Genomic DNA, 72,089 nt, shown 5'->3' on the forward strand with positions numbered 1-72,089 from the left:
TGAGCAGCCAGTTAAGAGGCAAACATAGATTACTGGCTTGTATATCAGAATGGACAACATGGGCGTCTACAGCCATTGCCAAGAGGATTCCCCCAGCAGTACTTGTCATGCAGGCAAGCATGTTCCTTTGCAGAACTGTGTGCTGTGGCACTAGTTCTAATCCAAATATAATTATTTGGAATGGTACAAGGGTGTACAGCCCAGGTGTTATATACTTACTACTGCCTGTGGTATCTCCATGGCATTTGAAATCGACACAGTGATTAGATTTCACTGAATCCAAGTGTAAATTCTGTCTGCACCTTACTCTGTGTTGTGTTTTTTTAATACAAAATTGCCATTGCCTCCATTGATAATACATGCAAGTTTTTGACAATTTTGTTACAATTAAATGGAGGAAGGACAGTGCTTTAAGATCACTAGAAAATGAATGAATTTGTTATTTCCAAGTGTCTGGGTGGCATATTAAAGATTCAAAATACTGAATAACTAAACATACTTGATGGTATGGGCTATTCTAAGGGACACTGGGCCAGCATCAAGTAAGCACACTGCTGGAGATATTCTGTGAACATCTGATGTTTGCTCCTTCTGGGACTGGATACAACAGGGGGCTAATATCCATAAAATCTCTGGTCCACATTCAAGTACCTGAAGTTCAAAGGATGCTTCTGAACAGAGAAAGAAGTAAAGACAAACAAAACCACTATTACACTATTAAACATGATTTTTTATTCTTTCTGATTTTATAAACTGCTTCTACATATGCAGCAAGTTCTTGGCCAACTGACAGAAAAAAAAGCATTTTCAAAAGCATTTCAAGAACTGTTTTCTTAACATGATGTCAAAGGTGTAAAACTTTTCAACTGTGTTTTAGTCTGTTGTGTTTTTTCTGTGCCTGCACCCTCCCTTTAGCTGCTAGGGAAGAACATTTTGAGTCTGAGATATGAGAAATACAGAGCTTCAGAGGGTCTGGAAAGCAAAAGCCTGGTCCCACTTTTAGCCAGGCATTCCAGCCAGGCATTCCTTGTCATAGTAGAGGATGGAAAGATCAAATGACAGGCCTCACTGTTAGAACCTCAATACTCCTGATCTGAGTTACTGTCACTGCAGAGAAATGCCAGTTTCTCCTTGACCTGCTCATAGAGCTAATGCTGTGGTATTGAAGGTAATTCCATTACCTTCAATACTCGTCAAGTGAACCAAGACTTGTAGGAAAAGGAACTATCTCCTTGGTTACATAAAGCCCAGTATAACTTGGCAAAGAGTTAAGAACCAGTTATTTGCCAGTGGTATAGAGGCTGCAGGATTCTTCCTGGAGACATCAGGAGGGAGATCTGGTGGTATTCCTGTAATCCACTCTGAAGATGTGAGTTACCATTAAGCATTTCTTGTGGAAGAGAGGGTGAAGTAAAGACAATCTGTATAGATTATATCCCAGAATTAGCAAATGAACTAGTCCAAGTTGATTGTATAGGACAGGGCAATGGTTGCAGAAGATTGTTTCATTTTGATTGGAGGAGAAGTTCAAGTGTGGAAATAGCCCCTGTACCAACACACTCCTGGACTCCTGAGAATGTCAGTGGTTGAGTTAGATGTCAAAATAGGTCATTAAATTCAGGACAGGATAGTCTTATGACTTCCTCCAGAGCTATCTTTCTAGATTAGCTGATAGATGGGTTGGTGTTTCAATTCCTCCAGCATCTCGAAAGAATGCTAAAAAAGCAGCTGGACAAAGACAGCACTGTATATCAAGGACTCATTAAAGAAATACAAACCACAGCTTACTTAGGCAAGCCTTAACTGGTATTTGACATACTTTTCTCCTAGGCCTCAGAATGCTCTGAAGGCAAGGATAAGGGTCAGATTTGACTCTCCATCCTGAAAGGTAATGGTGAAAGCAGGACAAGAACAGTGCACCTGCAGCCACCTGAATGGCTGAGGGGATGCACTGTGTCACTCTGCAGTGAAAGGTTCTTTATGATCAGCTGTGTCATGTGGCTGAATTTCAGCTAACTGGCTACCAAAGAATAAGCAGCCCCCCTCTCTTAAAGTAGTAGATTAAGCCTCTTGAAAAGTCCCCCAAGATTAAAATTCAAACAATTTACTACTGGCCATAGCCAGAAGACAAAGATGCTCACTGCTCTCTTATCAGTTTGTTTGGATTCCTCTGCAGGCTGTAAGCTCACTAAACTGTAGTTTTTTTCCTTCATATGCAAAGCTTCTAACATGGGACTCTGGCCTTCAGAGACGATCTAATAAATAAACTTGGTTGCCTCTACCAAGTCCTTCATGAAAAGAAATTTCTTCTAGGTGTAAGCTTTTCTTATTGTAGAGGCCCTAGTTTCCACCCACTTAAATTACTACCTGCTACTGGTGATTACATCATATTTAATTCATGGGTGGAATCCTGGAAACTGAAAAGCTGGTAAACGTCTCATTTCACGTAAGTGGGAAATGAGATACGGATCCCCAAGAGTTATAATAATTTTACACACCATACACATTATCCCCATACAGCAAGAGATGCTCATAAATAATTCAGCCATACTCAAAAGTAATGTATAGGCTTAACAACAGAGGTGCTTGAAAAACCAGAATTGCACATTACTTCCAAAGAAGTCAGCTGAAATTTAGGAAAAATACAAAAAGATAATACCTCAATTAGGAAATGCTAAAGTAGTCACTAACTACTCAGAACACTACTTTGATTCATTAGCTGCTCTCATCAAAGAAAAGTTTGGGACAAAGTATTCCCTCCACCCATTAGGAATTTGAATAGTCCAATTCTCTAATTCTTCTGTAATTCTTTAGTATATTCTACGTGTGGTATAATCCAGTACCAGGCTAGCAGCTCCCAGAAGAGCAGGATCTGCTAGATTTGAGACCACCACATCCACTGTTTTAACAGAGGACAGCGCCTGTCGATTTATCACATCTTTGACAGCATTAACATAGTGGTTAGCTAGAACCCCAGAAAGGATCACAAGAGACGGGTTCACCGTGTGTAGAATGTTCACAACGCCAAGGCCCAGTGCTGTCCCAGCTGAAAGATGAAGTAAAAAGAAATTGAGTAGAATACTCAGAGCAGTTCTGGCATCAGTAGCTGAAACAGTTCTGTTAGCAGCAAATAACACTGGAAAGTCAGTAAAGTGTTTTGTTCCACAGAGTTTATGTTATCAGGTAATACGTGTCTGCTATTAAATTTTCTTTTGAAAGTAAAAAAAGAAAAGGTAAATTTTTTTGCACAACAATGCATTATTCAACGTTATGGATGTGAAAAGACAAAACAAGGCATTAAGCATGCTCGTAAGCGAGGAGAAAATAGGAAAGCATCGCTCTACCACCTCAGTGTTAACCACTATGTATGAGGAAGGACTACGCTTAAAACTAGTAAATCAGCGAAATCCACCATGTAAAGTAGCACATAACATAAATTGCCTTTGCTGCCTCTGACAGCCATTCACTTGTCTACAATGAAATGTCCCAGAATTTAATTTTCCATTATGATAATGTTGAGACTTTACTTCTTTTTTAAACTGATCTTTGCAGAGCCTTTTAATATTTTTTTTTACTGGAATAGATACTTTTAACACTTCTGCTGACATTTTTTCCAACATTTATATTTAAAATCTCATTACCATTAGTAATTTCTATATTGAGAGGGCCTCAACATGAACAGGCTGCTTGTAGTATTACAGTGCACTACCATTTCTGTATCCCCTAAAATACAATCATGGAAGTGTTTCACCCTCTGGGCTATGTTCTCACCTGTTCTGAGAATGCTCTCTGCTTTTGTATTCCCAAGTTTAGCTGCTTGAATAAGGTGAGCAGCACTAACAATCTCCTCCTCCTTCACTGACATTCCTTCTACTAAAAGCAGATCATCTGAAAAGGAGAGAAAGCCAAGAGCAAACCATGATAATGTGGCAAGTCAGAGGGTGAAAAGAAAGAAAAATTAAAATCTTTCCATCTCTTTTACTTGTATACTGAATCCTGACCAATCTGTTCAACTCTGAGTTTAGCTGAAGTAATCATATCTATATTATTCAGGACACTACTTGCAGAAGCAGGGAATCAAACTCGAACAGTTAGAGTGTGGTAATTCACTAGTCTTGTTGGACCCAAAAATAAATAAAATATAAATATTCTCAAATTATTTAAGACTTAGAAGCTTTTGCTGAAAGACAATCACTGTGAAACCAAATGTTACAGAATGCCTGTCAGATTAGTTTACATCAAGCTTAAAAAGAAAAGACCAGCTCTACTGTGTGCTTCTGCGAGTTCTGAGACCAGTGGTTCCTAATGTTCCTTGCTATTGAAAATAATCTGTATTATGTAGGCTGCCTGTGCATCTATTCTTGTCTCCTCCTAGAAAAAGAAGGCAGATTAATTTTTTCTTAATATCTTCTTTTAAAATGTCTTCCTATACTGCAGTTTAGTAACAGTGTTTTCAAACCCAGAGTAAATAAATACCATCATGCAGTTTCTTAGCTTCTCTCTGTAACGCTATTCCTGAGGCATATGCTTCTATACATCCTTGGCTGCCACACAGGCACTCTGGTCCATCTAAGGATACAACAATGTGCCCAAGCTCAGCAGCACAGAAAGAACTGCCATGGATCAATTCGTGTTGATGAACGATTCCACCTCCAATTCCTGCAAAGATATTAAGACTTCTTTTGTTTAAAAAAAAAGACAAACAGCCTCTGCTCCCCAACAGTTTTTAAAGACTACAAGACACTGATATTTGCTTATTCTGATGTAGACAAGATTAAATAATTTGCTTCAGTGATTTGACACTCCTAATACACAAGCCTATAACTCCCTCCTATTAATATATGTATCAAAATAGTATATGTTTGTATTTTTTTAAAACCTATGGATGGTACTGAAATATGACAGATCTTTTAAGCTTGTGAGTCATGCTCTTTATGCAGAAAACTATCCAAGTGGCCTTAAAATTTTGCACTTCAGAAGAGAAGTTCTAATGGTGTATTTAGACAGTTAAACCTGTGTGTTAAAGGCCCAGGACAGATAAATGTGCAGGCCTCTGCTGCCCCTTCCCAAACTGGGTGTAGATACATCAGCTAATTCTTACTGCCACCATCTAAAGTACTATATACTTAACAAATGAGAAAAGTTACCCCACATTTGCATTTGAGATTTAAGCATACTTTCTTATATTCAGTTGCTTATCTTCCAGATACATATTCTGTATTTCTAAAGTTGAAAGAGGATTAATCTATAAAGCTGAAAAATGCCAAATTATTCCAGTTGAAGTTGCTCAGATTTTCCTTACTTGCCTGTGTAGCAGTACCAGAAGAACTTCTTTCATCAAAAAGTCTAAACTATGGAAGTGGTTTTATTTGCCAGAATAAATTAAAAAGCACCCTAAACCAAAGAAACAGTGTAGCAAAAGAATTTTTGGTTTTCCAGGCACAGTGGTAATGTTTATGCCTATAGAACACCTGAGCCTCTAAGTGATGGTGCTGGACTTTGAGTGTCATTGAACTACAACATACCCACCTGTACCAGTAATCAGTGTTACAAAATTTTCTACTCCTTTTCCATGACCAAATTTCCTCTCTGCTAGAGCGGCACAGTTTCCATCATTGTCCACCCAGACTGGCAGATGCAAAGCATCAGATATAGGAGTTCTGAGATCCACAGAGCTCCACTCCTGAATGAGTTTTGTAGAGTGAAGCACAATTCCTTCTCGAGGGTTTACCCGTCCACCTGTGGAAATACCTAAGTCCCACAAATACAGGACAGAAAAATGAAAACTAAGTCTGTGTAACAGACTTTAGGTAGAAACCTATTTTTCTTTCTCTAATGACAAGATTTTTCCCCCCTAATATTAGGCTTTGAAGCAGAGTATGAAAGTAAAAATTTTTGAAGTATTACTGGCAGTTCAACTTTTGACATGTAAAGATCACAAAATCATTGAATGGTCTGGGTTGAAAGGGACTGCTGGAGATCATCTAGTCCAACCTCTCTGCTAAATCAGGTTCACCTACAGCAATGGCACAGGATTCTGTCCGTGTGGGTTTTGAATATCTCCAGAGAAGACGACTCCACAACCTCTTCAGGCAGTGTGTTTCAGTGCTCAGTCACCCTCAAAGTAAAGAAGACAGTTCATAGAATTCCACACCTCTAATCACAATGCGCCAAGTATCTTTAGACTAACTAGATGGGTAGTGGTTGTTAGTCAGAGAGTTAATGTTCCTACTTCAGGCAAGACTGCAGCAAATCACTTAATAGCTGCATTTCTTGTTAGTGGTGTACAAAAGACATAACAGCAAAAACAAATTATTCAAACCCTGGAACTCTACTAGTGTCCAGAAGTCTGCTATTACTCTCAAGATTCATAATGACTAAAAATAATTGCTAGACCTAGAGTAGTGATTTTTCCTTAAAAACATACTGTTTTTGTGAAAGATCAAAACTGTGTTCAGAGATTTGTCTGCTGAACAAAGTAGGCTAGTAACAGGCTCTAGTGGCCAACCCAGTTTTCCCTAGCTAGAGAGGCTTCCAGAGTTGGTGGAGTCTCTCAGGACCACTGAAAAGCAGGTGTCCATAATGGAGGTATTTAGCTCTAGACAATAAAGTTTGAACATTTTCTTGTACAGAGCTTATATGACTGCATCACATATGAAGATGGCTCCAGGGATAATGCTGTAATGGAAAGCAGCCATAAAAGCTCCAGAACAAGCAGCTGAATTGAACATTAAAGGTTTAAGAAAGATCAGATTTGAAGGGCTAACATTTCTCTTTACAGTTTTGTGTACTTAACATTGTTTTTAAAGTTCAAGTTAACTTTTCTTTGTAGTGTGTGATTCAGGTAAGTTTTCATCTGGAACAAACTACTTTTCTTTAGGAACATGTCTCAGCTAAAATGAATATTCTATGTCCTTCTTAAAAATTCAGGACACATTAATCAACGACTTCATAAATAACTAATATTTAAGGCCAAATCTCCTAGTCATCATCAAACTGAAGAAGTCCTGTCTGATACAAGTACAGTTTAATACAGAACTGTATTGCAAGTGATACTAGAAGTCAGCAGAAGGGCTGCTTTTGTCGCTGTTAGCTACAAATTTACTCCTAACATTCTTGCCTTTTTAGTTTGCCTTGGTGTATCTGAAAATTCTGCTGCACAGTTGATCCTAGCCCTAAAGAAAGACTTACAGACAGCAAAGACCTGTTTTGATAAAGACCGAGCATCTGATTCACAAGGCCAAGACAGCAGAGAGCTTCATAATCCAGAGTACTACAAAAACACATTTTAGATATAGTTTACCGTAACTTAACAGATTGTTTAATGGTTGTTACAAACTGTAGAAACTTCAGTCTTTATAGTCAGCTTCTCATTTTTAGCTATTTAGAAATGTTTGTTTGAAGTACAGAAGTACAGAAGATCCATTTTAGAGAGGTGTTTTAAATAAATGAGTAGTGATTTAATTTCATGTTGGAAAACATAGATGTAAAAAGTATTTGTTAACTTACCTACTCCCAAAATTCTGCAGTTTACATTTACTGCCTCTGATGCAGCCTCTACACACATCTTTAGAATTAATGCTAGTCTGTCTTCATAGGTTTTAGGGTTGAGCTGGGTATACTTCTTAACTATTTCACCCTAGAAATTAAAAACAACAAAACATGCCCCAGAGAAATGTATGTCATGATGAAATTTCTCTTCCATATAAATTACAGGTTAATTTGAAAACAGAGAGCCATAACTTATCTCTTTAAAAAAACCACAGATGCTATACTTTAGTTTTTGGGCCTGCAGGCAACGTTCTTGACAGCTCTTGGGGACAAGCTTGTAAGATTAGGCACTGCATTCTGCTTCTGTAATCAACCTCCCATCTGAAATTAAATACACATTTTAAGGAACACACAGCTCATGGTGAGGAAGTATCACCAGAGCTGCTGCAACTGTTGTTAGGCATAAACCATGACAGAGCAATGTACTTAAGCTCAACACTGTGTTAAAAAAAGAGAGTAACAATTGCTTAAAAAGGACAGAAAACCCACAAGTGCTTAAAAATAAAATCTTTCCAATCTGACTGCATGAAAGGTCTCTGCACCAAAAAAGCAGAATCAGACAGACAGAAATGCTAGAAATTTCAAGGCAAAATTGACTGTACTTTCAGAAATATCTTCTAAGTGATTACACTTCTGAGTTACTTGCAATATCTGTGGAGTACCATCAAGTGTCATACATCATTTGAATAGTCTGGGTTCAAAGGGACCTCAAAGGTCATCCAGTTCCAACTCCCTACATGGGAAGGGACACGGAACCAAACCAGGTTGCTCAGAGCTCCATCGAACCTGGCCTTGAACACTTCCAGGAATGCGGCACCCCAGACTCCTCTAGACAACATGTTCCAGTGCCTCCCCACCCTCACAACAAAGAACATCTTCCTAATATCTAATCTAAACCCACCCTCTTTCAGGCTGAAGGCATTCCCGCTTTTCCTGTCACTACATGCCCTTGTAAATACTTTGGAGAGGGTGGGGAGGGGCCATGAAGATTATTTTCAACCCTCTTCATGCTGTGTAATGAAAGTATTCATGACGCATGCTTGGAATCTATGGGTACTAAGGAACTGATATTAATTCAGTGTTTACATGGCAGGATTAAGCCAGGAGACTGCTGAAGGTATCCTGTGTAACAGTGTTATTCTCCCTGTTAAATCCCCTGTACCATGTATCTCAGTGAACTGCACTGAATTAATGCAACTCAGCAAAGAGGAGTAACAAAGACAGTCTATAAGCAACATGGCTGAGTCATTGCTGTCAAAGAACTTGGAAAATTCCAAACTGATAATGGGTTTGAGTGCTGGGTCCTATCATCTCAGTATCACATAAGTGACAGAGTTTGTGGATTTTGGATGCTTAGTTTCTTCTTCACTTTTAGGTTCGAGGGTGCATCAGAGAACTTTGTTTTGGAAGACAAGGTTGCAGCAAATATTATCAGAAGACATAAGGCCTTCTAAAAGGAATTTTTAAATCTCATTTTTTTTGTGAAAATAAAATTAAATCTCATATTCTGCCACTGGCTGTTAAATACTTACATCTGTTATGTAAATTTTATTATGAAAGTCTGTTTGTTTTCACTCTGATTTGCTAGCATTTCAATTTTCACAAATGTAACTTCAAGCTCTGTAAAGTGGGCAGAATTTTTTTACATTATTTTTTCCAGTTTGTGTTGACTCATAGGAAAAAATGTGGTGTCAATTTTGCTTCTAAAAATATTACACTTTTAAAAGCAGTCTTTAAGAGCTTGAAGATCTGTCAGACATCTCTTAAATGAAAATTTTCTCTTAATGTGAAAATTGTAGACTGTGTCAGGTCACTTTACATAACCCTTCATGCTTCAGGCACCTTATTCTGCCTTCTGGGCAACTATTATTGAGCTGATCTAGTTATCTGCAAATATGAAGTGTAACTGTAGGCGTAATTGTCCAATACTCTTGAGAACAAAAGCAAAAGGCTTCTCATCATGAATTTTATTCACATCTTTGAAATGCTGCAGAGTTCAGTAAATTGATTTGCTAGATGCTGGTTGTTGCTCAGAATGGTCTTGTGTGTCAATTACATGGAAGTGTAAGGCAGTGGGGAAGCAAAAAATCTAATACTGCAGCCCTCCATGTTTTGCTTGACATACAAAACCTTGCAGGTTGAACCAAGTCACCTTTTAAGGAGAACCAACACATGCAAAAGCTGTTCTATTCGTCAAAGTCTGTAGTCAACCCACAAAGAAGCAGCTAAAAATGGGCTTCTTGCCCATTCTTGCACCACCAAATGGGCATTGCTAGTTTAACATCAGTCTTAGAAGAGCAAAGCAATAAGCAAGTTTTATCAGGACTGTATTGAGAGGCAGGAAAGAAGGTAAGAAATCTTCTTTATCCCTTAACAAAAGTCAATAGACTGCTTTGTTTTGGAGCTATTTGGCAGAAGCCCGTATCCACAAAGCCCAGTGGAGTTTACAGAATATCTAGAAGCACAACAGAATATTTACCTTCATACTGACGATTGCTACTCGGAGATTTGTTCCACCTAGATCCACTGCCAGAGCACTCTGTGTCTCTAGAATATGGTCAATATCTTGAGAGATATTATCTTTGACAGGAGGAAAACAGAATTTCTTTTGCAATGGTTCTTTGAGGTCAATAGATTTAAGGAACTTCAAAATCCTTGGAACAGCATTACCATCTCCATATATTTTTGAGCTGTAATACAAAAAAGAATTCATGTAATTTGAAATAACACTGGAATCTATAAAGTTCTTTGTATGGCAGAAGAATGTAACAGTATCATTACAATATTATGATCTGGCTACTCTGCCAGATCATAAAGACAGATTGTCATGAGACATGGTAGATAGCGACAGTAGTTTAAAGAACAAACACAGATCTTTCAAGTCTGGCATTAGCTCCATTTTGGAATATGAAACTGGAATGTAGAAAACTAATGATACCAAAACCCCAGTAAAATTAGGTTTTATGAAGCAGAAATAAAAATACGGACAGTTTTTATGCTACAAATCAAGTAAGATGTAGTTATTGCGCAGATGCCAACTGTGTAATAATAAACTGTACATTCGTGTCAGTTTTCAACATGACTGTTTCTAAAATATCATACAGTGCATCAGATACTTAGTATTAAAGAATTCAGTTTTACTGTTCAGTTTAGATTCTTAAGAAATACTCTTTTTATCCTTGTCCTTAGTTGAACAAGTATCTATCAAACTTTTTAAGAAACTTAAATGTTAGAGAAATGAGCACTCATTAGGGCTGAGGAGTAAGGAAAAGCACCTTGCCAGAATTCTGCAGCTTCCCTGGAAGCTTGCACTCAGGACTCTCTATGCATCATGAGGTCAAATCAGCTATCGAGTATTGTGTCACAGAAGCACAGAATAGCTTGAGTTGGAAGTGACCTCTTGAGATCATGTAGGCCAACATCCCCCCCCAAGGCAGGTCACATTGAGCAGGTGACAGGAACTCATCCAGGTGGGATTTTAATGTCTCCAGAGAGGGAGACTCCACAACATACCTGGGCAGTCTTTGCCTGTGGTCTGCCACCCTCAATGTAAAGCTCTTCTTCAAGTTGATGTAACTTGTGTTTTGGTTTATGGCCATTACTCCTTGTCCTGTTGCTGGGAACCACTGAGAGGAGTCTGGCACCGTCCTCTGGGCACCCGCCTTGGAGATATTGTTACGTATTGAGGAGATCCCCTCTATCAGTTGTGTCTTTGTCTAGACAGGGCCAGCTTCCACATTCTCTCTCTTCTCATAAGAGAGATGCTCCAGACCCCAAGTAACAGAATCACAGAATAAACTAGGCTGGAAAAGACCTTTGACACAATCAAATCCAACCTGTTACCTAACATTATCAGCTTAACCATGGCACTGAATGCCTCATCAAGTCTTTTTTTTAAACACCTCCAGGGACAGCAGCTCAACCTCCTCCCTGGTGTCACAATCCACTCATACGAACGGGGGTCGTGATGGTTCAGAGTGCAAAACTCAACGCAGTGGGGATTTCAGTATTAATCAAAACAAACGCACCTTTATTGAATGACCACAGCAAATGCGATAGAGGGATTGAGAGAAAAAAGATAGAGAAAGGGGGAGAGAGAAAGGGTGGTGGGGGGGGTGTTATAGCTACCAAACGTAGAGACAAAGTCCTTTGCAGTCCAGCTGAGGATCTGCCTGTTACGCTGGGGAAATCTCGAAGTCCTGGTTATCTCAGGGTTCTACTATGGTCCATTGCTGAGGGGGGGAACAGATCTTGAAGTGAGTCTATTGAAATGGCTGAAGGGAAAAAGGTATTGAAGATGGGTACAGACAGTCCATGTTCTCAGCAGCATAAGTCAGTATCAGCAGTGAGCAGGACCCATTGTGTTTCAGCACTGGTTTCTATGGGAAACCACTCTAGGTGCAGTGAACACATCTGCAGGCAACACTTAGCAGGCTTCCTACTTCAGTCAGCCAGCACCCCTGGATCAGAAGTATGGGGATCTCAGTCTCAGTCCTTGGGAGGGGGGCTTCAATCTCTGTCCATCACGGTGGTAGTGGAGCAGATGAAGGATTTTCTTTGGGGGGGGCTATCAAAGTTGCCCCAGCAAGTTCATCTGGCCAAGATGTGGGAGAATTCCTGGCCTATTGTTGTGAAGCAGGTGCAAGCATATAGGGCATGTTGCCCCTTGGCAGGCCCTGCTAGAAGCAGTCACTGTAGACACAGTTGTGAACAATCGCTTGGCAGGCCAGAACTCTGCTCAGGGGCCTCAGGATTTTTGGAAGTTCATCCACCACTGGCAGGCCAGAATTCCAATCAGGCTCCTCAGGGTCCCGATGTCTGTTCTTGGGATGGTCATGAGGCAAATGAGGGGAACTTTATACTGTCTTTCACACCCGGGTAGCACATGCCAATGCTAAACCACTCTTTCCCTGAAGAATTCTTTCTAATATCTAGCCTAAACTTCCACCTGGCTACAGCCTCTTGTCAGGGAGTTGTAGAGAGTGATAAGGTCTCCTTGAGCCTCCTTTTTTCCAAGCCAAACTCCCAGCTCCCTCATCCATTCCTCATAGGATCTGTATTCCAGGCCCTTCACCAGCCTTGTCGCCCTATTCTGCATGAATTCAAGCATCTCAGCATCCTTCCTAAATTGAGGAACTGGACACAGCACTCAAGGTGTTGCCACACCAGCGCGGAGTACAGAGGAAGAATCACTGCCCTGCTCCTGCTGGCCACACCATTCCTGACATAGGCCAGGATGCCACTGGCCTTCTTGGCTCCCTGGCTAACATTCAGTTGGCTGTGGACCAGCACTCCCAGGTCCCTTTCTGCCTGGGCACTGTCCAGCCACACCATCCCCAGCCTATAACAATGCAGGGGGTTGTTGTGGCTTAAGTCTGGGACCTGGGACTTGGACTTGTTAAACCTCATATCACTGGACTCAGCCTGTCTATCCAGCCTGTCCAGGTCCCTCTGCAGAGCCCTCCTACCCTCTAACAGATCAATATTTGCTCCCACCTTGATGTCATCTGCAAATTTACTGATGGTGGACTCCATCCCCTCGTCCAGATCATCAATGAAGATATGAAACAGGACTGATCCCAGCAGAGACCCTGAGGGACACCACTGGTGACTGCCCACTAACTGGATGTGACACAAGTCACCTCCACTCCATGAACCCCACCATCCAGCCAGTTCTGAGCCCAGCAAGGAGTGCTCCTGTCCAAGCCATGGGCTGCCAGCTTTTCCAGGATTGCTGTGGAGAGATGGTGTCAAAGGCATTGCTGAAGGTCAGGTGGACAACATCCACAGCCTTCCCCTCATCCACCAGGTGGGTCACCTGGTTATAAAAGGAGATCAGGTTGGTCAGGCAGGACCTGCCCCTCCTAAATCCATGCTGGCTGCATCTGAGCCCTGGGCCATCCTGTAGGTGCCACGTGACCACACTTGGGATGATTTCTCCTGCCAGGCACAGAGGTCAGGCTGACAGGTCTGTAGTGTCCTGGATCCTCCTTCTTGCCCTTTTTGTGGATGGACATCACATTGGCCAGCTTCCAGTCATCTGGGACCTCCTCAGTGAGCCAGGATTGCTGGTAAATGATGGAGAGGCTTCACAAGCTCATCTGCCAGCTCCCTCCTCCCCCTGGGATGGCCACCTGGGCCCATACACTTGTGAGCATCTAAGTGGCTCAGCAGGTCTCTGACTGCCTCCCCCTGGAGAACAGGGGGATCATTCTGCTCCCTGTCCCCATCTACCAGCCCAAGAGGACAGCTGTCCTGAAGACAACCTGTCTTTCTGTTAAAAATTGAGGCAAAGAAGGTGTTAAGTATCTCTGCCTCTTCATCATCTTTAGTTACTAAATACCATTCCCCATCTAATAATTAATGGAGATTATCCTTGCCTCCCCTTTTGCCATTAATGTATTTATAAAAATATTTTTATTATTCTTCACAGAAGTGACCAGATTAAGTTTTAATTGGGCTTTTACCTCCCTAGATTTTTTTTTCCGACTAGACCTAGCCACATCCTTAAATATTTCCTGAATCACCTGCCCCTTTTTCCAAAGGTCATCATCTTTTTCTCCCTTAGTTCCTTCGGAAGTTCTTTTTTCATCCAGGTCAGTCATCTTCTCCAACAGCTCATCTTTTGGCACACAGGGACAGCCTGCTCCTGTGCTTTCAAGATTACTTTCTTCCTGTACCCCCTTGTTTTCAAGGGCTGCTTCCGAAGGATCTTTCTGAATCAGGCTTCTTGAATAGGCCAAAGTCTGCCCTCTGGAAGTCCAGCGTGGAAGTTTTCTTGGTGCCCCTCCTTGTTTCACCAATTATTGAGAATTCTATTATTTCATGATCACTGTATCCCAAACGGCCCCCAACAACCATATCTCCCACCAGCCCTTCTCTGTTGCCCTTTTCGAAGATCATTGGCTTTCCTCCAGTTATTAGGCATCTTTCCCACTCCATGATTTTTCAAAGATAATGGAGACTGGCTTAGCAACATCTGCCAGCTCCCACAGGACACATGGGTGCATCCCATGAGGTCTGTAGATTTATGGGTGTTTAATCTGCCTAGCTGATCTCTAACCCAACCCTCTACAAGCAAGTCTTCCATTCTCCAGCCTTTTCTTCTTACCTCTGACATCTGGGATTCCTGAAGGCTGTTCTCAGCAGTAAACACTGAAGCAAAGAAGGCATTCAATAATTTGCCCTTCTCAGTGTCTTCCAACACCAGACACCCATATGATCCAGCAGCAGCCACACATCTCCCCTGTTCTTCCTGTTGCTGCTGATGAAATTGTAGAAGTCCTTCTTGCTGTCCTTTATATCCCCGGCCAGACTGAATTCCAAGTGGCCTTTGGCCTTCCTTCTCACATCCCTGCATATTCTGACAATGTTCCTATAGTCCTCCCATGTGGCCTGTCCCTTTTTTCACATCCCGTAAATTTCTTTCTTCTGTTTGAGTTTTACTAGAATCTCATCTATGTAAGGCTCCAGTCCGCTTTGCCTGATTTCTGGATCATAGGGATGCACGGGTCTTTAGGTCAGAGGAAGCGATGCTTGAATACTGACCAGCTCTTTGGACACCCTTCTCATCTGGAGTCCTAACCCATCAGATTCCTCCAAATAGGCCCTTGAAGAGGGTAAAGTTAGCTCTTTGCAAGTTTAGGGTTCTAATCTTGCTTGCTGTTTTGCTTCCCCAGTGGAAGATTCTGAGTTTCTAATGATCACTGCAGCCAATGCTGTCCCCAGCCTTCATATCTTCAACCAGTGCCTGCTGGTTTGTTAGTAAAATGTCTAGAACACACCTTTCCTCACTGGCTCCTCCACCATTGCATCAAAATTATCTTCACTGATCTGCAGAAACTTCCTGAACTGTGTGCCAAGCTGTGTCATCACTCTTAACAAATATCAGGTACAAACCTCCCGGGAGAACCAAGGCCTGTGACGCTATTTCAGTTGCCCACACAAAGCCTCATCAACTTCCTCTCTTCATCAGGTGGCCTCTGGTAAATACCACAACAGTGTCACCCATATTAGCCTGTCGCTTAATTCTCATCCATAAACTCTCAACTTGTTCATCTGTCCCTGAGTAGAGCCTGATACAGTCCAATTGCTCTCTCACACAAAGAGCAACTCCACCACCTTGCTTCTCTGACTTGTCCTCTCTAGATATAGCCATCCATGACAACATTTATCTCTATACACAGCCATCCATGACAACATTCTGGGTATGTTGCCATAATTCCAATGAGATCATGGCTCTGCAACCTCACATACATTTGCAGTTTATTAGATTACCTTGTTTATACCACTTGCTGAGTGCATTGGTATACAGGCACTTCACGGAAGATCAAACAATCAGGCTGCTTGAAGGGGTGTAAGAGTCATGAACACCACAGTCATAAAAACCCTTGATGTGTTTTGCCCTATGATCTTGTCCTGGAGTGATCTATAATGCTATTGTATTCCACAACTATATGTGCCAAAAAATCATTACTGTCTTGTCACTGTCATATTTTCTGAAAAATCCCTTTGCCAGGATTTCTTCACCTGGGAAGCTGAGAAGTCTCAGAGAAGAATGAAAACAATAATTATCTGATTGCTTCTCCTGTGTTTTGCTGCTTTGGAATGTGGTTGGAGATTGTTTATCCAACAGGTGGTTATTTGATTGGTTTCATGTGAATTGTTTTTCCTTAATGACCAATCACCATCTGGCTATGTCGGGACTCTGGAAGAAGTCATGAGTTTTAAATTAGTATCTTGTTAAGCCTTCTGTAAGGATCCTTCCTCTATTCTTTAGTATAGTTTTAGTATAGCATTCTATAATATAATATAATATAATATAATATAATATAATATAATATAATATAATATAATATAATATAATATAATATAATATAATATAATATAATATAATATAATATAATATAATATAATATAATATAATATAATATATATCATATCATATCATATCATATCATATCATATCATATCATATCATATCATATCATATCATATCATATCATATCATAAAACAATAAATTAGCCTTCTAAGAACATGGAGTCAGATTCTCAATTCTTCCTCTGTCCTGGGGACCCGGCAAATACCACACTGTCTCTTCAAGACCCTACGGCTGGGGACCTTGTGTGTGTGTGGCAGGAGGGAGGGCACTTTTAAAATCACCTTGCCCAGGCAGTTTCCTGCCTTTTGCTGCCTAGTGTTTGCTTTGAGGGCTGTTTCATCTTTGTTTTGGCAGAGTTTTTCCCTTCCCTTTTTGGGTTCTCTTTTCATTTCCCCCTCCCCCCACCTTGCCCCAGACAGACTCCAGTTGGTGTTTCTGGGCTGTCCTGGGGCAAAGTCCGTACGTGCCCTCCTGCTGCTGCAGGGAGGGGCTGGCCCCGCCTCAGTCCGAGCTGCTCCAGGAGAGAAGACTATGGGAGTAGAGCTTCTCCCTTCTGTGGCAGCCTTGGGTTTGCCATTCTAAAAACTGCATTTTGCAGTCAGAAAGTGTTTCAAAGTGAACTTTGCAAGGTCTGCTGGCAGCAAATAAGCCAGCGAGTTCCTGGGGTCAGGCATCCTGCGCCAGTGCGGATGGACTGCTCCTTCCCCACCAGCCCATGCCAGAACCATGGTGCAGAGCACGGCAGCAGCAGTGGCCGAGCCCATGGACAGCAGGAGGAAGTGGCAGCAGCCACTTGAACCAGCAAGTTTCCATCTGCCTCCAGAACTGCTCTGCAGACTCCTGCTTTCCGTGGGGGTTCTCACCATCTTGCCTCTTTGTTCCTGAAAATGTGTGGTCAACTGGGAGGCACCACCCTGGAAGGGAAGGGTGTGATGCCCCTTTCCCTTTGTCCTTCAGCCATGCAGCTGCCTCTGTCAGGCACCACTTCAGGAACAGTTATTTCCAGCATTTCAGGTCTCTCTCTGTTCCTGTGGGGTTGTGAGATTTAGCAGTTTGGTATCTAACAGTTATTAACTTTCCCCTCACCTGCTGCCATCCTGTTTGTTAATAAACTTATTTTTTCACTAGCATCTACTGGTGAGTTGTTCCTTATTGGTGGAAAGGGATTGGCTGGAATCAAGGGGGATGTTACTCGTTTCAGAGTGCCCATCTCTTTAAATTGCCTCAAAATGAGATGATCTTCAATCTGAGCTGCAGCCAAGGAACATGTGACTGCAGTGGTTGCTACGACCTGCTCCCCAGGAGGAAGCAATGGCACAATTGTTGCCATTTGCACGCTGATTCCCAGTCCTTCAGTTTAAAGTCCATCTCACTAGACCGGCCAGCCTGCTGCCAAAGACACACTGCCCTTTTTATGCCCTTTTTAGCCGGGGGATCCAATTCCCCTGTAACAGGCTAAAAATAATAAAAACACAACCCACTGTTATAAAAGCCAAAACATTCTTGATACCACCAGCCACAAACCCAGACACTGATCTGCACAATGTGTCTGCCTCTGACTGTCCTGATTTCTCTGACTGGTAGGATACATGAGGAGATGACTTGGGCAGAGATGTTTTTCATGTGCCTCCCCAGGGCTTTATAGTCTTCCCTGATCCTGGCCATTTTCTAGCTCTCAGTATCATTTGTACCCACACAAAGTGTCCTTAAGGCACAAGTCAAAGTAGGCAGACAGGATGTTCTCCCCCATGCTGCTCCTAAAGAACAAGCTCTCTTAATCACACTGGTCTAGGTTAATATGAATTTTGTCTTCTTGACTTTCTGTTGGATGTTAAATGAACACGTATTGAAACATGAATATGTTAAATGAACTTGTATTGAAACATTACTAGTAACATTACTACTGCACGTGAGACATCACATTACAGTTCTGAAATGAAAAATCATTTGTAACCTCAGATCAGTTCATCAAAAGAACTCCAATTAAATATGATGAAACATCTTAGGACTAAATGCCTTTTACTCTACTGCTTTAACATCCCCTTCAATGAATTGAGTGTACTCACCATGGATATTGCTTCCCAAACTGCAGCTGTAGAGCATGAAGAATCTTATCCTGTGTATCAGCATCACGAACATGAAGAACATTTTCACCTAGACAACAAAAAATTAAAATAGGACAGATCAGATGCTCTAATTGCATTAGAGTATGAGCTGCTTTAGAAATGAAAAAAAAATTGGTTTTACTTCCTCTGTGAGGGCAAGATGCCCATCAGATTGACATCACTCTTCATCACTTCTGTGCCTCCCCTTGCTCCCACTAAAGCAATGGTGACACCTCTGAGACACAGTCCTGCACTACAAAACACAGTTAAGCAAACATGTACCTGTTTCTCTTCCCGTCTGCCGTGTCCCCAGGTTGATGACAGGTGTGCCAAACGCTCCCACCTCTCTGACACCACAACTGCTGTTACCAATCATACAACCAGCGTGAGCGACTAGCTGAATGAACTGGTCAAATGGCACATGCTTCACTGCCCGAAAATTGGGATGGTGTTCAATGCCCTTCTTCCTCATCACACGAACCATCTCTTTGCTTCCTACAGAAAAGCAAAGTGGAATAAATGATTTAAGTTCCACTTTTAAAATCAAAGTCCAGGCACACAAAGAATATAGTACCCAGCCATTCACTGAGTTGCCAGCTCTGAACAGGTTTTTGCTCTTTTTATCCTTACACTGTAAATCGTTTAGCTCAGCACATATGCCAAAGTTTGATACAAGAATTCACTGCAAAAGTGTCTTTGTAGTTTTAAGCTAATTTAAGAGGCACTAACATTGCTCCTACACGTCACCTGGTTTCTCCTCGTTTTCCTTCCCACACTGAAAAACTGAAATATCCTCTAGCAATGTGAACACAGAGCTGCAGCAGAAGCATCCACGAGGCTGCCACAATCCAGCTATTTCCATCTGGCTGGAGGACCTGGGATAAAAGCACTCTTTTGAAGACAATCTCTTATGTGTCACTCTGTCATGAAGGTATTCTACTCACCTGCATCCACATTAGGGAATAGAACAAGTGTTCTCTTGTTGAAGGAGATGAGTGCATCTAGTGTCAGCTCAAACATCTTTATGGAATGTTTAATATCTGTGGTTACAGGATGCTGTAGAGCAACTATATAATCTCTGGTTTTGACATCTTCACCTGTCCAAATGGAGGGCAAGAGAAGTTTTCTTATTGGTGTAGAATAGCAAGAGGAAGGAAGGACATACTTTTGGAACTACAGATGTGAAACCCTGAAAAGTTGAGGCACTGAATGGGATATATCTAACACATAGGGAAAACGCTGGAATAAAAATCAAGGGACTTACAGGGTAGCCTAGCTTGTTATGGGTGTCTCTAAGCACGTCTCATAATTTTAGAGATCACTGCCTAAATGTCTACAAACTGTTAACTTGCAAGCCTACTTCTGAAGCTTTCCAAGACTATACCAGGAGATCAAGACACTGTTCTCACACCACTATAAATCTGGAGTAACGCCTGAAGCTGCTCTGATTTTCTGTCAGTTGTCCATTCTCAAGCAAAGACCTAATTTCCATGGTTTTAAAACAGTCAGTCACACTGGTCTTAGTACATTTGATAAACATTTATCTGCAAAACATACTGATTGAAAAAGATTCCTGCTTCTACACTTGGTAGACATATAGGACACGGCTTTGTCAAAGATAAAAAGCAAACATAAAACCCCACTGTTTACACGAATTATTTCTAAGTCAGTGAGTATTAAACACCAAAAGCCTTTGATGCATGTTGTCCTGTGGCAGTGCATTCCTCAAAAAAAGGTTCATAATACAAATTCTGTGTGATTTTTTTTATATTAGGCCTGAACAGCTTTGATTCTATTTAACTAAAACTCTACTACACCAAAGTAACTGCTCATGTAAGACTGTTCTGCTTTTAAAGTGTTCAGCTCAGAGAAATTACCCATTTAAGGAGTTATCTTTTGACTTGGCAGAAGGTCTGGAAGTAGTCAGTTAAATAGATTTGTAGCTTTTCAGTTGTATGTGGCAGAATGAAAGCAAATGTAGAAAGAAATACCAAGTACTATTAAAAATATATATTATGTTTTGACTGATAGCCTACTTACTGAGTTCGTCTAGTGTTGAAAGGCATGTGAGAAAAACATAAGAAGTGGCCTGCTTACCTAGCCACATGCTAATAATGCTCATGTAGTCCTTGTTTTTGGCAGAGAGAAGCTTGTCATATGAGGGACAGCCTGCTAAAAGGATGCGGTCGTGGTCTTCACACATGGCTATCAGGTGCTGCTCTGCACTCCTTGTGCAGCACACGTGGTAATGGGCCAGTTTGGTTATGGCATGTCTGATGGAGTCATCGATGGTCCCGCTGACTTCCCCACCTTCAATGTGAAGAATGCGAATGTTCATCAGGGCTGCGGACGTGGCCAGGGCCAAAGCATCGAATCTGTCCCCATGAACTATCATTATGTCAGGTTTCAGGCGGTTGAGGACATCAGGTAACTTGACTAATGCAAGGCCCACAGACTCCACCATAGCTGCCTCATCCTCCCCTCTCACGATGGTGTGCAGTCTTGTATGAATATCAAAGTCATCTTGTTCAATCATACGATAGGTATTACTGAAGGTCAGAGAAAAAGTGTTATTAGAGCAAATACAACTTGATTTTACAGCAATATTGCTTCACAAAATAAACATGAATTACAACAGCTGTACTGGGGTTGAAAAAAGACCTGCTTTCCACAACTTCTTCACTGAGGAAAGAAGCTTTTAAGACTTTAACAGAATATTCTCATCCATGTGAAGATCCTCCCGAATATTCCAAACATCCAGTTTTTCTAGACACCTTTAAGGAAGAACTAACTGTGCTGAACATATTGTGGAAATCTTCAGAAATCAAACTCTTTGTTCATATGTCCACTGAGACTTGCAGAGAATAGATATGGCATGACTTCCTGTCAGAAAGGGTATGTTTATTGACTTTTCTGTGGACAACTATAAATACAACAACCAATGTGATGCAAAGCTGAGGCCTTTATGTTTAAAGAAAACATCCTGCAGGTAGCATATATTATTTCAGATTCTGTATTTTTTAAAGGCATATCCTTTTTACTTTACTGAGTAAAGGGGCTCGCATTTATACAGCATAAATTTCATTAAATTCCAACTCCATTTGCAAATATCCTTCATAGACCTACCATGTTCCTGATTATGTACATTTATCTCAGAAAACTTTTTTCTCTTTGTTTCTGTATTCTTTGCCTTTCGAAAGGTGAAAACCTAGGAGACAATTGAGACTGTGCATTGATGCTTGCCAGATCAAAATCTCTACTGTTTGCTTTGTGTATCATAAATCATTCACAATACAGAAACAAATGTTAAACACCTTGGAACTGGAAAAGTAGTATTTTGTATTACTTTGCACAAGTCTTGCGGACAGCCAAGGGCTATGCGATATGCAGAAATCAGGGCCATGTTTGTCCTTTATGGCAAATGAAACAGGACTACTTTATTTCTCCAATCAGAGAGGGTGCAATTGAACATACTAATCTGTCAAGAAGTTAAACGTTTTTTTTTTTTTTTTTTTTTTGAATCAGGTTACTTTTGTGATGTTGAATTCACCTTGCCAAGTTACTGGATGGAAACAATGTCCAGTACAAAGCAAGGAACAGAGCGCTGTAATGTGCAGAAAGAGAACAGTCACCAGTGGAACATCCTGTCTTACTAGTTTGAGATAATATAACTTCCTCCTGTCTTGGCTCATAAAATGCCAAAATTTCTCATTGGAAAGTCCAAAAAGTATCTCTACTTGAAGACACACTTATACATTTCTGAAAGTTCGACAATGCCGATATATATTGCAGACCTTAGCCAAAGTCTGATTTTGTTTTCCAGAATATGCAGTTTCATATCTATTCCACTTACTGGGTTCAAACTGGTAAATGCTGCCTGAGGAAAATCAACCACAATTCCAGAAAGGCCATCCATGCTGTTTCTTCTACCTTTTCCCCCAGCAACTAGGAGAATATCCACCTGGCATGTGGGAAGTCCTTCCAAGGGATTTGGACCAGGACATCTCATCCTCCTGAGTGGGTGATTTGACTGCTTACTTAGGAAAGCTATGGACAGGGACTCCATTCTCTCCCACCTACCCATACACGACCAGATAACCATATAGCTATCATTTTGTTATTAAATTTTGTCATTCATTTTGTCAGAAACATATGACGACAGTTTCCTGCCTCCACAAGACTGGAAGTAAGAACTGACAGTGTTCTCCTGGCATATGCAATATGTTCTTTCTCCAAACTCTGTAAAGCAGAAGAGCTGCAATTTAACATGACTGAGGAGGCTCTTTTCTCTATGAAAATTAAAAACCTGTAGCACATTTCCATTTGACAATCACCAGGTTTCAGGGAAAAATGCAGGATATCACTTTCTCACTTCATACAGACTGCGATTCTTTTTGGGGTCTCAATTACAGCACTTGCACAAAACTTTCTAGAATTCAAAGACTGGCTGAAAAAAATGATTGCATAAAATATGCAATCTCATAAGGAGCTGCAAAATAAAATTGTGGGGAAAAAAAGTAAAACTTTGTTGTCTGCACTCATGATGCCAAGAGTTTGTTTTACCTAATGCATTGCTAACACCTCAGAAACATACTGGTAGATAAAAATTCACCTTACCCATAATCATCAATCAGGTGGGAACCAAGCACTACGACATCAAGCTCAAAAAACTGTGGTTCTGCCTTAATACCAAACATAATGGGAGCTAATTTTGAATAATCAGCACGGTTGCAAGTAGCAACACAAACACGAAGTTTGTGGTTGTTTCCATTCTTCTCCATTACTTCCTTTTGCTTCTGTTTTGAAAGATTCTTGAAGTACACCTCCTAACATAATAGAGAAAACAAGAAGTGTGTCATTAATAACAGTAATTTACTTACATCAAATAGTAATCACTTCATGAACAATACACACAAGTTCAGCCCCAACTATGGATACTACTGCACTTATGATTGACATCTAGTGCCTAACAGAACAAATGGGGCTCTCTTTCCAAAATTTAGAATAGAATTTTTTTTCCAGTTAAAACTCAATTTTAATGCTTCTATTTCTACAAAAAGTATATAAAAATTCTGTATAAACAATATTTAAGTGTTATGAAGTTCAACTGTAATCAAACAGTAAAATTACTTCTCCCTATTCTGATGGAAACCTCTGCATAAGTAGAAAAACTATTCTGCCCTAGTAAATGAAAGAAAGAAAATCTCACATTCCAAATAAAGGAATGGAGTAAATTGCTCAGGTGCATCCACTGACAGACTCTGTAAATAAAAATAAAAAGTTTTTACTAAGACAGCTTATGTATCTCCATTAAACACATTTTGGTGAGGTAAAGCAAGTTAAACATTTATTTCCAAGGCCCTACATACCCTTTTGTAGGCCAAAGTACATTAGGAAAATCAATAATACAAAACATCAAAATAACCCAAATTTCCTCTCCTCCCAAGCAGAAATTACTAAGGTGCTGGCAAGAGTTTAAGTAAGCACCATCCTTTTGGTATAAATCTGATGTTATGTCAGATTTTTGCTCCACTCTGCAGATGCAACTTCTTCTGGATTAATGGACAAGTCTTGCTTATCCTTGACTCAAAACAGTCTCAATCTTTCTACTGATTTTGCCAGCTAGAAAAGTGTGACAGTACATGATAATATTAACAGGAGCAATTCCATGCTCCTTTTAGACTGCATTCAGATTTTTTCAGTAAAGTTCTAAAAGAAAGGCTACTGTGATATCACACTCTCATGAAACTTACAAAATCAAGATTCAACTTACAAAATGTCAAGATTTCCCTATTTTTAAGACATTAGTTTAGGTTTCATCACACATGACTATACAATGCTTTGGTGTAATAGCAACATCAGGGTGATCAGGAATCTGTGCGAAGTTGTCAAAGGTAATGTGGTATCTCTAATCCACTTGCAATCCATTACAGCTCTGCAAAACTATCAGTGAAAACTATCAGAGAAAACTATCAGTGACTATCACTGGCAGTGACACCAGCCAGACTCAGATCTAACAGACCCCACTGTTCTTCCTCATTTCTAAAACAGCCTCTCTTCAGAGGGGGTTCTGAGCACAACATCCTGTCACTATTTATGTAAAACTAGCCACTAATTCAAATAAAATGGTGATCAAGATGTGAATGCCACTTTTGACACACCTATAAGCTTGTTCTTTGAAGCTGCATGAACAATATTAGTATAACTAGAGCGAAACCTCACAAAACTCTTCAAGTTGGCCACTGCTGCATACATATTGTATACTATATAAAACAAGAAGCCAAAGTAAAAAACTGCAAAATAAGGACGTGACAAAGCAAACTAAACTGAAGTCTGCTAACTCCAAGTTACCTGTCTGAGCTAGGACCACCATGACCCCTCTGACAAAGCAGTTTCTCTTCATTTATGCAAAACAGTCTTTTAAGAAGCAGAATAGTTTTCTGTCTTTCTTTTTTCTTCAAGCATTGTCAAAAATTCTAAAAACTTTCCATCCAGACACAGAACATACCATCTCCTAAAACAGAAGGTCTGTAAGGTGAGAAAAAATAAAATCTCTTTTCCCACCATTTTTTCACAGATCCAACAGAACTGAATCACTAGCCCACATATCTTTCCAGCCATGAAGATCTCATTTAATTACAGTTAGTATTTGGCTGTAATAATGGTCTCTTGAAATAATTTTAGATGTAGATGTGGAAACACTCCAAATCTGTCTGAATTGACTAGAATCAAAGGCACTTCCTGGTATTTGTCCATTTCAACTTCTGTTAACATTATATTTCAAAGCAGAATTATTTCCAATACTGCCTTAAAACTCTGTAACACAGTAGTTTCAAAAAGCTGCCGAGTGAGCCACATACTGGCCTTGGTGCCGACAGGTTTTCTATTGCTGCCAATTTTAAACACCTGCGTATCTGAAGAACCAAAATATCTACCCTAGTATAAGGCAGGTAACAATGCAGTATAATTATCAACTGCATGTGGAAATTTGCCACCAATTAAATTGGTTTATTGTTTTCTAGGATAACTAGAAAGCATCTGATGTATTGCTACATCACAGTTTAATAACAGACATTATTCTATCCTGACTCCAAACTTTTCTGAGCCTAAATGCAAAAATAATTCTTAATTTCAGACAGTATTCACTGTCAAAAAGCAATGGCCATTAACAGCAAATTCCTTCAAGCATAGCTGTGATGCCCTAGTTACAAAATTTTGTTACCACTGTGGTTTTAGAATTTATTATCAGCTTTTTCAGGCAAGTCATCTCTTTTCAGGACAGTTCACCAAAATTATACGAAATTATGAATTGCTGACATTTGCCTCTTAGTTTCTAGATGTTTGACGATATACTGAGTTTGATCTACATAGAACTCTCTAGCTGGGGGATCCTCCTGTTCCAAGGTCTATCTCTTCCACCTTGCAGGAACTAGCAATCTTTAGCAGAAGGCTAAAGAAATAAAACAGTCTTCCATGAAGGACTACTTGAAATACTTAATCTCCATGTGCTTTGGTCTACTGCTCTTCTATATTCCATCCTAAAGCTTTTAGATTATTACAGATTCAAGGACTTTTTGAGACTGGGAAATTCTGGGCCAGACTTTACAGCAGCCAAGCAGCTACTATTTCTGTTAGCAGGCCCCAGAGCATGACACAGCCCTCAATCACTGTTTCACAAACAAATGACACCACCTGTATAGTCTATATTCTACATTCATGCCTCTGAAACACTGGCTTATAAAATCAAAGACCCTGTCTCTACACTCTGTGTATGCCCATGTGTTGAAGGCAATTTCATCTTCCCAACTGCTCTGCTGTGTGGCACACAGGTTATTGTACCTGAGCTCTCCCCACACCTTGTACCAGTATGTGTATTCCCACCACCCTTCTCCACCCATGCGCTGAGCCATTGGTTCTACATCGCCTGTGCGCACACACACCCAGGGCCTCTTCCTAGAGCCCAGTGCAGGTGACCAAACATCAAACGACACCCTCAAACACCTCTGTGAGGGTGGAAAAGCATCCATTGCCTTGCACATGTTTCAGGGCAAAAATGCTCCCCACGATTCCCCCCATGAATGTGGCTGATGTCTCCACCAGGCTCCTTCCCGGGGCAAGGGATCAACCCCTGTGCTTCTCCAAATATTGATACACCAAGAATCACAGAATATGATTACTGCAATGCTGAACTGGAAGGGAACCACAAAGACCATTGAGTCCAACTCTTTTTACTGCACAGGACAACGCCCGAGAGCATTGTCCAAACGCTTCCTGGACCCTGTCAGGCTGGTGCTGTGACCACTTCCTTAGGGAATCCGTCCCAGCCATCCTCTGGGTGAAGTGCCTTTTTGTAATATCCAATCTAAACCCGTTCTGATACTTCAGGCCATTCACTTGTTACACAAGGCTGCCCTGGTACTCCCCCGCTTCCGCACATCCCGGGACAAGCCACGCCTGCGGCCCGCCGCTCTCTCTGCTCCTCTGGACAGTGTCCCCGTGCACACCTTTCCCCTGCGGGGGCTCTGGATCCCGCTTCTCCTGGGGACCCGCGCCCGCATCTCCGGGGCTCTGGATCCCCGCATTCCACGGGGACGCGCCCCGACCCGCGCGCCGCCCCGCCCCCAGGCACAGCCGCGCTCCCGCTGCCGCCCCCGCCGCTGCCGCCTCCCCGCACATCGGCGGCGGAGAGCCAGCCCGGCCCGGCCCGGCCCGGCACTGCGCGGCCGCCCCGCAGTCACCTTGCCGGCGCCAGGACCGCTCGCATCCGCCCGCAGCAAGCCCCGCCCCGCAGGAAGTGAGCGCAGGGAGGGGTCTGCCCCGGCCGCGCCCCGCCGGCCCGAGGCCCGGGCAGCCCGCGGCTGGGCCGCGGCGCGCCCGCGGGGCCGCGTGCGGGTTTGCCATCGCAGATTCACAGAACCAATTAGCTTGGAAAAGACCTCTGAGGTCGCCGAGTCCAACTTAGGAGCCAACACCTCCCTGTCAACGAGACCATGGCACTGAGTGCCACATCCAGTATTTCCTTAAACACCGCCAGGGACGGTGACTCCATTGCAATGGCAGCCCCTTCCAATGTCTCATCGGGCTTTCTGTGAAGAAATTCCTCCTTAAGAGGAGCCATATCGTCTATAAGGAGATACTGTCCCACCTCAGAGTCGGTTTATATATGGAAAACTCCATCTATACACATCTGAGGTAGCTAGTTAAAACCACTGGATGACCTCACAGCTTCAGTGGCGACTGCCATCATATTAAGAGCTTTTAAAGTGAGGGCTGTCAGGGGACGAGGGGCTGTGGGGGTGCTGTAGGAGATGCACAGTTAGGACTAACAGCCTACAGGGGTGTATGGAAGAATACCGCAGTAGCCTGATGGTGCAGGCTGTGAGAAACTGCAGCCCCTCAGTCAGAGCACCTGCCAGTAGCTCATGAAGAGTGCCTGGGTGTGATGTGAATTTTATAATTTTGGCATAAATTCAGCCCAGGATGTCGCCAAATGACAACTTCATTGGCATGCAGCACAATCAGAAAAGCTGTTAAACCAACTACCAGGTGTTGCTGTCATCTGCGTTCCAGCTGACTGTAAAAGAGATGTGGTTTGTTTTCTCAAGCTGGAGGCATTTTGAGGTCAAGTCTCACATTAGTGAAGTGACTATGACTTGGATCCTAGCTGAGGCACCACGTGTAACATCAGCAACCTGTGCCCACTTTATTCTGCTATGAAACTACCTAAAACATTTCAGTAGCTGAAATGGTGTCACGCAGTCCTAGTAAAAGGACAATTCTTCGCCCGTTTTTATTTCTCTGATTTCACATTTGTGTGGCTGAAACCTGAGTCTAGTGTGGTAGGGCCATACATTGGAACAAGCCTGTACAACATTCACCTATTTGGTACCTGAGCTTTGCCACAGTTTTTCAGTCCAGACTGTATCTTTGTTCATCCATATAATACCTGAGGGGTCTCATATCCCTTCTAGCTTTGCCCTTTAATTCTTAGAAAAATTAGCTGTAAGACTGACTCCTGTCTGACATAACTAGAAGAAAGTAGGTGCAAGGAATAACATAATTGCATTTCTGGCCTTTATCAGGGAGAAGAAGGTTGACTTTCCTAGCAGTTACAAATATTTGTTTAAAAAGACTTTAAGAAACAATTACTGAAGTTTTCAGCTAAAAGAAAAAATATCTTCAAGAGTGATTATTAAAGTAAGAACTCTTAATGTCTTGCCCTTGGGAATTTAAAGTGATGATCTGACTGTTTCCCAAGAGAGGTAGAAAGGATCTTATCCTATGCTGACGTTCAGAAAGTCCTCAGACAGCTGTGGTTCAATGAGTCATAGCTCTGCAAAGACTCAGTGTTTTGAGAATATTGCAGCACACCCACTTCTGAAGTTACCAGGCATCTTTGCTTGCAATACTGACCACATGCAGTAATAGCAACTGATAGGCACTTTAGGTTCAATTCATGTCCAATTTAAATTATTTTCATTGTTCTCTGCATCACTAGATTCACTTTATGCACATCACTTAAAAACCCATGTACATTCTGGAAATGCCATATTAAATAAACTTGAATTGTCTGCTGTAAATGCTTTCAGGTTATGATAAGCTTGCCAGCATATCTATGTTTGGTTTCACTGAAACACTGAAGAAAAACCTGAATCTTATTTGAGCATGAGTGTATGGAAGTGTGAACATTTGGGCAGACTCTGGTTTATACTAGTACTAACATAGCTAGAAGCAACCACATTGAGAGTTAATTAATCTTACAACACCATCAGTGCATCTCTTCATGTGATTTTTCTGTAAATGTTCTAATAGTGTTTCAGCATGTTGCAGTAAAAGGTACAGAAGAAACAAGAAAGTTTATGTTCCTTTTGGTTAGTTCTCACAGACCTCACATATTACATAAACAAGATTAAATTTTTCTTGTTACTGAGTGAGCTCTGCCTCAAGGCTTCTCAGCAGAGAGACAAATGCTGTGCAGAGAGATGAGATGGGGTGAGATGGGATGAGATGAGATGAGATGAGATGAGATGAGATGAGATGAGATGAGATGAGATGAGATGAGATGAGATGAGATGAGATGAGATGGGAGGAGAAGCCTCAGCCCATAATCTGCCTGCTCCAGTTGGTTTTATGCTTTGCTGCTCAAAAGCTCCAATGACACTGTGAAGAGGGCCTTGACAAGGCCTGTGGCTGTGAAGGGGTTCATTAGAGGTGCAGGGTCTCAGTATCCAGAAAATTCATCACTGCCCTCATCAGAAAGCTTTGCAGGAATAGTAAAGGCTCTGCAAAGACTAAATGGTCATTAGTATCAAAGTGCTGGGAAGTGTTGGAGATGAGGAGCTTACTAATTTAGGGAGAGGTCATGTTACTTAAGATCTGAACAGACGTGTGGGTTTGGTTTGCAGCTGGTTTAGATTCGCTGGAAGCCCATCCTGTAAAAGGTGAAAGGTGCTTAACTGGGATGGTCGGTGCATGACGGTGGCCAGGAGATGGATAGTGTGGACAGACAGAATCAGTAGCACTCTGATATCCTCCACTGGTGCTAAGTGCTGTGTGTTGCTTATTCCCTTCTGAAAGTAGAGCATTATGACTTTTCAACATCTACATGATGTGAATCTTTATTACTTCTCCTTAATTTTTCATTTATGTCCATTTTATTTATGTCAAAGACACATGCAGAGAGTAAGAAAACTTCCACTGAGGTTTTCAAAAGCAACTGAACATGTCAATTCTGTACTGTCCAGCCTAAAACACCTGAAAGCAACTTGAGTTTTAAAGATGAGGTTTTTCTGCTTTTCAGAAAAGCAGGCCCTTCTGACTTTCAGGTTATGATAAGCCAAACTGATAACCTCTGAAGATTCTGGCATGGTAGTGTTCAGCTACTGAGAATGCACTCCATTATAAATATTCCTTGCAGGAAGAGACCAAGTACCGTGCACTACATGATATAAGGAGAATATAAACAGTTGCACACGGTAGGGAAAGACTAATAAATTTTACCTTCCTTCATTTTCCTGTTTGTTCTTCCTGGTTAAAACTACCAGGTGAGGTGTGCAGTTAATAAGAATTGTGGGCAACTACATCACAGTTCATATCTGATGTTCCAGAGAAGGGGAAGAGATCAGGGATAAGACAATGCCATAGATGCTATGAAGAGGCAAATCTGGAGATTTATTCTCTTCTCATCACAACACAGATCTCTTACATCTTTTCTCAGTGTCTTATGCTAACACAAAATGGGCATCTACATGTAGCTAAGATTGTAAGACAATTCCCAGCTAAGGGAGAAGAAATCGATAACTATATGGAAATTTGTTCTTTGTCTCTGGAAAGATACTGTCCAAAGAAATCAATGAAGCTGGTGCAGGGAGCTATCTTATGAGTAGCAAGGTGGGGATCAGTTTCTTTTCCCAAGTAACAAGTGACAGACAAGAGGAAATGACCTCAGGGTGTGCCAGTGGAGGTTTTTTCTTGGATATTCAGAAATATTTATTCACTGAAAGGGTTATCAAACATTATAAGCAACTGCCCAAGGAAGTACTGGAGTTATCATCCCTAGAATTATGTAAAAGGCACACAGATGTGGCACTCAGGAACATGATTTAATGTTGGATTTGGCAGTGCTGTATTAATGGTTGGACTTGATGACCTTAAGGTTCTTTCCCAATCTAAATAGTCCATGAGTCGGTGTTAAAATTAGGCGCTTCAAAAACCCAAGTAACAAGCAGAATTGTGAATCTCACTGATGTAATTAGGAATTAGGTAAAAACATTCTATACTTTTTTTCCCAAGAGTTTCCAATGTTCTGTAATAGATTACAGTCCCTTTTTCTTCCTTATTGGAAATATGGCATATTCTGGTGTCTAGTGTGTTACAAAATAATGGCATTTGCATATATGCTATAAAATGTGAGTAAGTTTATTGTAACTAGCTAGAGTTGTAGAATATGATAGATACATGGCATAAAAAGCAACCTCTTTGTAGAGAATTCCTTGATCAGGTGCGTGTGTGTAGGTAGGATAATATTCACATGAAACGTGTGTAAAGCAGTGGAAACAGTACTGGAAACCTCAATAGCTGGGGTTTTATTTCCCAGTTCATTCAATGTCTTGAGCCTTTATCTTAATTTCTGCTAAAAAAAACACCACAAAACTTTTTCTTCTCACTCTATCTAAAAATAGTGGAACTGACCCACTTTTTGCTGTCATCATGTGACTAACTCTGCTTATGTGATCAGTTTAATTCTTCAAATGGGTCTGTTTTCTTCACTTGTAACCAATGCTTTTAAGGTTACAGCTTGTCTGTTTCTTCTGAAGCTCCACTTCTTGTTCAGTCCTGCTGGGAAGATTGCTGCTGACGATTTTTTGACACACATCAGACATTCACTGGGAAATCTGATGCAGTTCAACATATCCAAGCTGGCTTCAAACCAGCTGGTCCTGAACAATGATGGCAGCCTAGGCTGCGGTGGTTCTTGTGGTGCAATTCTTTCTCTTACTGTGCTGTGCATCTACACCCCTTGATCAGTAGACAGTGCAGTTCACTTAAAACAACTTGGGGTATGTTCAAAATGGAATGAGTAGAGTTGCTGTACATACTCAGAATATTTGGACGTGATCCACTGCAGAATGAACTTGATTGGAGGCTGTCATCAAAAGGTAAGACAGTGGGTAACTTTGCCAAATACAAGATCCCAATTTCCACCTCAGGTACAGGTGGGGGAATTATTTGTTATATATGAATATCTATACGTACATATATATTTATAAATACCTGGTCGAGAAAACCATGAAGAAAAAAGGGCCAACTCTGCAACAGCCAAAGATGCCAATGCCTCTCATTTGTGAAAGTCTGGAAAGAAAGCTCTGTTAAGCTTTCCCAGTTCTGATGTTAAGACTGCCTACATTTTTCACTTCAAATTGACATGAAGTGCTGAAAAGAAAGTTAAAAGTCTGGCAGAAAGGAGGAATCAAACTCTGGCCACTTCTCACTATTAATAAATACCTCCCGTGTTGCACACTGGTCTAGAGATTCCTCTTTGCTGTTCCTGTCCAACTGGTATGTTCTTTTTTTTCATCTCTCCTAATCCTTTTGAGGCTCTTTGGCATCCTACTTGAATGCAAGTGTGTTTTTCAATGTGACTATTAGATTACAAATATTTGAAATATTGTGTCTTTTCTGGTAATTGCTAATTTCTAATTTTAAGAAGTACTAATTCTACTACATAATTACAAAAAAAAATCCATTAAGAAGTGATCCATTATCAGGATTAAAGAATTATAATAGTAAACATGTATTTCCACACTTTATGCCATATTAAAATAACTTCTTTCATGTGTAGTTTGTGGATTTTGGCTATTAACTAAGACAAAAAATATGATGAAAGAAGAAAATGAGATGTAAAGTTACAGTACGAAGCAGATAGTCAGTTTACATTTACTAAGACAGATGGGGAAATTTTGGGAGACAATATAAAATGGACAAGTGTAGCAGTAGCTACCCTTCATTAAGTCTGGATTCTCCTGTCTTTTAACACACTAGGTATTATTAGGTGAGTTATTCAAATGTCTCCTTTAAACATGTGACTCTCAGAGGACTCTTAAATCTTAATCTATTACATGGTTACTATAATTCCCTGAAACAATTTCAGATTTTCCATTTGAAGAAGCTTGTAGAGATGCAACAGAAGGCTAAAGAGCCAGTCAAAAGCACAGTGGTATCACGTACTCAACAAAAGTACATCTGTGGTTTTGATTCTGGAATAAAGAATAAAGTCTCCTTGTTTCTTGAAGTATCTGTAGGACTTATTTTCATTACCAGAAATGTCCAGAAAAAGTTTGTTTTTTCCACACAACAAATAAAAGTCAAGAAAAAGTAAAAACAAGCACAGAATTTTAAAGAGGTTCTGTTTCTAAAGCCTTCAACCAACAAACCATCAATAAATTTGCTTTGATTGGACAGTAAATCAAGATCTTGTTGATGAAGAGTAAATCTTTGGAATTCAGGAAGACATTTAGAAAAAAACCCAAAAATCCCCATATGCTAAATTGCCATTTACTTCTTTCCTTCCGGCTTTCTGATTCTAATCTGGAAAAAAAATCACATGCAGAGTGCCTGAGTCAGCTGTTACTCTAGAAGAGCCTCATTTTCTCAGCTGGATTTGCTATCCATATTCTTTTATTAAAGCTTTGATTTAGTACCAGATGTTTTAATGAAAAATTGTCCTGAATTACAGAGATATATAACTGCTATTCCCTGATTTTTTCAGGAAGGGCAAGTCTACAACAGACGTTCTAATAGACATCCATGTCCTGAGGCTGTGCCGAGTCCCTCCAGGAAAGACCATACACTATTAAGAGAACAGCAGACTCTTTTCCCAAGGCCTTCTGTGTGCCAGGGTGTAGGAGGTTACTCAGAATCACATGGACACAGACCACTTTCTGACTGGTCTGGCTGCTGAGGCAATATTTATAAAAAACTCAGCCTGAATGTATCTGACAATGAGACTCCAGGTTGTGAAAGGCTCTCCCTCTACTTTTCCTGTGCTTTTTGAAACTCTCTTGTGTGTCTCTGAAAGGCAGTTATGAAATACTGGCATTGTGTGGCATGCTGTCATGCCTGTATTTTCTCATACAAAGATCCAATGATCCAGCTCAATCTTTTGATTAGAATTAAAATTTGATTACAGTTGTAAGAAAAAGCATAAAATTTGAACACAATTTTGGAAATTATGATCCTCAGTACTAAGTACTTAGTGGAAAAATCCCTGTGATTGGCTTCTAACACATGAAATCATGCTTATTTGCAGAAAATATTATGGGTGTCCTTGACTCTGCCCTAGTGTCAGTTTTACATAGCCCATAAAAATCTGCCTTCCCCGGGCAGCACAGTGTTGATGGGACTCATGTCCCCGAGTGTGGGCCCCCAACCTTCTTACCAGTTAAAAATCTCCAGGCTGCTGGTAGACTTGTTAAGAGTAATATGCTTAAAGAGCGTATCACACATATCAGAGGTGAGAAATCTTCTGGCAGAAGAGTGCTCCCAAGTCAGACAATCCACATAGTTCCTGTGTACTGACATTCTCATTTGAAATCTTGGGGGATATGCAAACATTGTATAATTTCCATCAGCACCCTTGATGTCCTTATTATGAATGGGGAGTTTGTTAATTTTCAGTTTTGTCTCTGAGTTGGTTTACTCTTCAGTATCTGATGTGCTGACATGGTGATTTCAGATTTGGACTCCAAGCACCATAGGAAAGCACTGCTACTAGATGGCAAAAAATGTCAATTAATTTCTTACTTAAAAATAAATACAACAGACATATTTTCAGCACTTTTTGGATATCAGTTTCTTTAAAGCCTGTGTCTGAGTCCTAGATGGATACCTTCACTGGTGAATATCCAAGGTGATATTTCTCAACACCTCCAGATCTCAGGGAGATCTGGTGCCAAATCTGAAGTCAAAGCTGGCTGGAACACAAGGGGAAAGGGAGGATAGATAAAGAAAAGCTTCAGAGAAACAACTGACATGGTAGGACATTCAGATTGAAATGAGACAGGCCTTCCTTGCATGATAGGCACACACCTTTTGTTTTGTATTTTGGCAGACATCACCTCTGATATCTTTTGCAAACCCTTCAAGCATGTAGAGAGCTAGTGCTCCTAGTAGTTAAAACCATCTGTCAGTCAGCCACAAACCTGCTCTACAGGTGGCAAAGTCAATGGCCTGGGGCAACAGCATCAGCAGAACTACTTCCTGCAGTGGCACTGCTAGTCAAAGAGCAAGGATTCTGGACCCCTCCCTTCCAAGAGTCTTGGCCCCCTCTCCAGTGCCATCTTTCCAGCCTTTCTGCACTTGCTATCCTCCCTGCTGTACAGCTCTCCTCTGCCTTCTCCTCAATGTTGTGTTGACTTCACCTGTTGGCTGAACGCCTTCTGAGAAACCCTACTGAAAAATTAGCCCACAGAGCTCAAGTCCCCTTGTTATCCTGCCTGTATCCATGTCTCTTCTCCCAAACCCTGTCCACATCCTGCTTTAAAGTGAATCCTTGGAGCGTGCATGCCTTTTTTCCTTGTACTTGTATTGCACCTGGAATGTTGGGGCCATTCGTCATTGCCACAAGTGCATCAACAAAATAAAACTGAAAATTATTCTAGACCCTTGCCGAGACCACCTTCCAGCGTGGGTGAACCTAATGTACGCGAATCTAATTTCTCATCTCCCAAATGGAAGAAAGATAGTCACAGTTACAAGAAACAGCGTCCTAGCTTTGGGAAAGGTCACTGGCTCCCCACAGCTTGCTATGGACTGGGTAATGAAAAGAATCCAGAGAGAAAGGGCACAAATGGGCAACCATTCAGCACAGGTCTCACGAGAACTTCTAAATGCCCAGAACATCAGTATGCACGGCCCCAAATCCCGTGTGCCCGCTAAAGACACGGAGATACAGAGGCGGGTCCCGCGATGGCCCTGGAGACGGCGCCTGCCGTGACATCCTCGCCGAGCGGGCAGGCAGCTCCCTCCCGGGTGCATCCCCCCGTGCCGGGAGCCGGCTCGGCGCAGGGCTCGGCGGAGCGCTGCCTGCCCGGCCGCCCCGCGGGGCTCAGCCGCGGCACGGCCCCGCAGCGCCCCCGGCCCGCCCGCGGCCCCCGCGCCCAGCCCTGACTTACATGGGGGCCGCGGGCCAGCGGCTCCCGGCGCGGCGGTGCGTTCGTCCCCATGGCGGCCGCCGGTCCCCGCCGCTTCGCCGGGCCGGCTCTGCCGCTGCCAAGCCGAGAGACACCCGCGGCCGGGGCCGGGACCGGGACCGGGACCGCCCCGCAAGCACCGCCCTCCGCCCGCCGCCGGGAGGGGTGTGCGCGGCGCTGGAAGGCGCCGGAGGGTCGGGGGGTGAGGGGCTGTGCTGAGGCTGCTCCGTATTCCGGGTGGTCCCGACGTCCAAGGCTTTAGCACTGCGTGCGCTAAGGCCGTGCGGTATCCCCGCAGGGCAGCGTGGGAAGCGGGGTCCTGCTACGGGTATCCCCCGGAATCGCCTCCTAGCGCTCCCCTGTGCCTCGGGGAGCCGTTCCTCGGCTGGGTACCCTCTGAGCACTCAGCGGTGAGGAAATGCAGGCATCTTTACTGCTGCCAAGCATCTCTGTGGATATTGCCTGCTAATATCTATGACACCTAGTGTGTTTAACATCACCAAGACTACCCAGATCCGGTCAGAACAACAGGAATCTGCAGCTGTCTCAAGGCAAGGAGACTGTCAAGTGAGTCTTCCCAAACACAGGTTTGGAAGATAGCAGCAGCCAGAGCTTCACAAGCCTGATTCCAGTTTCTTCTTGTCCCAAGACAGTGTTTCAAGGCTGTGGCATGCTGTGTCTTGTAGCTGTACCTCTGGCCCCTTGGAAGTCCTGGGCCCTGCCTGTGTCCACCCTGTCCCAGGGGAGCCCTGAAGTTACTCTTCTCATGCAGAGCCCCAAGCTGCTGTAGACACCTGTGTGACCACAAATTTCTGGGTCATCTTGGGGTGCTTGCAATTTTTGTGAATGTCTTTTGATTTTTGAGATGTCTGCCTTAGTGTTTGCAGAGAAACTGCTTGTCCCCAGCCATTCTCTCCTTTCCTACTTGTTTTTCCTGGAACACAGATGTTCAAAGTAACATAAATTTATAGCACTTTACTCTAGTAAGCAGGTCAGCACACAGCACCTGTAAATTTTACTGACTGGCTTTTTCTCTGTGACCAGATTTACACCTGTACACAAACAATTCAACAGTAGTGGCCATGAATATTGCTGTGATATTATTTTAATTTGCATCAATGTGCTGTACTGGTGTCTGTTTTGATTCCTCCTGTATAGCCATGGCAGTTTATAATTGTCAATTCAAAATTTTTTTGCATTCTGTTGCCACAATGTTTTCCTAGCTGCTTATTTTAATCTGTTAAATGTCTACAAGGCAAGTTACTAAATAAAACATCAGAACAAAAGGAAGGACAGTAAAGCAGCACAAAAGACTCTAAAAAGGTAGGCATTTGTAGAATTGGAAAAAGGGGATTTTCTTAGTTTGCTGTGAACTGTACATTGCATTTTCCCCCCATTTTACACAGCCTGCAGATCTGTGTGGTTCTATTTTCAATATATTTTCATTGTGAGTTTTTTGCTATTGTCCTCTTTCTTTGTCTCAGAAATATACATATTTTTTCTGTCTCTAGTCTAATCTGAAACCCAAAGTGTTACACTGTGTTCTACTGAAGTCTCATCCTGCACATCTGTATTTTCAGCTCTTAGTTCTTCTCAGCATTGAAACACCCAATTAACAGTTTTTCTTCCCCGAGGGCTGCATTACACTGATGTAAATGCATAGGCATATACATAAATATATATGTAGGTATATAGGTTTTAAATATATTTGCTGGTTGTGGGAGAAAACAACCTGTATTGAAATTTCCCTTTGTGAGATACTTGGTTTCTAAAATTTCTCTGTTGTTGACAAAAAGAGAGCCTTAGATTTAGACCTTGAGGCTCTTTTTCCTCAGGGACAACACTACTAAAAAGGAAAGCTCAAATTCCCTTGGGCTTCTCTGAACAGCATTCCTTTCTTACTGTACTTTTACACTTTTGCAAATGCTTGTCATCCTGCTTCTTCAAATGTCACTGATCATTTGTTTGGCATGGGACCTTTACTTCCTACTCTACTGATGATTAGTACCCTTATAGATGGGCCTTTGTTTTGGATTGATACAAATGCAAGTCCATTTATTTAGCTCATTTTTTTTCCTTTAGTACTGTATTCTGTAGCACTGCAGGAAATTCTCGTCTGCCAGGAACTGTGTCTGTTGTGCTACGGGACTTCTTACTTTTCCTGAAACTTAGCAAAAGCAGAAGCCCAAGAGTCTGGGATGTCAACCTGGGACTTTTTTAAGTCTCCTCTGAAAACTCACCAACTCCTTCAGACAAATGAGCACACTTGAGTGCTTGTAGGGACAGTCAAGTGTTCCTGTCCTGGTCCCATGTGAGTTGTACTGGCGTTTTACCCGGTGTGCAGAAAGTCATGTCTTGGAGGTGCAGTAAAGTATCCTCAAGGTGTTTGAGGCTCTCAGTATTATATGCCTTTGTCCTGGCCTCCCCAACTGAAAGATGATTGTTATTCTCAGCCACCCTCTACAGACACACCTGTGTAGGTGCGGTAATTCGTAAGTGTAAGGCTTTATTCAGGAGGGATGGCAGGGGCTTCATAAAGCAAACCTTTAACAAGGTTTTCCTTCATTATCCCTTGATTTAGAATAGCAACAGGTAATTACTGTAATATGTCCATGCCCTAGTTTTAGATGGGATAAGTTAATTTTCAGCCGAGTAGGTGGTATAGTGTTGTGTTCTGAATTTAGTATAAGAATAGTGTTGATAACAGACTTACATTTTCAGTTGTTACTAAGTTTATAGTAGTGTTTTTACTAAGTCAGAGAATTTTCAGCTTCTCCTGCCCTGCCATCAAGAAGGCTGGCAGGACACAAGAAGCTAGGAGAGGACATAGCCAGGACAGCTGACCCCAACTGGCCAAAGGGATATTCCATACCATATGATGTCATGCTTAGTATATGAACTGGGGAGAAAAGCTGTCTGGGGCCTGCTTCTTGGGAAGTGGCAGAATCAGTGGCAGGATCAGTGAGCAGACAGTGAGTATTTATTTGTGCATCGCTCACTCTTTTATATATTCTAACTACTATTATTATTATTGTTCTTGTTATTATGAATCGTCACCACCATTATTAATATGTTCTTTCTGTCCCCATTAAACTGGCCTTATGTAAAGCCAGAAATCTGAGTCTGCTGATTCTCTGCCCCTTCCTGATGAAAGGATGGACTGATTGAGCAGCTGTGTGCTTCATTGCCAACTGGGGTAAACCACAGCAGTCCACCACTCCTTCTCTGCACACAAGACTAATAGAGAGGATTGTGTTCTCCTTAATCTTCAGTAGGCTTGTGAGACACCTGAAGTTGTGCAAGCTACTTGGACCTAAGCACCTGCCTTCTCACACAAAACGAGACCTTCAAGTGCCTTATCTTGTCTTCTGACCTCTCCTTTAAGGAACAAGTCTTGGTAAAATGCTGTTGCCTAATGTCACCTCTGCCTACAGTCTAAATGAAATATTGCATTTTAAATAACATTTCGGTCAATTTTTATCAATTTGGCAGAAGTTTAAATTTCTCCCTCTCTTCCCCTGCTTTGACGAGACCAGTGACTTGCAAATAGCAGTAGCCCCTTTGAACAGTGTTCTGAGGAAGAGGGAACTGCACAGGGAACTTGCATTGCCTTCTGCTGGCCAGCTAGGGCAACTGACGCATTGCTGACAGCAGCCTGGCTGCTTGATAGTGAAAGGGGAATAAAAAAGGCTTTGTCTTTGTAAAGTTGCATGTTATATTAAAATGAGTATAGTCATACATAAGACATACAGGTATGACTTCACACAGCCATGTCTGTTCTCCACACATCTTCGCTGACCTATTGAAAGGGAGGTAGCATCACCCTTTTCCGCTAGTATTGCCTGGGCTTTCAACAACATCTTACAGGTTTACTTGATCTCTTGGCAGTTTATACAGTCTGGAGACTTATGCCCTGACCAAGTGATGAGGCATTAATGTGGAGCAAGCTGAAGTGTGGACATGGATGATTTGTAGAAGTTTTTTCTGCTCCTTTGTGGGCATTCAGAGCACTGAGGTGATGTTGCAGGAAGCTGAGATTAAATGTTAAGTCCTCTGACCCCTTCTAGGATATACTTACTTCTCTCTGCTTTAGGGCAAGGAGGGACAGAAGGAACTTTTCAAGTAATCTCTGATTAAACAATTAACCTTGCTTTACTATATTTTCCTGCTCTACCCTCCTTTATTTGCCTCCAGGCTGTTTCTGTAAAAAAGCATGTGACGAACATCCACTAAGAAAAGAGCAGACTACTGTTATATAGTTCATGCAGGCTCAGCTGAAAATGTCACCACAAACACGGGAGGAGTTCAGTACAACAGTTAGCGCAGTAAAGTTGCTGAAGGAGAAAGGAAGGTCTAAACTTCCAGAATGACAGAAATAAAGGTGATTTCTGCCAGCCTCTGCCACGAGGGACTGTGGATGAGGCAGATGAGCTGGAGCCCTTCCCCTGCCCTTTTCATCCACTGTATGAGTGCCTGACCAGGCTGTCTGAAAGAAGTGGAATGTGGATCCTGGAGCCACAACAGCAGAGACTCTGTGTTAAGAGGGAGGTGAATGGAAAACCTCTGTGTAGAAAATCCTCAGGTTTTCAGACTTATTAAGACCCAGTATTTTACACAGATTCAAACAGATGATGATGAAAAGACCTTACTGATATTTAATAAAAAGACCAGTACTTCATAAAAGTCCAAGTATGTTAATGTGGTAAAAACCCTAGAGTTTCTATAGCTAGTAACATACAGTATGGTGAATAGTTAATATATTTAGTTGAACATAACTCCTTAAAATAAAACCAGCGGCCTCCACAGTATAATGGCATCTTTCTGCTAGCAGTAGCAATATCACATTTGTTACATGTTCACAGCCTGTTACAATACTCAATGAATTCAGATCTTACTCCTTAGACAGTTTTTGGCTAAGTTCTCTCCTGTATCCCAATAGTGTGGCTGTATTTAACAAGGTTCTTAGAGTAAAGGTTTAGTACACAAACTATGCGGTGTTAGAGGAAAACATTTACCCCTGCTTTTCTAATTTTAAAAGCTTCAAGCTCTGAAGAATCCTGCACAGATGGAGTGCAGTGAAATGTTTGTATGGTGATCATCTTCTAACTGTCCAGTCAGAAATAAACTGCAATCCCTACATTTTATTGAAAGCAGGAGTCTGGATGCACTAGATTTATATAGCTAAGTATATATGGAAGCAGGCTGAAGGAAGGATTCATTTGAGATGATATGGAGTCTTTACCTAGAGAACAAGAAAGGCCCGTCTGGTGTCCTGTATTTAAAGAAGCCTGTTTTACTTACAGGCTTTTACCTGTGAAGATTTCAGATCCCTTGGTTACTTAGATTGATGCTTGTTTTGGTGCTCCAAAAGGGAAATGAGAGCAACAAATAATTTGAGGAAAGTGAGTGATTAGCTCCAGGAAAGTCATGTGGATCTTAGAATTTTCTAAGGAGACCTGTGACCATTATGCAGGAGTCATGAGATTTAATTAAGGAAACAAATCCATGGGACTGTTAGGCCAGGTCAGATCTGACTTTTGACAGAAAAGGGCACTTGCTTATTTTGGACAGAACATACCTGTCTTAGGATGGTCCTTAGACAGCCTCTGCCCTTAACCAAATGTTGGGAAAATACCTGCCTTCTCCCTTAGGGCTGTGATGAGGTGTACCAGGGGAACTGGTCAAGATTCAGCACTTTCCAATAAACCCTGGTTCTTCACAGAGCTGGTTGTTTATGAAGAATGCACTGTTGTCAGGTGCATGAGAGAGCTCTGGCTGGTGTTCTCAGAGCTGCCTGTCATGTCTTCCCTGACAGAGTAGTGAGAGGCACTTCTGTTCCCACTCTGAGATGAGATGTGTCATCATATGTCTAGGTTTGAAAGCTGCTCTGGGAAGATTTAGCCAGCTGTTCTGGTATAACCCTGACAACTGCTCACCCTCTGTCTTTGGTCAGACCAGGGGAAACCTAAGATTTTCTTCCACAGCTTAAATTATCAGAGCAGGAGAGGACAGCTAAGGATCAAAATATAGAGGGTTTTGGTTAGTAGCAGATACACAAGAGAAAAAACACACTCCCATCAGAAAACAGCAGTGATCCATGTCCATGCATGGATCTCTTCTCTAAAGAGTAGTCATCTCAGTTAGTGATAAGCCTTGTCCCAACCCTATCTGGAAAGTGTCATGCTGAGTACACACAGGCACACAGAAGAAACAACCCTTTCTATTCTTCTATTGCTGTTTAATTGTGTTATTGATGCTAGTGTATTTGTTCAATTCCCAGCACTTGGCAACCATAAAAACTATCTCACTTGGGTGCCAAATAACAAACCAAGGAGCTCAGAATTTGACACAGGAGACTGGAGACACCATTCATGCATTGTCAACACTTAGAAGACACCTCCATACCTTATGTACCTTGGTCTGTATCAGTAAACAATGGCTTCCTCATGGCTTACAAGGAGTGGTTTGGCCACAATATGACTGCTTGCATATCAAGCACTGTAGGCATTAATTTGTTTAAATGTCAGTGAGAGTGGGGGGAAGTCTGAAGGGAGGAGGATTTAGTACTCTTTTTGTTGGAAGATATTCAAATTAGGGAATACTTAAATAAATTAATACCTAAGGCCATGGGCCCTGATGATGTGTACCCATAAGTGCAGAGGGACCTGGCAGATATAATTGTGAGGCCTCTTTGAATTATCTTAGACTGATCATAGTCACTGGGAGAGGTTCCTGAGACCTGAAGGAAAAAGAATGTCACTCCTGTCTTTCTTGTCTTCAAGGAGGACAAGAAAGCATATCCAGGCAACGATAGGTCAGTCAACCCCATCCTGACTCATTAGTAGGAGGGATGAAGTGCACCCTCAGCAAACTAGCTGATGATACCAAGTTGAGTGGTGCTGTTGACGCCCCTAAAAGGATGAGATGCCATCCAGAAGAGCCTGGACAAGGTTGAAAAGTATATAGGAAGTGAAAACTTCCTATACACAAGTATAGGAATCCCATAAGGTTTAACAAGGCCAAGTTCAAGGTGCTGCACCTGGGCCAGGACAACCCCCAGTATCAGGGGACAGGCTGGGGATGAGCAGATGGAGAGCAGTCCTGTGAGAAGGACTTGGGGATGCTGCTGGGTGAGAGGCTGGACATGACCCAGCCATGGGCACTCCCAGCCCAGAGAGCCAAATGTGTCCTGGGCTGCATCCAAAGCAGCAGGGGAGGGAGGGGATTCTGCTCCTCTGCTCTGCTCTGGTGAGAGCCCACCTGGAACCCTGCATCCAGCTCTGGGGTCCCAGCACAGGGAGGACATGGAACTGTTAGAGTGAGTCCAGAGGAAGCCATCAAGATGACTAGGAGGGGGGAAACCCTCACCTATAAGGAAAGGCTGAGAGAATTGTGTTTGTTCAGCCTGGAAAAGAGAAGGCTTTGAGATGACCTAACTGTGACCTTACAGCACTTGAACGGAACCTACAAGAAAGACAGAAAGGGACTTTTTACAAGGGCGTGTAATGACAGGACAAGAGGGAATGTCTTCAAATTGTTAGAGAGTGGGTTTAGATTACATGTTAGGAACAAATTCTTTATTGTCAGAGTGGTGAAGCACTGGAACAGGTTGCCCAAAAAAGCTCTTGATGCCCAATCCCTGGGCATGTTCCAGGCCAGTCTGGATAGGGCTCTGAGCAACCTGGTCTAGTGGAAGTGGTCCCTGCACATGACAAGGAGATTGGAAATAGATCATAGAGAATAGGAATAGTGTCCCTTTCAATCCTTTTTGTGGTTCTCTGTCTCCTGACATGATGGTGAAACAACTTTCTGGGAACTATTTATTCATGGAAAGAAGGTGATTTGGATTAGGCAGCATGGATATACAAAGAGGAAGTCCTGCTTAATGAAGTCAAAAACCTTCAATGATGAAATTACTCATTTGATATATGAGGGGATAGAACTAGATACTGCCTACCTTGACTTCAGTGGTGATTTGGATTAGGCAGCATGGATATACAAAGAGGAAGTCCTGCTTAATGAAGTCAAAAACCTTCAATGATGAAATTACTCATTTGATATATGAGGGGATAGAACTAGATACTGCCTACCTTGATTTCAGTAAGGCTTTGGATACTCCCATAAAATTAATGGATAAACTGCTGTCACATGGGTTTGATGAGCAGACAGTGTGGTGGATTGAAAACTGGTTGAAGGCTGGGCCCAGAGGGTAGTGTTCAATGGCATGAAGTTTGAGGCCAGTAACTGGTAGTCTACCCCAGGGGTCAATACTGGGTCCAACACTCTTTAAACATCTTCATTAATGATCTGGATGGTGGAACAGAGTGCACCTACAGCATGTTCACTGATGACACCAAACTGGGAGGAGTGGCTGATACACCAGAGGGTGGTTCTGCTCTTTAGTGGGACTTTGACATCAAACAGTTCAGCCAAGGGAAGTGCAAAATCCTGCATCTGGGGAGGAACAGCCAGATGCACTGGTACTTGTTGGAGGTCAATTGGCCAAAACAACTTTGTGGGAAAGGACCTAAAGTCCTGGTGGGCAGTAAGTTGAACAAGAGCCATCAACATGCCCTTGTGCCAATGCAGTTGAACAGTATCCTGAGCTACATCAGGAAGAGTGTTACCTGCAGGCTGAGAGAGTGATATTTCTCCTCTATTCAGTACTGGTAAGGTCACACCTGCAGTGTTGTGGTGAGCTTTGGGCCTCCCAGTACAGCAGAGATATGGAGCTGCTGGGAGAGTCCAGAAGGGCTCCAAAGATGATTAAGGGCCTGCAGCATCTTTCAAATGAAGAAAGTCCAAGAGAGCTGGTACACTTTCTCAGAGAAGGCTTAGGGGGAAATCTCATCAGTGTGCTTCAAAATCTGAAAGGAGAGGAAAAAGAAGAAGGACCCAGACTCTTTTTGGTGATGCCCAGTGACAGACAAGGAGCACAAACTCAAATGCTTGAATTTTCCTCTGAACATCAGGTAAGACTTTTTTACTGTGTGAGTGATCAAGGTGGTGGATTCTCCTGCCTTGGGGATTTTCAGAGGTCATCTGGGTGTAGTTCTGGCAACCAGCATGAAGTGTCCTTGTTTCAGCAACGTGGTTGGACCAGATGAACTCCAGAGATTGCTTCCAACCTTAGCCATTCTAAGATTCTGTGATAGACGTCATAAAATACTGAAGACATAAAAGTTCTTACAGGTTGTGTACTGATAACTGAGGGTTGCTTAAAGGTCTCTAAATTACATCAGATGCTTGTGTTTAAATTCCTGAGTTACTCCTTAGTGTCTTGGCAGTAACTTCTACACAGAGCAAACATGTTCCATTCAATGCTGTATCTGTGGATGGGCAGGAGCAGGATGTGGATCCTGTTGAAGAGGAAGAACATATTTATCTTAAAGGTGTTGGCTTGTTTGGTGTGAAATTATGCATTACAGACATTCCTGTATTTTTTTTCCCCAGGAATGAACTTTTTACAGTTGATTTTTTTTTTGGGTCAGTTTTTGATTCTACTGTTTTGCAGTTTTGTATCCTTGTCAGACCAAATATGTGCTTAGATTTGTGGTGGCACAGGACACTTTAAAATATATGACCTCATATATCAAGGTAGCAAGGGTCTGGGAGCCTGAGTACCCTTACAGATCTGAACCTTGCTGCTTGATACTTCAGAGATGGAAAATACAGTCTGGGTGGACCTGAGCCAAGGGCTTGGGATTTGGGACTTCATTTTTTTGGAGAGGTCTGCATCAGGAGGCTTTGACAGAGGAGCTGAAATCAGGGTTGGTCACTGCTGTCCTTCAGCTGAGAATCTAGGCTCAGAGTCTAGTTGACATTTGGGGTAGCAAGAAAAAAACCTTTTACCAATGAGAGAAAATTTTCAGGATTGTACTGCTGCTGCCTACAGGCATGCTAGCTTTCCATCCCAGATCACCTGCAATCTCATCCTGCCTGTTTCTGACTGTAAGATAAATTTTCACAGAAAGTTACTGCTGATACCATTTTGCTCGGTTCTTCTCTTGAAGAAATACAGATCTCTGTTTGATTTGCTTTTTTTCCCTGGTTCACACTATGATTGGCAGGACATCTTTGCTTGTGTGACCACTTTTTACTGTCCTGAAACCAAAAGGCCAAATTCTGACATGAGAGTTTAAATGATGATCTGAAATATGTTGGGTCTGAAATGTGCTGGATTCACAACTGCAACAGATCATTGAAAATCCAGGCATAGGAAAACAAGATGTAAATTATGCAGATTTCCTATATATAAAGGATAAAGTAGAGATATTTGTGGGCATCACACAGAAGGGAATATATAGAGCCACACTCAAAGGAGTATTTATTAAGCAAGTTTTCCTTGGAAGGCAGAAAGAGCCATCTTCTTGCAAGTTACTGTTCTTGCTAAGTGCAAGGGGAGCAACACAGATTGTACTGTGTGAGAGCAGCCCTGAAGGTGAGTTCATACTTTGAGATGAGCAGGGGACAGGGCAGGACTTTTTGTTCTTGGCAAATGTATTTGTAATGAGCTGTGCAGCTGGCAGTCTGCTGCAAAGAAAATACAAATCCTGCTTACATACTGAGGCTAGTTTTTCTTTTAGTTTACCTGATGAATAAGGGAGATTCCTACTTACTTCAGCACTTTGCTCATCCAAATGATGAGATGGTCTATCTACCAGCAAAATGCTTTGGCATCAGCGCAGTTCTGTGAGTCAATATGCCATAAAGTTTTATCCTTTCACTCCAAGAGTAAAATAGAGACAGGAAGGCTCTGGAGGACATTCTAGCTTATATTTTGTTTTAACTGGGTTTTTACTCCAAGTGAGGACCCTAGCTGATTCCTTTGTTTGGGTGAGGCCAGCAACCTACTATGGAAGGAGAGTTTAGGAAACAAAGTTGTAGTGTACAAGTGATATCTCTTGCACAAATTCTGCAGTGACATTCACTGCTGTACAGACCCTCTGCACAGTGAGCCTTAAGGTAATTTCCCTTCTAAGCCTTCAAAGCAGAATCTTTTCCCAGTGCTTCGGGTTGTCCATCTTCATAAATGTTACACATGCTTCTAGAAAGCACAAGAATGTGCGTGTGGAATGCACAAGTTCAAAAATTTCCTAGCATTAAACGTTGAAAGTTTTAGTGCTTCATATGTGCTTCATATGTGTTGCAATTATCTGTATATTGGCTTGCTGGTATCTAAAAGGTTTTTGAAAATGTTCTGTTTTCAATGTTCTACATCAGTTACCCCCAAAAAGCCAAACTGAAATCCTTCATAAATCAGGAAAATAAATCACCTCTGAGAGAGTAGACTGCAAAATTGCAGGCTGAAGAGATTTTGTTCGAGGAAGTTATGTACAATAAAGAAAGTCAGAGGTGCTGAAAATTGTAGAAGGCCTAGCTGGATTCTTCTCAGCCTAGTTTGAAAGCCACTTTTGGCAGGCAGGGCTTGCTGGATTTTAATTGAGGAATGTCAACTTTTTAAAGGTACTTTGGCACTTAAAATATATGAAGACACCACTGGGAATTTTGAATATGCATTAGAAGGGGATAAGATACAGAACTCCTTTTTCTCCATTATCTAGCCAACTGGGATCTAACTCAACCAACACTTTTCTCCACTCATATGTGGACCTCAGTGTTTTTGAGAACCCGTGTGATGTCCAGTTTTTTTCCTGGAACAGGAGTGGTGTCCTGAAACATAATTTCTGAGGCTGTTGAGAAACTAAGAGTGCAATCATTCTCGACTTCATCCCTGGCTGAAGGTAGGGAAAGTATTAGCAAACCTGCAAACCTGCCTGGCCAGACTTTGGGACTGGGCACCACCTGTGTGGGCTCAGTCCCCTCAGGCCTGTGTGGCCTCATGCCTCTTCTTTTGTGTCAGAGGATTTCCAGGGGTGCCACATCATGGCACAGCAGGAGGCAGAGCGTGGTGAACAGCATGTCTTCTGCTTCCTTGTTCCCTTTAGGTCACATAGTTGTTTTAACAAAGAGGTACAGTTCTCACTCCAAGCCACAACTCCACCCTCTGGAGCAGGGAGTCCCACAGGAGTACTCTGTTTAGCAAACTGTTGCAGAGTGTTCTGCAGCCAGTCTAATGGCTTGGAATAAAAATGTCTATTTGTGCTTTTGCTTCCAGTGTGTGACTGGGCTTTCCTAGGTCTCTGTTTAAGCTGCAGAACTCAAGAGCATACAGTTCTCTCAATGAAGGAGCAGCAGAGAATAAGCTATATGGTAAAAGTCTGCTGTCAGAGAAGAAAGCTGTAGTGCATATGTGAGAATGGCATATCTAGAACTAAACACTCAAGATTGCCCATATTTAGGTAAAATCAGGCATATTATGCCTGGCATAGGCCAGTCTTTCCCTTCTTGAAAATTCAGATAAGAACAAGTCAAAAATATCTTACAGAGTGTGCCTGAAACATTTGGGAGGGAGCAGATCAAAGTAAGTAAATCTGAAATATATGGCATCAAAATCTTCCATTGTCTTTTTAGTGAATAAGACAATAAAAATAAAGTATCTGGGCTCTCTCCTCTCTCTCCACTTTCCACTGCTCTCCTTCAGTTCATTTGTGCTTTGTTCCTTTTTGGAAAGTGAATTTCCTGAGACCACATGACCTAAGCAGACTATCAAAATCTGTGCTGTATCTTGGGAGTCTTCATGCCTACATTTGCAAGAGCAAGAGAGTCCTTCAGTGATTTCTTAATCAGCTAAGCTTAGAGACAGTGAGGAAGGCCACAGGCACTTTACCATGGCCTTTTGCAGAAAAGATTGCTCTGAGAAATGCTGTTCGATAACTTTAGGTGGGGACTTCCATGTCAGAATGAAATATTCAGAACTAGTCAAAACAACTGATTTTGTGGTCTACAACTGGTGCCAATCAGCAGGGGAGGTACTTGTGTGGGTCATTGGGGTGTCTCTCTGAATCTTCATCGTGTAATTTATTCAGGTCTTGGCAAGTAAACTGTGCTAGGATGTAAGAAGTCAAGGCAAAATTATGTGTGCAAGCACTGAGGAGAGCTGTATACAAGTGTCCGGAATTCATCTACAGCAGCAGTGAAGGGACCAGAAAGAAATGACTTAAAGTAGTGAAAGCCCAGACCCCTTTAAATCGGGTACCTCCTTCTCGACATGGCTGAGCACAGGTCAGTGCAGGCCAGTGCAGTCTTCCTGGAAGAGTTCACCAGAGTCACTGCGTCTCCCTGCAATGAGGACAGCATTTGAAACCAACGTGGGTATCATGACACATCGAATTAAGCATGGCCTCCTCGAAAGATCAGAGGGCAGGTTATGGACAGAAAGCCGGGTATCAAGGGAAGCTGCAGTCAGCTTTACCTGAATCAAGCTGAGTCTTTCACATTTGAGAAATTTGGGTTGGGTTAGGTGAGTTGTCTTCCAAGGAGAGGTGCATGGTATTGCCAAGCTAGAGGTGGATGGTATTGTCCATGCTAGAGCTCTAAAAGCCAGTCCCATTGTTCTTGATCTGAATTTGGACTTTAAGTGTCAAAATGAATTTATTACTCTTGGGCCTGGGATTTGAGAAATTTTCTCTGAAGGTAAGATGAAAGGTAAGACCTAAATAAACTCAAAATTATTTAAAAAGCCAAAAGGCAATCTGACAGGGATTGGCATTTTTGTGCTCCTATTCTGTTGCATCCCTGGGTGACCAATCCTCATTTCCTGCTCACACGTTCCAGTCCTGACTGAAGCAAATACTAACCTTCAAGACAAAATTGGAATTCATGTGTTGGACCTCTGCATCTCTGGTGTATACCCCTCTGATATGGAAGAGACATCATGCACTCCAGGTGTACAGTTCACTGACAGAATGGTGAGACTCACAGCCTAGTATGCTGAGAGAAGCAGCTTGTTATGGGGCTTGCATACTGAGAGATGACTAACCCAAACACTTTACCACTGCTCCTTTCATCTGCCAGTCCAAGATTTTGTTCCAACTCCAGCTGCAAGCAATGTATAACAGGAAAACTTCAGTGATACTACTTCAAGGCTTGGAGGGCACTTCAGTGCGAAACAATGTGTGCTTGGAACTTATGGGCTCGGTATTCTTTCTTCAGTACCTTTCTTCTGTTTCCAGGACAGTTAATGAGCAAAGTGGAAATGGAACTGTATAAGTAAGTGATAAATTCAGCACTCATAAGTAACTTAGATTTGCAAACAGGAACTGCCACTCCACCTTCTAAGAAAGCAGAGTGCTTCATACAAAAATCTCCATCCAAGCCTGTGGAGACATATGCAGTCTTAGCACATGCTAAAACAGTAATACATCAAAGCAAAAAATTGTTTTCTCCTCCAAAAAAAACCTGCTTTTCTTGATGTTCTCAGATGTTTCTTTATCTCTACATTTTTGTATTGATTAGTTGATCCCACTTGTAACTGTAGAGCTACATTTGTTTTCCAGTCTGGGTTTTGCTAGTCTCATATTTCTGAAGATGATGATGATGGTGTCCTGTGGTGCAGGGTACTGACAGGAAATTCAGGGCCCTGTTCCTACCTCAGACAGCAATCATATTCAGTATTAGTGCTGCTGTCATAGGGATACGCCAGATGTGAGGTGAAGAGAAGAGAATGAAATAACATATGGACGTTGGCAGGAGGCCATATGGACAATGGTCAGTTGTTTAGAAAGCATGTGAAAGGGTTCCAAAATGCTATGTTTTGCACATTCATTCCCACCTCTGGGCAGTGTTCAGCTATTGGGGCTACTGTGACTTGTAAGAATCTTTCCACTCTGCTATCCTTCACCTTAGAGCAGTCAATTATTTAACTCCTTTAGTTAAAAATAAACGTATTGCAGTAGTTCTGAGAACACCATCTGTTTTAAACAAGGTGTTTCTCAAGTCACTCATGAAAATTTTCTATGCAAGACAGACTTATCTGATCTTTATAGGTCATTATTTCTGTGCAAATATTTGTGTTAAAGTTTAACTGTACTTTCTGGACCAGAATCTGGCTCTTTGTCCTCTCCTTCCTGTCTGTACAGAGAGATGAGGCAGTGCCAGGCCTGTGTTATGCAGACAGCAGAACCACAACTGTGTCAGCCTGCAGGCAGCAGTTCCCTCTCACATCCTGTACCTGTGCTGGGCTTAGGAGGACAGCAGCTCCTCTGTCATGGCAAGCAGAGCAGAGATAAGGGTCATGTGCATCAGCAGGCTGGCTCTGCCTGCGAAACATTCAGGTTGGCATGTCCTGTCTAAAGGCAGAAATGTTGAATGTTTCTTGTTTGCCGCATTGACTGAATCACATCTTGGTAAGGTATTACTCAGAGCTGGCTGAGGCTATATCATTATAGCTCCAGTGCATATATTTGCTCTTTTCATCTATTTCTTCTATTTCTATATGGTTGGTTTGCCAATTAATGAGATTTTTTTAATTCAGACTGTCTTTTCAAACTTGTATTCTCACTGTAACCACTACAAGTTCTTGAGGTTCCCATAGTATTTCTGGGAATTAGCAGGTTGGAATCCTGATTCCAGAGCAAGAAATTTATTTCTAGCTTGCAGACTTGTATGCAACCCACCACAGTTGGCCTGGGATTGGTGGACTTCACTAGAAATGGAGTATTTTATAGTGAAATGACTATTCATCCTCAAAACTCAACAGAGATTTTTATTTTGATATACCAGCCAAGCTGATAAATGTTTCCATTTTATGTTGACTGACACCTCATGGACCAAATACAAATTTCTGTCTTGCTGAGCAGCCAATTCCCATTAAGAGTTTTCTTCTGGGACAAAGCACAGTCAAAAGCACAGCATGGCTCTCCATTTTTGTTAGTTAAATATTCAGCTGAACTAAAGCAATGAGTGCTGAAAATGGATTTTTTAAATAACATCTTGAAAGAAAAACAAAAACTTCTTTCTTGCAGACCATATAGATTTTCATTTGAACAAACTATTTTTTTTCCTTTCTCAGAAAGGAAAAAGATAACTCAGATATTTTTGTTTAATTTGACTTTTCAGATGGGGCATAAGGAAAACATTCACAAGGTCCTTCTGGGAACAGCTGCTAAAATCCTGCCTGACATGGCAAATCTAAGTGTGTCTTGTTGAACTATGTTCTAGTCTCTGTAAATTCAGGGATGGTGATGTGATATAAAAAGCTGTCTCTCAACAATGAAAAGAATCGTGTAATCAACCCAAGCAATTCTATGCAGTTATTTCGTATGATTTTCTGTTCAAGACACTAAGCTACCAAGTGAGACAGTGGGAGGTCAGAGAAAATTCCAGTGGTTGAGACTGTTTGGAAAAATTATACATTATTACAGGGCAAGGATACACCCATGGGACTTCCTTTCCTCTTCCTGTAGGCAAATCCTGACTAAGCACTGTTACAATTTCACATTTAGCAACCAAGAATTGTTGAGGGGAAATAGATGTGTACAACACTGGGCTTTTTATTTTTAGGTGGACCAGGATGGCTCGATTAATTGTGATTGCTCCAGAGGGGGAATGGTCTGGTGGATTGAAGGAACGAGTAGCATGATGAAGGAGGCCATGCCAAAGGCACAAAGGAGCTCCGCTGTTACTGCCATATCTAAAAAGTGCAGCAAGCACCTTGGTATTCCTTCAAGAAGTGCTTCTTGCTCTGGCAGTGGAGATTCTGCAGGAGATGCACAATCTTGTGACAGTGTCAGAAGTCAGTCCTGCAAGTGCTGGCTAAATAGCACACCTTTGTAACCTGAAGTACTATGTCAGTAACAGCATTCTCCCAAATTCCCATTTCTTCAAGCCTAATAGGACTCTTATCTTGAGAATTTTTTTACCTTCTGACAGGCCTGGGGTATGTTAACTCAGGAGTTTCAGTGTAGCTTATGATCCTTTAGTGTTTTGGTTTGCGTGTCAGATGCTCCAAGAACATCCTCTACCAGTATTAACCCAGAGAGCATGTGCCACAAAATACTATATTGCTCAGCGTTTGTGAATGGGTCTGTTGTAGTCTGTCGTTTGGAAGAGGGAAAACTTTCACTCTGAAGAGAGCATTTAAACAGTGCTTTATTGTCATGTTCTGTTCAAAGGGTATCACAAAATTAGGTCTAGAAACTCTTATCTATAAACTGAGTCAGCTTACAGAATTTCCTGGTAGAAGTTAACTGTCAGTTCCTACTAAAGAAATTGGGCAAATCTGTGTCTCTCTAATCTCCAAGAGTTCAGAAAGCATCAGTTATTTTGTGAAGTAGTGTTAAATTCTTTGCTTTGAAAAGTATTTTCAGTTTTTTATGTTGAAAAGCTACTGATATTTACTTAAAACCATAAATCAATGTATTTTGCCTTCTTACTGTCTTTTTTTGTGTTTGAGTCTTTTGTATGCCTCTATTTTTCAAGATTTTCTCTGCCACTCTGAAGACCAGAATCTTAATTTTTTTATGAATAAGGAGGAAGTCAGATAATGTTACTGTGCTATCTGGGACTTAAAGCAAAACCACAGTACTTCCCAGTATAGTTAATTGAATCCTCTGTCTTCAAACTGTAACAACTGTGTTTGAGGTTCTACATCAGTCTCCTGGAATGGCCTGAGTTATCTGCTCAGAAGGCAATGTGCCTCAGAGGTTTGTTGTATAAATCACAAATTGAGCAACTCTGCATGGAGCACTCCTTTTTATGTATGGGGCAGACATTCCTGTTTGGCTGTGGTAAAAAACAACCAAACCCTGACACAGTCCCAGCACTGAAGAGAAAGCTGAATTGACCTTGTTATTAATCTGCAGTGGAATTGGAGAATAGTGTTGGCTCTCTCATTCATTTTCACCCAGGGTGAGAGAGGAATCTGTTCCTCTTATATTTGAGACTCATTCCTGCAATTCCTCTGTTATCATCCCCAGGGTACGATGTTGTTGCAGATATAGTAGGGACGGTAGGCAGAGACCTGTGGTGTTACAGAAGAAGGATTAGGTTCTTTGGTCTTCCATTCCTACTACATTCTTCAGTGACAACCTCATTCAATCTAAACTCAGCTTATGGGCAGTGGGAACAGGCCGTTCCCAGGAAGATAAGTAGGATTTCCTCCAAAATGCTTTGCAACGTGTGTGTGAGAAATTTGCAGACAAGTCCAGTGAAACATAAATGAGATTTTTTAATGTGTCCAGTGCTGCAGTATATTTTTTCAAAAGCTTGTAACAGAAATCTGTCATTGTTCTACTGGATGCTATAACAATGAATAACTGAGATTGGGTCCGAAGCCACTGTAATCACATGCACCTTAAGAAATCCATTATGCCGTAAATCAAATTGGTATGTTTGGTGGCCTAGGTTTCCAGCAAAATATCACCATGTTCACTAGGTAGGAAATGAAATACCTTTGTTAGTGGCCTTTTTTTCTACTGATAGACCACAGAGCAGAACTTCATGGAACATTTCCATTGGAGTAATACCCTCTGGGAAATAAAGTTTTAAGGGAGGTTAAACGACCCACTAAGTTCAATAAAGTTTAGCTGAAAAAAACCCCAAATATAAATAAAAATTGATCCTAAAAGCTGTGTTTTTTCATCTGACTCAGTTTTATTTAACCAAATTCAGTTGAAGAAATAAGAGTAAGTGGGTGAGTGTTGTAGAAAAGTGCTTAGAATTCATTGAAACTAAAAACATAAATTGGGTTTCTAAAAGATGTCTTTTATCTCAATTTGAGATGAATATATGAATATGAAATATGAAATGTCAAGCATTTCCCAAGGGTTTCTTTTTGTTGTAGCTCTGAGTCAGTATAGCAGAGTATCCTGAAAATTCATCTGCTTTCCTAGAAAAGAAGGTCCAGTGGAACGCTTCATTATACAGCACTTAGAATAACAGCAAGGTTGCAACTACTGTCTCATGTTGCAAGACATACTTACCACAGAATTTAATTTTTAAGCCCTGAAAGGCTTAGTCCTTTGAGTAAGGAAAGAAGCACTCAAGCAAGGCTTGATTTTTCTTTCTTCCCTTGTTTCTATGCTGCGTCCACAGCAATGAATATTTCCTTTTTTTTTTTTTGCCAAAATCTATTCACAATATCGTGCAGTAGCACACAGCATATTTCCAACTTATGAAGAAAATGTGGCTGTTATTAGTTATCTTGTTCAACTGAAAGCAGGCAGGCTAGACAATTATGGCAGTGATGCAGACATAATGGGTCTGTCTAGCTGGTAAAGCCTGGTTGGTACTTCACAAGTGACACTGGGATCATCTTTCAAGCGTGATCCTGATAACCATGAGTCCTGGATGGTCACACTTGGCCCTAGCAGAGCTTTTTCTGATGTTTGACACCTGTATGTTGAAGCTAGAGCTTGCAGTCTTCTTCAAGTCATTACAAAAGTCCAAAGGTTGAAGTTCAAATTAAATCCAGCAGAGATAATATCACAGCATGGGCATCAGACTTCAGGATGTGAAGGGGATTGATTGGGAACCTGCTGTTGATGTTCTTTGGTGAATAGCAGGGAAGGGTGGCTGATAGCCCACACCTTCTTATACATAAATAATTTTCAGATACACAAACTGAGTTGGTTGTGTATGGGCCAAAAAGCATTTATTTTCCTCCTTTTTTCCAAGAAAAGCACCATATTTCTTATATGTCTAATCAAGGCAGAAGTTGCAAGGGAAAATATTTGGTTATCTGGAACAGGCCCAGAGAAAAGCTAAACTTTGTAGGCAGGACACCAGCTTTTATCCAGATGGACCAGTGAGAGACCACGGAGAAAACCAGACAAGGCTCATTTCACCTTTTGATGGACAGTTATCTTGTCACATGACAATTTCAACCTACTCAGTAGGTACCACCTGAAGTCTTTTGAGGTCCTGAGAGAGTGAAATCCCTGAACTTTCATTGGATTTTATCTTATTCCTCTTTTTGCACAGAGTAGTGGGATTCTTTCAAAGCATCTGCTCACCTTTGTCGCCTAAACTTTTTCATAAACTGGTGTCATGAAATACTGATATTTAAAAAGGAGGATTTGTTCAAAATTAGGTAATGATTTTATTTTTCTTTGTCTTATTTTCAGTGATACTTTATTCCTTATTTGCTTCCTGCTGTTTATTTCTCCTACTCAGCAGACAACTCTGTTTGCTATTATAAATTTGCTTGAGAAATGTGACTGAAATTTGGGGGTGTTTTTTTTTAGGTCAGAGGTGGCATGAAATTGTACTCAATATTGCAGAAAATGCCTCAAGTAATTTGTGCATGCCTTAACAAACATAAAAGCATGAGTTTTGTGCAGGGAGTATCACATGCACTGTACTGTCATTGTAATTAAACTGGCTCAACTGGTCTAGCAGAGCCTAGTGTAAATATTAGGCTTTATTGATATCATCAACCCCTCCTTATCTAATGAAAATAAGAGAGTGACCGTAGGGAAGCAGACCTGTGGAAGCCTGCATACTATTGAATATTCCTACATAAGGAGAAAGGAAAAACGAGTGATGCTTCCAACAAGAGAGTTTCTTACTGTGCCACTCTCTGAACCCAACGTCAGTCTTTTTTAACCCTGCTGGTACCACCAGAGATGGAGGTTACTGCCCACAAAATGTTTCTCTATGGATGAAAGGCATTGGGGATGTGGTGGTCAGAGGGGATCTAAGCCTACTTCAATTTAGCAAGCATGGGGAAATTGCATAAGTGCCTGAATGTTGCTTTGGCTTTCTGATGTTGGGGTGTGGTTTAGAGGGAGCGGTGCTCATTTGGGCCGCATCATCATCATGGGCACATAAACAAACCCATGCTGTGGGGACAGGTGGGGGGTGGAAGGAGCTTGTTCAGTGCCAAAGACCTTGAAAGTTGAGGGATTCATCAGTTTGCTGTGGTTTCAATCTGAGAACTGCTGGACTTCTGGGGATTTGCTGTCAGCAAACCTCTGTATTGTAAACTAGAGAAAGAGGGAGCATTTTCAGAGATTTCTGTGCTCCTTGCTTTAGGAAGGTTGTTTAAGGTTGTGCATAAATTGAACTTAAAATATTTTGAGGGGTAATTCTACAAAATGGAACAGTTTGCAAATTTGTTTTTGTCCTCTTCGGTTTTTTGCTATGAGTCAAGATACTTTTTGGTTTCGATAAAGTTGAAACTTTGTTTTGGTAAAGCTGACTTCCTGCCCAGCTGACAACTTGTAGTTCCTCCCACCTCAGCCTTTCCAAAAATATTGAGGAATGCTCAAAAAGGACATTCAGCCCACTTAATTCTGATGTCTCAGAAACTTGCTCGTCACTGTCAGCTGTGACAAATCTTGTCAATTTTATTTGCCTTTTTTTTTGAGAAAGCAGCGTTGTTCTCCAAACTGGACTCGAGATTTTCTTAAAAATTCACATTATATTTGAAACCAGTTGCAGACAGATGAATGTTGTTGTTTTAGGGGACTGTGTGTGTGTACCTTAGTTCTGAGGTGGTGAAGGGTGTTTCTGTTCCCTTTGAATGTTAGCTATTTGAGAACATTAAACAACCCCAAGATTAGAGAACTGGGGTGGGGAGCCAACGGAAATGTATGTAGATTAACTTCTAAATTGTAGAGAAGAGACTCCTGGGTGTGACACAGCAGCTTGTGGGACCCTGGGAGAGGTGTAAGGCACTTCAGACAGTGAAGGAAAAGTAAGACTCAGTTCCTGTGAGTTAGAATCCTCCCTTGACACACTGAGTCTGGGGATGTCTCATTTGGCTTGCAACCAGAAAGAGTAAGAAATCCCTATTTCTGCAGCCAAGAGAAGCAGGCAGGTTCAGCTTTCACCAGCTCTGGGGAAGTGCAACAAAACAGTGTGCCAAGACAACCAGACAGCTCAAGCCAGTTCAGAACCACCCCCCTTCCTCGGGTTTCCTACTGTTGTAGAAAAGGTGGATGAAAGAGAGAGTCTGGACAGGAGACCTTCATTCTCCCATTATCCTGAAGATCTGCCCTGAACATTACTTGGACCATGGCCTTTAACAAACCACGTAATGGCTAGACTGGGCTTCACGGCAGTTCTGACCACCACCCTTCTGACAACCACACTCCCTGATGGAGTCAGAAAACTGGAACAAAATTGTCGTCCACCCTAGACAGGGACACATTCTGACCCACAACCCAGGCTGTGGGAAAGGTGGAACTGTGCATGGTGTCCTGTTTTGGGAGGTGTATAGGGGTGGGGGAGCTGAAGCAAGGACAGAGAGATATGGTTTAAGAGTTGGCTGATGTGAGTAATTTTGGTTAACACTCCCATTTCTTATTTCATATATTCTTTGTATCTCCTTTGGAAATTGAGTTACCTTCCTCCCCACATCCCTTCTATTTCTTATGGAAGTACTTGTCAAAGCTCTAGGTTTTGGCAAGGTACTTCTGTTATACAAGGCAAATATATACTGACAGTGGCTATAGGTAAACAAAACTCTGGAGTGAAAGGCTGAGCTGATCCAAACTTGTGAAACTGAAGCTAGGCTGGCTCTTATTAGGTGACAATTTGGATCTATGTGTTCCATCAGGAATGTCAGTCTTATATTTTGGGTTCTTCTGCCTCCTTATGTTTTGTTATTTAGTACCGTAGTCACCTCTGATCTCTGATGGGTTTTGGTCTACAAAATAAGGTTTACAAACTGTGGAACTAAACTATTGTCAGGAAAAGAGAATCTACATGCCAGTTCCAGCCACCTCTAGCCTCTCACATAACAGAATCCCAAACCAGCTTGTGTTCAGGCTTGTGGTCATTCACCATAGAGGTGAATTTCACCATCTCACCATTCTACCATCTCACTCTAACTGATTGCCATTTTGAGATCTGCTTGGTACAAATAAAAATTATGATTGCAAGGTTGGTGCCCTGCATTAATTTGTCAAAGTGTCCATCTCGTCTAAGTGATGGGCATCTCTAGAATGTTGCAACCCATTAATTCCCAAGAATATGGAATGATTCTGGGAACCCTTGTTATCATACATAGGGAGGGGATATTTTACAGAAGGATATATTGAAAGGAGATGGTAGGTCATGGGCAAGGAATGGTGGATTGACAGTGTCAGATGCACCTTGTGAGGCCTTCAGCAAGAGTCCCTTGAAATGTCAGGACTGTGGGCAGCAAGTTAGACCTTTTGCTCCATGGGCTAGACAGGCTGGTACAATGGCTAGATCTGGGCTTGAGGAGATGCAGTCTGTGTCCCTGTGAGGAAGAGACCAGCCTGAGCGAGGGTATGGCTGCAGCCTGTCTGGGTGACAGATAGCACAGCCTGTGCTGTGATGGGAGGTGCAAGCACACACACGGCACCGAGCAACACTGACAGCAAGGCTACAGTCTCCTAAACTGTGTGTCTGGCTTTCCAGCTTATCTGCTGATGTCCTGCTTGAAACCCCCATTCTCTAGAGCTAACATTCACCCCACCTTGAAAGCCAGTGCTCTCTGGGAATCCCTCTAGCCCATTCCTACTTCAAAAGGAGCTCTCTTTCCTTGGAAAGGCTTATTCATTTCCAATTCACCTTCACTTCTTATCAAGCTGTCACAGCCCTTTTATCTTGTAGGGCAAGAAAACAAAGGGGGCTTAGTAAAAGAAGAACAAAGACTGCTTGATTAAATAAAAGCAGCTGGGGAAAAGATGTAACAAAGTTTCTAAAATATAACAGATAGAACCTCAGTAATTTGCAGTAAGTTATAACAAAACACTTCTGAAAGAAGTGGTCTGATGTTTGAATAATTTATTCTATTGGCTGTCTAGAGGCATGTTATTTTAATCTGATGCTAAAACTATTATAAAAAGTGTATGCTTTACAATAAATATTTCTGGCCTTTTCACTGTCTGGGGACGATTCTTTGTGTGCAGATACGCTGCAAAATGGCACCTGCTTAACAGGGACCCGTATTCTCTGAGACTATTCCCAACTGAACCAAAGGGTAGATTTCAAGAATTATTGAGGACATCTGTCTTCTTGTGGGCTAAGGAACAATTGCAGGTCAGCCTTGTGAGACGTTGGGGAAAAAAATTAAATTTTATAGATAAACAAAAACCCACAAACAAATAAGCAAGCAAATAAACAAAACTCCAAACTCTCTCTCTCTCTCCATCTATCTATCTATCGATCTATCTATCTATCTATCTATCTATCTATCTATCTATCTATCTATCTATCTAATATATATATATATTTATATATATAGGATGGGGAATAATAAAAATAAATTAGAAACCCTTCAAAAAACCTGTTTATTATGTATCACAAGGAAGCAAGGTTGTAGAATTCAAGAAAGAAAGCTTATGCAACTCCTTATGTGGATGAAGGCTAACTGTCTGTAGTAGGAAGTAAAGGAATTATATAACTTTGAAAACTGGAAGCAAGTGGGTGATTCTTTAAAGACTCATCAACCAGAGAACCATGAGGTTAATCCTGATAAATTTATTACATGGCAAATTGTTTATTTTGCACTACAGTCTTTTCATGACTTGGATGAAATTGATCAGCCCACAGTAGATCTGTTGGCAGATTCTTCTCCTGAATCAACACCACCACTGTCACGTCATGATCCAGTAGTTTTGCAAATGAAGGAGGGAATTAATGAGGAGGAACCAGAGGACGATCCCATAAATTTAAAAGACTATAATTTACAGCCTACTGTAAAACCACAGCCAACGAAAGCTATGGCTGCAGTACCATCTAGTGACACAAAACTGCTAAAACAGCAATTAAAGCCTCTGCCCTATGTGACTGATAATGATGCTTTGCTGTCCTCTGAGCCAAAACACTTTTTAGATACCTGCTGAAAACAAGTGGATCGATCAAGGGGATGTTGAACTTCTCACTGCTATGCCTGTAATTTATCACAACAAGCATCTTGTCATGAACAAATTTCTTATGACATGGCTAAGGAGTTAAAAAACTCTATGAGTGAAAAAGGTCTGCAATCTTCCCATATGATGGGACTTACAGAATCTGTTGCAGAAAGCTGTATAACATTACCTGCTGGTTGGAAAGCTTTATTTGAATTGGTTATAACACCGGAAGAGTATTCAATTGTGTGTGGTCTGAATACCAAGATGTATGTCAAGAACAGGTGCTGGCAAATTTGAACACTTATAATGTTGAAATAACAAGGGATCATCTGGCAGGGATGGAACTCAGGCATCTATAAGGGATCAATTAAGAATGCCCCCAGAAACATTTAATGAAGTGAGGGGGCTGGTTATGAAAGCTCTGAGAAGAGTGCTGGATGCTAATAAGACTGAGCCTGGCTTTTTCACCATAAGGCAAGGACTCTGAGAGGCTTACATCACCTTTATTGATTGCAAACAGCTGTGAACAGGCAAGTTGAATTACCAGCTACAGCAGAAGCTTATTGAAATCCTTAGTCTAGGAAAATGCTAATACTGGCTGTCAAAAGGCAGTTGATCCAATCAGAAACAAACCTGATATTACTATAACTGACTTTGTCAAAACCTGTACACATATTGGTGCAGAACAATGCAGAGCAGATTTGTTGGCAGCTGCTTTGGCTCAACAGCTACAAGTGGCTAGGGCAAGAATTAAATTCTTTGACTCTGAAGAGGAAGGTCATGTGAGAAAGCAGTGCCCAAAGAATGAGCAAAGGAATAAAAACCTAGCAGGTCATGCCCCAGATGCAAAAAAAGCTATCACGGGTATAGCCAATGCTGTTCTAAATTTGACCAAGATGGAAGACCTCTGCCAAAGCAGGGAAACTGGAAGAGGGGCTTGGGAACCTGCACCCCTCAACAAAAAAAGACCCAGCCACAGCTACTCCCCACAGCTCAAGCTATATCAGGGGAACCCCAGGCAGTTGCTGGCTTGGACTTGGTAGTTTCTACCAAAACCACAATAAATGACACATTGGTTCACTTACAACCTTATACCTACAGGTTTAAATGGACCCCTTCCTTTTAAATGTCATGCATTGTTACTTGGGAGATCATCATTATCTAAAAGCGGACTTTCTATTTTACCAGGAATCATCAACTCTGATTCTAAGGGTGAAATAAAAATCACAGCTTTGACTCCTAATCCACCTTGTACTATTCCAGCAAGATCATGCATTACTCAACTCATCCCACTTCCTATTTTGCCAGATACAGAGTCAATACCATCTGTCAATGCTGACAGGGGCACTGGAGGTTTTGGGAGCACAGGCACTCGTCACGTTTACTGGTCTAAACTTATTTCAGTGCAACAACCTTTTCTAACCCGTGTTGTAGGTGGCAAGTCTTCTATGGGACTAATTGATACCAGAGCTGACAAAACCATCGTCAGTGAATGTGAATGTCCACTACCTGGCCCTTGTCACCGCCATCAGTGATCATCACAGGCATCGGAGGTCAGCAGATGCCACAGCAGTCAGCTAAGGAACTCATGGTATATGGGCCAGAAGGGAAGCAAGCACAGCTCAAACCACATATACTTTCTGCTACTCCATGCTGTGGGGAAGGGACCTGTTATGACAGTGGGGACTGACACTGACAACAGATTTTTAAAAGGAACCTCTGATGTGCAGCCAAAACTTAAACTCACAAGGAACATGAACACTCCTCTGTGGGTGGATCAGTGGCCCCTCAGACGAGAACTGCTGCAACAAGCACAAAAACTGGTCAAACAATGATTTGATCTGGCAAATATAATTCCTTCTACAAGGCTGTGGAACACCCCAATATTTGTGATTCCAAAAAAGACAGGCAAATGAAGACTCTTACAAGATATGGCTATCAGTGCGCTAATAGCCCTGATGGGCCCTGGAATTCCTAATCCAGCAATGATCCCTGAAACATGGGAATTATTAATCATTGCCTTAAAAGATTGTTTTCTCACAATTGCATTACACCCTGATGCTGCACCTCGTTTGCTTTTTCATTACCATCCTTGAAAACAGTGAACTGATGCAGAGGTATCACTGGATTGTGTTACATAAGGAATGAAAAACAGTCCTGAAATATATCAGTTTGTGGTAGCGAATGCTTTACAACTGGTGTGACAGCACTTTTCAAAGGTTTTCCTGTGTCATGGTATGGATGATCTACTGCTAGCAGCAGATCACTCTATAGTACTGCAGAATTGTTTTGCCCCTTTGTGTTTTTCTCTTGATAAATTTGGTCTTTGTATTGCAGCAGACAAGGTTCGAACTGTCCCACCATGGAAGTCCCTCAAATAAATTCTATTATTTGAATGGAAAATTGTTCCTCCATTCAAATTGTTGATCCATTGTGTTGTGGATCTCTATTAAAACACTAAATGATTTGCAAAAATTATTAGGAACTATTAATTGTCTCAGACCTACCCTTGGTATCTCCACTGGATACCAAGGAATTGTCACTCTGGTTTAATTTACTTAAGGGAGGCACAGATTTAATATCTCCTCTCCTCACAAGCTGGATGCAGAAGCCCATGAAGCATTGCAACTCTGAATGCAATTCAGACCTCTTTTGTATCCAGACGACAAGCAGAGTTACCACTCAGGCTTTTTCTTATCCCGGCTGAATTCCAACTATATGCAGTAACAGCACAGTGTTGTATACACAACAGTTGTGGATAATAGACAGGGTATTTTAACCTCACACATTTTCAACAACAGTAACTACATTGCTTGACATGATTGTTAGACTTATTTCCACAGGATGAAAATGATGCCAGACCCTATGTAGGGAACATCCTTTTCACATTCACATTCCTTTGCCTGCAAACGTTTTTCAGGATATGTTCCAAGAATCATTATCTTTACAGATGGCCCTGACAGAATTCTTGGGAAGCATTGTTAATTCTTTACCTGAAAAGAAACCTTTGCAATCTTTAAAAGATCTTTCTATACTGCCACGTTTTTTAACATTGTCACAGCCCCTGTCTGATGTAAAGACAGTTTTCATCAATGGCTCTGAGAAAACCCAGAAAGCAGTTATTGCCTGGAAAGATTTGGCAGGGAATTGGGAAAACTCAATGATTTTTCAGCCAGGATCAACACAGCTGGTCAAATTGGCAACTGCTGTAGAGGCCTTTAGATTGTTCAAAAGTGAACCCTTCCACTTAATATCAAATTCCTTGTATGTAATTGATATTTTAAACCAAATAGAACATCCATTTCTAAAAGAAGTACACAACATAAATGTTTTTAGATTGTTATCGACTTTGGTTTTGTTTGATGCAGATCTCACTGTTTTTATGTTATGCATCTCAGCTCTCACTCACCATTGCCTGGACCTCTGGTGAAAGGCAATGCAGCTGCTGACGTTCTGATGATGATGGCAACACTTGTGAATCAAATTACACAAGAAAAGTTATCACATGACTTTTATGACCAGAATGCAAAAACTTTAAGTAAACTATTTAATCTTTTTTTTCAAGCTAAACAAATTGTTCATTGCTGCCCTGATTGTTTAGCTTAACACCTTTGCCTACTACAATAAGTACAAACCAAAAAAATTAGGTGCCAGTGAAATTTGACAGATGGATGTTACACACATTTCCTCTTTTAGCACCTTAAAATATGTGCATGTATCAGTTGACACATATTCCAAATTTTTTTTGCCTCCACTCATAAAGAGAAAAAGGCAAGAGATGTCATTGGCACAAGTTGTAAACTATTGCTACTTAAAAAGTCCTTAAAGTAGTGAAAACTGATAGTGGTGCAGCATATGTTTCACAGCCAATGAAAACTGTTTTTCATTGTTGGTGTATACGTCACTTAACTGGTGTACCTCATTCATCAACAGGTCAAGCTGTTGTGGAATGAACACATGCCCTTTTAAAGAATATGTTTCTTAAAGAAAAAAGGGGGGAACCCCTTGGTATAACACCTCAGGAACAATTGGACAAAGCAACATTTGTTTTAAATTTCTTAAAATTGCCAGATTTGATAACAAAACAGCAAGTGAAAAAAGGTTTTCCTATGATGCTTTAGCACCATGTTGGAGGACAAATTGAACAACTTATACAATCAAAGAGTTCCACATGATTGTACAACTCCAGGTAAGCATAGATCATTGTGATGTTTGGGATCATGGCAGTCTAATGCTGACCAATCTGTGAGATGGTATATGGGCAATACTGATGGAGGCAAGAGAAAAGCAAGTAACTTCCCTGCTCTCTCCCTGCAGCCTCAAGAGTTGGATGTACTAGGCTCTATAAAAGCTCCTTTATGTTTTTATGTCAATTACGCTAACAGTACAAACACAGACAACACAGGAGTCGAAATAAGTGGCATTGGCGTTTACCATAATGCCTCTGCCTGGTGTAGTCTTACTGCTCCCTCACATGTCACCACAAAAATCAATGCAATAAGTCTGCCAGATAACATTTTTCTATTATGTGGGGACAGAGCATGGAAAGGCATTCCAGGGAAAGCAGTGAGAGGTCCATGTCCCTCTTTCAGTCATTTAACCATGTTTTACTCCAGTCTTGAGACTCTAACTTATTGAACACTACAACATAGGTGAAATAAACGTGATGCTGAGTCATTTAGCCCTGATTGTACTCTGAGGCCAAATTCTGGAATTCTACAAAAAGATTTTTTAGTTCTTTAGTTGTTTCTGTTGGTACTTGTGGCATGCCTTGAACACAATTAATAAGCTAGGTCGTTGGCTTGCAAAGGAGAGTAAAGCTACCAGTAATGCTTTACCAGGATTGTTAACAGATGTTGGGTCTGTGTGTCATGAAACACTGGAAAACAGAGCAGCAATGCTTATTGTTGTTAGCCCAAGGACACAGATGTGAAGACTTTGAGGGAATGTACTGTGTGAACCTGAGTGACCATTCTGAATCCATTCACAAAATACCCAGAAATTGATGGAACTGTCTGGATAACGGCAGAAAAACCAGGGAGGGGCTCCTTTTGTCTTGTTTTCTTGGCTGGGAAGTTTCAATTTTGGACCTTAGGTTAAACGTGTAGTTGCCATAGCAATAATGGGACCTGTAGCTCTTTTGGTGATCATGTTGTGTTTGCCATGTATCTTTACTTATATTCAATGGCTTATCAATCAAAACTTAAAGCGAGTAAGGCTAATTTATACACACAGTAATGGCTTTACAACCATTAATAAATAAAAAAGGGGGATACATAGGGTGAGAAAACAAAGGAGGCTTAGTAATAGAAGAGCAAAGACTGCTTGGTTAAATAAAAGAAGCTTATTCCACTGAGGAGAAAAGATGCAACAAAGTTTCTAAAATATAACAGAACCACAAGAGTTTGCAATAAGCTATAAAAAAATTTCTTGTTTTGAAAGATATGGTCTGATACTTGAATCATTTATTCTATTGGCTGTCCAGAGGCATATTATTTTAATCTGATGGTAAAAATATTATAAAAAGTGGAAGCTTTTCTAATAAATGTTTCTGGCCTTATCACTGTGTGGGGACTATTTTGCATGCCGATATGCAGCAGTATTTGCTTTCAGCAGGTGCAGAAGTCCCTGAACTGCCTGTTTCTTGTTCTGTTTGACGGTGACAACAAGAGCACAGCTGAATTTCCAGACTGGAATTACCGATTCTGGTTACTGCGCAGGCAATCATCTCTGGCGGAGCAGCAGTGACACCCGGTGGCCATTAAGTAAATTCGGAAAACACTTTCCAGGTGAGCTCCACCTTCATCTGCCTGCCTTCATGTCCTTGGTGCATTCGCAAGTACATTAAATATAGGATGCAATTACCTCACAAGCTCTGCAAACAAACTCTTTCAGCTCCTTGTGACCTCTCTCAGCTATTGAAGAAAAACTATCAGAAACAAATTTCTTTGGTCACCTGGGAACTGTGGAATCAAGTGCCTGCTGTAGGCTATATGAGAACAAAACATCTCTGGAAGATGAAAGTCAGATCTGAGTAACAGAGTGTGTGCAAAGGAAGTGACTCCTCTAAGCTAGCTGTACACAGTTTATAACCCCAGCAAGAAGCAAAAGAAATGGTGGCAATTTGTAGCAATGTACCACAGAGCTGCCCAGAACATCTTGGCAAACCTTGGGGAGGACGCTACGCTGTATACAGACCAACTTATTCTTGCATTAGCAGGCAAGTATTTAACCACAAATTGCAAACTGTCTGAGCATCAGTAGATTTTGTCCCTTTTCCTTTTCACTTTGAGAAAATTGTTATGTCCAAGCAAGAAGACACCTTTCTACAAAATTACAGTCTAAGCTGGCAGATTCTGTGCACTTTCTCTAGTCTACACCTGTTCAAGGACCTGTTGTGCTGTCACACATCACTTCCACTCCAACACCTCTGCCTAAGCAATGTCAGTTGAAGCAGGTTTTCCAGGACTGTGTCCAGTAAGATTTTGAAGAGCTTCAGGGCCTGAGATTCCAAACTTTTCTGAGAACCTGTCCCTGTGATTGAGCCACCTCACAGCTAAAAATTATGATCTTATGGGCAGTAGCATGTAATGTGTTTTAAATTTTTAAATTGTGTCCAATGTCTTTTGTCCAATCAGCATCACTGAACAGAGTTTTGCTCTGTCATGTCTAGTCCTCTCATGAAGTATTTATTCACATTGATAAGATGCTCAAACCTTCTCTTCTCCAGGCTGATGAGTCCCAGCTTGTTCAGACTTCCCTCACATGACACATGACTCAGTTCCTAAATTGCCTTAGTGGACTTTTTTTGACTCTTTCCAGTATGTCCATGATGCCTGTCTCGTACTGTGTAGCCCAGAAGAGGATATAATACTCCAGGTGTGGCATCACCAGTGCTAAGTAGGGCTGGAAGAATCACCTCCTTCCACATGCTCAGGTGCCCAGGGTTATTCTATGTCTGACACAGAACCTCACGTTTCCCTCTGTTGAGCTTCATGATTTTTTTTGCTCTCCAGTTTCTCTAGTTTCTCTATGTCCTTCTTAGCTACTTCTCATACTTTTGTCTGCTCTGCAAAGTTCATCCAGGTGCAGTCTACCTAATTGTCTAGAGCAGTAAGGAAGTTATTGAACAGTATTGACCCACGATTTTACACCCCCACAGGATACATGACTGGTGATCAGCATCCAGATAGCCTTTGTCCACAACCCTCTGGGCCAGCTCTTTGACCAGAGTTTAATCTTCTTCAGAATGTTCTGGGAGACTGTGTCAACAGCCAGCATAAGACAAGAAAAACAATATTTACTGTGTTCCCCTCATCCACCAAGCTATTCAACTTGTTGGAGAAGCCTATCAAGTTAGTTAAACATGACTTCCACTTTGTAAGTCAGTGTTGACTATTCCTAATTACCTTTCCATCCTTCATATGTCTAGAGATGGTTTCCATCACCTTCCATGGACTGAGGAGAACTGGTCTGGCCTGGGCTTCTCTGACTCATTCTTTTTTCCGTTCTGGAAGATAGGATTAACATTTTTTCTCTGCCAATCCTCAGAAACTGTCCCATCTGCCCTCCAGAGACAACAAAGAGTGGTCTTTCAATATCAGAGTGGTCTTTCAATATCACCAGCTTCCCTCAGCATTTGTGGGAGCAAGCTGACAGGTCTCACAGACTGCTGCGTGTCCAGTTTGTCTGTTTCCTAGAGTCTTCCCTGCTCAAATTTTCTTTCTGGTCTCAGAAATCTGAGGATTCGTGAATGCTGGTTTTACTAGTAAAGGCTGAGGCAAGAGAGGCTTTGTGTACCTTGCTATTTTCCTTTTGTGGTAGTCTCTGCTCCATCTAGTGGCAAGCCCACATTTTCTTTGTCTTTCTTTCATTTATATACTTGCATAATCCCATTTTGTTGCCCCTCACATTCTTGATCAAATTCAACTCCAGATAGTCTTTGGCTTTTCTATTCCCACTTCTGCCGTGATCATGTTGCGTATGTATCTTCTTTGGTCACAATTTCTCTTGTTCCTAGTCATCCTCAGAGAGGAGCTTCTCACTGCTTGAGAGGAAGCTGAAATGAATACTTTTAACACTGTTGAAGCTGGTGGTATACTGACACCCCAGCTGCTGAAACCCACCTTCTAAAAATATTTTGTTGCTGACCCCCAGGCTGTTTCCTGCCTTGGGTGTAAATGGTCTTTAGAGGTGAGTTGACATTTTCTTCTGGTTTTATATTACAAGGAACAAGAAATAGTTTGTCACTTATTGATGTACAGAAGCAACAGGCAAACTTGTTTCTTTGTTCTTGTTTTCACTTAAATGATAAGGAAAACTATATTTGTTCATCTGTATTTCTACATAGAGCCACAGAGTCATCAGACAGATCTTAGGTGCAATAAATGTTCATCTTCAGTCTGTGTCCAGTTTTGGGTTCCTCAGGACAAGAGAGATGTGAAACTCCTGGAGTGGGTCCAGCTGAGGGCAACAAAGATGATTAAGGGACAGAAGTATCTTTCTTGTGATGGAAAGGCTGAGGGAGCTGCGCCTGTTCAGCCTCCAGAAAAGATGACTGAGAGATGTCTATCAGTATCTGAAGGGAGGGTGCCATGAGGGTGGAGCCAGGCTCTTCTGAGAGATGCCAAGCAATAGGACAAGAGGCAACAGGTAGAAACTGATGCACAGGAAGTTCCACTTGAATATGAGGAGGGAGTTCCTTCCTGTGCAGGTGACTGTGCATTGGACTAGGCTTCCCAGAGGGGTTGTGGAGTCTCCCTCACTGGAAATATTCAAGAACTGTCTAAATGAAATCCTGTGCAATGTTCGCTAGGATGACCCTGCTTGAGCCTTGGGCAGGGAGGCTGGACCAGATGACTCCCTGTGGTCCCTTCCATCCTTACCCCTTCTGTGTGAATACCAGAAAGAGGAGGAGGAACGGCTGAGATGCTGGGATGTGCTTTACGCCAATGGCCCTCCTGGGAGCAATTCTCAAACAGTTCTGCCAGGCTCCTTTAACCTCCAGGGTAACTTCCTTCTGGATTCTTTCAAGCAGGTCCCTGAAAGCTCAAATTCTGTTTCTCAGATGTCCAGGATTGTGATTCTGCTCTTTATCTTGTTCATTTCTCTTAGGATCATGTATGCTGTAGCTTAAGAATGCCCTCAAACTCCTTGCCTGTAACTTGTTTAACCTTGTTTGGAAGTTTAAGGTTGAACAGGCCATTTTTTCACCATCAGGTCATTGGCCACATGCATCAGAATTTGCCTTCAGCACATTTTGTATATATTGTGGTTTCTTTCCACCAGCTGTATTGCTGTTTAAGCACACATCAAGGAGGTTAAAGTCATCCATTGGTATCAAGAATCTTTGATGGTGAAGCTTTCTTGAGCTGAGTAAATAAGACTGTCTCCTTTTCCTGATCAAGTCATAGCAGACATCTACTACAGTATCACACTTGCTGATTTCACAGAATCATGGAATATTCTCAGCTGGAAGGGGCCCAACTCTTTAGTGAAAGGCCCATACAGGGATCAAACCCACAACCTTGGCATTATTAGCACCATGCTATGTTCAGAGACTTCTAATTCCCCTTGCTTCTGTTGGAACCCAGGACATTCCTCTGACTACCCTGGATGGTTCGAGACCCCGGCAGAGGGCTCAGAGACCTTGGCATGGAGTCAAAGATACCTGTGTCTTCGATTTTAACCATGGAAACAATTACCAACTTTGTGTGACGATTTGCAAGCCGCAAGAGTTTGAATAGAATGATAGTTAATTTGTCACAGGGTGAAAAAGTAGAATTTTGGGGTTTTAGAATGGGGGTTTAAGAGGCAAGATGGAGGAATCTGGGTGTGTCCTGTCTTTCTCCTTCTTCTCGTCTTCCATCTTCTGCTGTGATGGTGGCACATTTAGATTGGTTTAGGATAGAGACAGACTGTCTAACATAGGTGATAGGTATTGGAAAATTATTGTAAATAAAGTACACGTAGATTTTAGTATAAAAAGATATCACTGCTCCAAGGGCATTCAGTGTGCCTCGAACTGACCTGCCAGACACACCTCAGTGGGTAGGAGAAAGAATGTATTAGATAAGAGAAAATAAACAACCTTGAAAACCAGAGCTGAGGAATCTCGACTTCTTCGGTCGTGGGGCTGGGAAAAAAGACTTTTTAATACCTTGGGAGCCATTTCAGCAATACAAAACCCTTCATGCTTCATGCATTAGTGCAAAAACACTTGTGATCCACTGCAACTCATACTGCTTTTACAGTGGAAATGCCAGAGAGCTCCCCTGTCTTGCTGTCCCCCCATTTGTCAGCCCCTTGTGCCCCCTATACCCTTCAGGTTAGCCCTCCTAGCCCCAGCTGCTTTAAAGCACCTCTCACTGGGCTGGCAAGTCTGTTTACAAAGAAAACTTTTGACCCTTGCCTCAAAGGTCTGTGGTCCCTCCTGACATGCTTCTGGTTAGTCACCCTGGCAGATTAAAATATTTCTCAAATATACAGTTTTGCAGCCTAAAATAGTTAAAAAATATCCTAAGATTATATTTTGAAAAAAACCCTGGATCACAATCAAATTCCTCAATATCTCTCTTTACTGTGGAAAAAAGAAAAAGAAGAAAAATCTCAGGCCTAAAAATCCATCACTATTACTAGGCTAGATGGGCAGAACATGACTTTAACTGTAATTATCTATAAGCTGTTCAAAGAAATTTGCAAACAGAAAAAGAAAATAAACTTAATCTACTATAATATTTACTCTGAATTATTGGCTATGCTCCATAGAGGGAGCTGATATTCCTTCTAATGCTCTTTAATATCTGCCTGTCATTTCTCCCTGCCAGAACTGTATTTTCCAGATATGAGTAACTATTTATAGTGTAAAATCTATATAATAAGGTAAACTCATTCCCTCCCCCCACTCTAGTTTATGAATTGTCTGTGAAGTGATAGTGAAAACCTCATTATTTTGGCACGTGCTCTTGAATTTTCTGTACCTAATCTTGATTCTCTGTAGATATTCACAGCCCTCTTTGATCAGTCCTGAAAGCCCAATAGGAATATTTGAATTTTTTCTTGGGTGACTGAAATAGTGAATAGACTTTATGAGAATTTCAGATGATATGCATGCTTGATCTCTGTAAAGAAAGAGATCTAAAAATAGATCATTACATATAGGAGTAAAAATAAATCTTCACAAAAGGA

At 41.6% G+C, this 72,089-nt stretch overlaps 1 protein-coding gene across 2 annotated transcripts; it reads right to left on the bottom strand.

Moving 5' to 3' along the window:
* Window positions 1-714: 714 nt before the first annotated feature.
* Window positions 715-36,348, bottom strand: GNE (glucosamine (UDP-N-acetyl)-2-epimerase/N-acetylmannosamine kinase). 2 transcript variants are annotated; one of them, XM_030968580.1, is made up of 12 exons: window positions 36,211-36,348; window positions 23,156-23,364; window positions 20,636-21,087; window positions 19,483-19,635; window positions 18,821-19,033; window positions 18,500-18,587; window positions 10,031-10,241; window positions 7,510-7,639; window positions 5,530-5,751; window positions 4,477-4,659; window positions 3,772-3,888; window positions 715-3,046 (listed from the first exon to the last, which is right to left on the bottom strand). In XM_030968580.1, the coding sequence occupies exons 1-12, from the start codon at window positions 36,259-36,261 to the stop codon at window positions 2,811-2,813; spliced, it is 2,265 nt and encodes a 754-aa protein (XP_030824440.1). In that variant the 5' UTR covers window positions 36,262-36,348; the 3' UTR covers window positions 715-2,810. The 2 variants fall into 2 exon arrangements, with proteins under 2 accessions (XP_030824440.1, XP_030824441.1); XM_030968581.1 differs by lacking the exon at window positions 36,211-36,348 and adding an exon at window positions 27,277-27,319 and having other exon boundaries at window positions 2,811-3,046.
* Window positions 36,349-72,089: the final 35,741 nt, after the last annotated feature.

This window comes from Camarhynchus parvulus, chromosome Z (genome assembly GCF_901933205.1).
Source record: "Camarhynchus parvulus chromosome Z, STF_HiC, whole genome shotgun sequence".
Lineage (NCBI taxonomy): Eukaryota > Metazoa > Chordata > Aves > Passeriformes > Thraupidae > Camarhynchus > Camarhynchus parvulus.

Coding starts and splice junctions, on each gene's coding strand:
- GNE (XM_030968580.1), bottom strand. CDS start 36,261: ATGGGGACGAACGCACCGCCGCGCCGGGAGCCGCTGGCCCGCGGCCCC. Junction 23,365..36,210: donor CGCTGGCCCGCGGCCCCCAT/GTAAGTCAGGGC, acceptor CTATTATGTTAG/GAGGTGTACTTCAAGAATCT. Junction 4,660..5,529: donor AACACTGATTACTGGTACAG/GTGGGTATGTTG, acceptor ATATCTTTGCAG/GAATTGGAGGTGGAATCGTT.